Here is a 64,643-nt window from a genome sequence, read left to right as displayed (position 1 = left end):
AATACTTTATAAATGGACTATAGATTGCCAATAACAGAAAGTAGATCACCATACTCGGACCATGGTCTGGATGTAGCTGGATTTACACTTGCCTTCAGCCACTGGCGATTGTACTGACGTTTAGCCATTCAAACCAACGTACATTCTACGATGAGGAAAGCTGAAGAGCTATATTAACATTGAAGTTATGGGATTGTTTTCGGAAGCAGTACCTCCTGAAGCATTGCATTTTCCCATTTGTGAGGCAGGCATGTCGTCATGCTCAAATGCTACCGCGTGTGTCTGGGTGAAGAGTTTTTGTCATCCATTTTTTTTCTCCGAGTAAGATGACTTGTTATGTTAAATGATGTGATAACCTCAATTGTCTTTGTAATAAATCAAAAAGATTTGTATACCATCATTTTAACTACCAATTTGAAAAATGATATTGAAAACAGGCAGATGTTTGACCGAACAGTTAGACCAAACAGTTGGACATCAATAAATATATGTCTTATTTTTCGAAATGACATATTTATAAACCACCAAAAATATTTAAACATCGGATATGCGTGTTCCTCACAAAATGAGTCAGTCCTCATCATTCCCTAATTTCAACGTTATCACTGCGTCGAATACAGTTACGTACTGATTTCAAGTTGAAACTAATACAGTGCTTATCCGGAGATAAGAAAACTAACGGGTGTAAACAAAACCAGACAACAACAACAAACAGGTGGGATGTAACACGTTTATTCTCAAATTAACGCAGTTTGTAAATATATTTACTAGTTCAATAGTAATCACTACTTAGCAACGTTTATGGCAATAAGGACAATGATTGATTGTTATATACATCTCACTGCAACAACGGCCTAGTTTCCTACATTAACTGAGTATCCTGGAAAAGAATCGCTTCTTGTAACTTGATATGCAATTTAAGATCCCTTTTTATAACTTTACAAAAACCGACTCTACCCCCCAGGTTCAGAAAAGCTTACATATTTGTGGTACTTTGTAGTACCTCCCAGGGCCCGCTTGCACAGAGCAATCTTAGTTACAATCAATCTTAGGCCCCTACAATCAACTTTACAATCACCACACAATTGCCCTAATCCACTTGCACAAACACGATCTTAGCTCGATTGTAAGACAGCATGGATTTAAGATCGCGATCTTAGCTAAGATCGAACTCTTCAGCTCTTGAGGTAATAAAACAACTGAGTCACGCTTCAGAGTTACGTCCCTTGTTGTATCGGCAGACGACACATTGTTGCAACTTGTCAAAATGACAACAGAGAAGAGAGTGCGCCGCAGTAATTTTACTGAACAAGAGCTGTCCGTGTTGACGGATGAAGTGACACGCAATTATGATGTTTTGTTCGCACCTTTCTCCCCAACTGTGACGAGCAAGCGAAAGGTTGACATTTGGGAGAACATAGCCGAAACGTAAGTCCAATTATAAGAACAATCACAATATGCACATGTACAGTTTATAATCGTTACGAGAACATTTCTGAATACCATTCTATACACTGGTCGTATTCCTTCTGAAAAGTTGGATATATTATTCCCGAAAGCAGGTATTCACCTTTAATTGAACAGCGTAAAACAATATTCATTACTACTATGTTGCCATTTTTCCATCAGTTTACACCGCCATGTGTACGTTTTTAAAGAGTCACTGCCGTCAGCTCGACAAGGCGAAGCGGGGCGGATGTCAGGAAGAAGTGGAACGAAATGAAGTAGGTTAAACAATGATATATGTAAAACGTAAGAATTGTACAGGAATGTAATGTTTTTGGTCAAAGCATCACTGAATACAGAATAGACATGAATAATACTGAAATGCTAGGTAGCATTTAATGTAACCAGTGCTGAGAAATCATTTTTCATTTTCATTGTTATAAGTATTAATCTGAAAAATGTGATATTCAGATTTCCTTATAAATACAGAGGTAGGAATTTCAGACAAATCTTATTTATGGAAACACGCTCACAGTTTCATGTTAATACCTTTACGCAATACCATCACCAAAATAAATTACATCCCAAAGAGCTACACATTATGTAGCAGCCATCAGCAATATTTTATACATTGCATTTTTCATGAAACACAAGCACCTGAGTTCTGTACATACATAAAATTCAGTCATTTTGAAACCATCAAGATCTACATTTGAACTTGAAAAATGTTAAGTTTTTTCATGTACATGTGCATATACATTGTGCATGAAAGTGACATTTTAGTTTATAAATGCAAGTGTCAAATAAGGAAAAAGGCACAAACAACAAAAATGGAGATGAAGAAAACAGGAGGGGTGTCTGCTCCAACTCCACTCTCAGATTTGGAGTCTAAGGTAATGAGAATCTTTTATACATGTTTATGGTGCGAAAAGAGTGTTTGAGAATTATAGCATCTTCAAATATTTATAATATCACCGAAGTGCTAACATTTCAAACCTATTCATTACCTTCAAATGTTATTTCAGGTCATCTATCTAATACCTGCTTGTCAAATAGATGGCATTCCTGGTGGAGGTGAAAGTGGTTTTATTGACAGTAAGTACAAAACATGTTATCATTCTCTCATTGGAAAGTGCCAAATTGATTTTTACCTAAGAAAATGGTAGATACAGCATCAGAATCACATAATTCATCTATAGTAAATGCTGGTAATTATTACCATGTATGTTTGTGAAGAGCATGTTGAATTTGTCTTCATGTGGGACATACTTTGATAAAGCTGACACTCAGGATCTTGATGCAAGCATGTCATCAGATATTGAAAGTTCAAGATCACTAACAGCTTTGCCAACAGGTTGTTATATTCAATCTCGTATATTTACACTTTCAATAATAGAATGCATGTTATAACTGAATCTATCAAATATCAGTTACTGAATCAGAATAATGTGCAAAAGGTATTCAATTACTGATGATCAAAGGTAATGCTTCTGTATAGAAAAATTATGCAAAGTTGGAAATAACAGAATGTCAGTTTATACAAATGTCTAAAGACTCTATACATAAATGACATTGTCTTATTATCTTCAATTTCTAGAAGACACACAGAGGGCTCCTAGCAAGAGATGTGCCAGTACTACATGTAAGCATATGTCAACTGTGTTCATGGTATATTTATCATAACATTACACTTCTTAATCTATGTATAATAACAATGTATTATTCATTGCGAACTCTTTTTGTCTACATATAGCACAGAATTGCCCATTACTGCAAATGCAGTGAAGTACATTTAAAACATCAGATTCTAATGCAACGTACTATGTAACATTAGTTTGACTGGTCGCCAATGTAACTAATTTTGCGTCTCTGTAACCGCCTGTATGCGGACCCACTTTGTCAAACACAGTACAATTATCCCTATATGCATACCACTGACATTAACATCGAATGATGCAGGTGCTATTTTATTTTTTTATCTCCTCAAAGAAAATAGATTACTATCCTGTTCATTCTACACTGTAATACAAATGGCCAAAAAAGTAATAAAATCACAGAGAAAGAGGCTTTTTTGTAAGTCGGTCATTTGTTTTATCTTTTATATACTTGACTGAACACCAATCCCCCAAAGCGTCTGAGGATAGTTCAACTAGACGCCTCCAGTTTTCAGAACAGGTACTTTACTGGTTTTTAACAACAAACCAAATCACTAAAATGTGAAGATGCATGTGAGTATGAAATATTATCAGTGTTATCGTTGCCTCACTACCTTTCGCTATCGGTATTATTTTACAATTGATATCTTGCTATTAAACAGATAACATACACTTGCATTAACATGGGTTTCCAGAGACAGCATATTCACTGATCGTAAAACACCTGGACCATATTCAGGGTATCAAAGTATGTACTTGGACAAGACTGCTGTTCCTAGACCTGTTCCATCAACCTTTCTGTTCAAAATATTGTAAGGTTGATGACAATTCTTCACCATATTGCTTTCGGTCAAATTTAAAAATCGTGGTCTCTTGTCGGAGATGACCATGTCTGTCTCTCTAATTCCTGACGAATATGAATCGTTCAGAGTGCCACATTTCACAGCATTATTTCGTCAACGTGAAAAAACATCACATTATCATAATAATTCCTTATGAAAAATTAGAGTAAAATGGAATGAAATCCATGGTGATGTTCCGTTTGGATTTTCGATCCCCGAAGATATTTTTTATTAATCTCTCTTATTTGAAATATTACATTAGGATAATGATATACTGGAGACTAAGAATGCCTGTCTGCTGCTAAATATGCACTTAAAATGATATGCGAAAATATTTGTCACAATATATACAGTAGTAACCTATGCACAGAACGTAATAACTGTATATGAGAATGGAATGTCGAAAGAACAAGCAGGTGCTCTGTCAGGAATCATTCACAGCTGTCGTAACTTGAACATCTATCGAGGGTGTACTTGGACCATCCGACATCTGCTCCTGAATCTTCCGGGTTTGTTGCTAGGAGACAGTTGAAGCCAGCTGTTGGGTGGTAACTGAAACCCTGACAGGACGTGTTTGCGTAACACCGGGTGCTGCAATCAGCGGCAGAAGTAACAGCGAGTGACGTCATTGGTGTTGACACTTTGATGTTGAGCTCCTTACTATACACTGTCACTGAAAGTAAACAGTGTCATTAAGAATACTCAGTTGAACATCACTTTAATCACATAAGACATTAGAAAATATGAATGACAACAAGTGACATCATGTAGTTATATAATTTACATTGTATTAAGACATTTATATGGGAACACAGCATACTAAACAAAACACAAATAGTTAAACGTGATTACGTGAACACACTGAGCACAAATTGAACACATAGGACATAACTGAAATTTGTCCAGCATAATGTTCAGTTTCAATACAGTCGTACAGGAAGTTCAAACATCATACATCTATTTTACTGAAATGAAATATGTTACTCAAAATATGGAGTAACTTGAAGGAAAATATATTTTTGTGATAAAAATGCATGTTCAGATCTGGAATGACATTCCAGAGGTAGCCTCGATGGATAGTTTACTAAGTTCCATGGGGACCAAATGCATCACATTATTATGTAATAGTATTGTTTAGCTTGGTGGCTTGAGTGGGGTGGCTTGTGTCAGCACACAAACAACTTCTAAATGAACATGTTTCCTTTTATTCAGATTTTTTTTCAAAAGTCATTCCATCAAAGGAAGAAATTGTTTTATTGGTCCTTTTGTCAAGTTTTCATGGTTGAAGATTATCCACAATGAAGCTGAATGATCACACTACAAACTGATGTGCGATGATTGAAAGTGAGAACAACAGGTTGATAGGTAGTTACATACTCTGGAGAGGACAGATCAATGACCACCACAACAGTGAGTGAGGTAACGTTTGCAGTCACATCGACAAGAGTACAGCCATGTTAAGACTAAAACAAGTTTAAATTCACCATGTACATGTAAATTATAAAAAAGGACAAAGGACAGTAAAATAATTAGAATATCACAGATTTTATTGCAAAATTAGTACGAACAACTAAAATATCTTAACTATTAAAGGAAATACAATATAACAGAACGGGCCATACATCGCCAACAACAGAAGGTAGATCACCTTATTAGAGAGCATTAGGACATGAAGCCTACTTGGATCTACGTGCAATAGAAAAAAAAGATTAGTTCTAAACATTTAGTGCTGCCAGTCAAACATATATTACCACTTGATGTTGCTGGAGTCCCTTTCACTACAACCTCTGAAACAACTAATTCTCCAGTGAGGTTTCTCCAGACCCTCACGAATCTGACTGGTCGTGGGTGGTAACAATTAAACGTGAAGGTTTCTCCTTTGCCGACTACTTCTGGACACTGGCCGCAGATGAAGGTGTTGTCCGGACAACCACTGTAGCCATCGGCGTGCACCTCCACATATGCGCTCCCAAGCTGACTTCCTGTTTGAGTCAAGGCAAGACGTTTCTCAACACATCTAAATATGCCACTAGGAATCTTGTATTTGATGATAACAATATAGTGTCATAGTTCAAAAAGAAGAAATCTATTGGTTCATCATCGACACCCTATATATACCTGCCACATAAGGAAATTGTGCACACCGAAAATATGAATAAAAGCACGCAGTGTCTTTATACATAAATACAGGTGTATTTATGTTGTGTGCAGTCCGTGCAACTGTCATTCAAACGTTCACAAATTCACATGAGAAGTCACACATCATGCCAAGATTAACATCGGCTCAAAGCCAAGAATCCACTGGAACGGTTCGAGCACGAATGAACCAACAACAGGTGGCAGCACATTTCCAATGCCATTCCAACACAATATCCAATATCCAATATCCAATATGCCAAGCGTTATCAAAACAGCACTGACTTTGCTGACTACCCACGCCCTCAAGTAACGACGCAAAGACATGGCAGTTGGATTAGGGTGACTCATCTCAGGCACAGGTTCCAGTCGGCAGTGACCACGTCCTATTGAGTTGGGTGAATTTTGTTTTACGCTTCACTCAGCAATGTTCCAGCTGTCTGTAAATATTCGAGTCTGGACCAGATAATCCAGTGATCAAGAACATGTGCACCGATCAGCTGGGAACCGATGACATGTACCAACCAATTCAGCGAGCCTGACCACCCGATCCCGTTAGTTGGCTCTTACGACAAGCCGAGTCGACTTTTTATGCCAAGAATGGGTTGCTGAAGGCCTATTCTACCCTGGACCTTCATGGGTGGACCACGTCCTAGACCATTCCATGACCGCGCAGTTTCCATCCCAAAGCTGCTTTGGAGTCGACCACGACGCCCTGCTAAAAGACCCAGTTTGACACAACGTCAACTGCATACGGTGGTCATACCCTTTCTTGACTTTGTGATTTCGTCGAGTGACCCTTGTTCGATTTTGAACTTCTGACGTCATCGTTACGGATATTGTCCCTGTTACTTTGACATTTTTTTGTGATCAGCTTATATAATGTCTACATCACTTCGTCTTTGGCGTGTTACATTCCAATTCTGAATGCATTTTCTGTGTGAACAGGTTCATGGTGTGGCTAGTATATTATAAAATGTTACCTATAAGTCAGCAATTGTTTGGATCAGCGTCTGTACTGGCGACGACGACCGTTATAACCGAGTGAGTGGAGTTTTACGCCGCTTTTAGCAATATTTCAGCATTATCAGCTTTTCACTTCCGGGGACACCAGAAGTGGGCTTAACACATTGTTCCCATGTGGAAAATAGAACCCGGTTCTTAAGCGTGATAAGCTTAACGCTAAGCTACCCCACCGCTTAGTCCATTATCAAGCTACCGAAGTATGAACAACTGTATCTATATCTAAGCAAAATTTACACTCCCTGAACCATTGACTGAAGACTAGTCTTCAGGATAATTCTCAAACGGTTTCACAGTATTTAAGATTCTATGTTACATAAAGTGCATGCCGACTCACCAAAACTATAAGAGACGTCACTCGTAACTGAGATGTTGTGAATGGTGAAGTATCCCTGTAGATCTCCCTGCCAGTAGGGATTGACGCTGGGCCATGTCCTAGCTGGTATAGATCCCGGATTGTTGTTTCCATCGTTAGCATAGTCAGCGTTCCAGTAGGTTATGCTGACTACACTGGGCTTTCCCACCATAATGTTCTCCGCCTTGATTGCACCTAAAGCACATTTTGGTAACAAATTGAAATTCATCATCAAACAGAAAGCAACTCGATCAGAGACAATGATAACAATTTGAACGTCCACATCCAAACTAGCATATCGTGTATTGATATGAATCTGGATAAGATGCCATTTTACGCATTTGCGTGCGTGCGTGCGTGCATGCGTGCGAACGGTGGTAATCGTAATGTTGTGTATAACAATTACTGGATCCTTGATATCAATACGTAATTTTGTTTTTCAAAAATATGTATAGTTTTCCGTAAGATAGACACAATGCATCACTACAAGACAACTTATAAGAAGGATGAAGACCTTATAATCCTGAGAAAAGACTATGGGGGCAGGGGGCTTGGATATAAATGTCTGTTTTTCTTTCTTCATCATATTGCCACCTCAGGCACGCACCCACGAATGTAAAAATTTCAGTTTACGAAGATTTGCCCATTATGTCAATAGAAGAACGGGGACAAACAAATTCGGTAGCCAGTGAATTCCAAAACTCATATATCCAATCAAGAAAAATATGATCGATCTAGCATTCATTTTCAGAGAGGGGATCGTCACCCGAAAATATATCTATTGTGTTGAAACTTGGACAGCCTTCTTCCTTATCAGACCTGTTAGACTTAGTGCCCAATGTCCAGAGCTTCAAGACGCAGCAAGAAATGAAACGTTATTTCTAATGAATCATTTAAAGAAACATCATTCATGAGCTCCATAAATGAGATTGCCAGTCGGCTGAGTATAAACAGTATCAACAGACCTCTAACTTTCACTTGTATCGCGTTTGCGAACATTTGTCATGTATTGATGAAACAAAGGACCTATACCAGTCTATACCAAATTTTATTGAAGTATCGAACGCATAGTCAGTAATGAATATGACACCTTTGTTATGACACGTACTATCAATGAATTGATGTGTAAGGAGGAAAAGACACTCCAGTACGCTTCCTGTGACACATTAACGCTGTTTACAATCGATATTTTCTTCATAAAAGGGGAGTGGGTTGTATGTATGTATTTCTGGATGAGTGCTATGCTAAGATAAAAATAACAAAACGTGTCCAATCCCAAATGTTTCTCTGTCTTTGTCTATCTTCCATTTTTCATTGTCACACACTGACCAGGTGATAAAAAACAAATGACGATACTGCCATTAAAATAATTAAAAAATGAACGCAAACAACAGGGATTTTTTTTATTATCCAACGAAGCAGATTCAACAGGCTGAAAAAACGCAAAAGCCTGCGAACATCAGAATGTTGGTATCAGGTAAGAATTTGCAGCTTCTCAGAAAGTATATTGATTAAAAGGCTTTCTGAGTCTTTGACTGAAACGTATTTTCAGCGGTATAGAGAGATAAAACTGGTATAAAAACAAAACAGCATTAATTTAACAAAGTTCATGACTTCCAACTTCGTCATGAACTAAATCCACATAAAGAATAAAAACATATTTCAATCGAGAATGACAACGAAGGCACATTTCTTTAGACTTGTTTCTAATTACCACTGCATCCGTCAAGAGGCATGTTTGACTTAACTGAGTTGAAAAATTGTGACAGCGCTAATTTCGAATAAGAATGCATGATGTGACGTTATTCGGTTACTGCTAGACACATATTAGATGATCCTGTGCACTAAACGCATTTGTGACAAGAGAGGCGGTACAACGAATTGGGCGAGTACACTTGGCTGCTACAGGTAGCTTGACGATTATGCACGTGCAATACATGCTAACCGTGACATGAAATCAACACCGCTACTGATTAACACCTGTCTCGCTACTGTTTTACACCTGCTATAACAATTCATGCGTGAAATGCACGGGGAAAATGAACTTCTCGATATTTATCAGACAACCTGTCTCCCTCTTGTTTCAAGTGGATCGTTCTGTGGGGCGTTCCCAAGTATGCAAATTGGGGTCATTTGACAGGTCGTGGATCATCTTATATGTGTTTACCAGTAGTGTTTTTCATTACTGTGTTAGTCATCATATGTTTCAATTGCATATTCATGGAATATTCCTATTGTTTACATTCAGGCAGTGGGGTAGTCAAGTGGGTAAAGCATTCGATCGTCACGCCTAGGGCACGGGTTCGATTCTCAACATGGGTACAATGTGTAAAACTCATTTCTGGCATCCCTGCCGTGATATTGCTGGAATATTGACAAAAGCGGCGTAAAACCCCACTCACTCACTCTTGCTTGTCTAATTTGCCGCTGATTCTGGCCTAAATGCTAAACATACAGGGACCTACTATAGATGATTAAATATAATACATACCTTGTAGAAAAGTACAGAAAACAGCGAACAACACGTTTCTGGCCGTAATCCTCCTCATGCTTCCGTCTCTAGGTGTCGGAGCGTTTAAGATCGACGCTGATCAGCATCTGTATCAGAATTTCATCTGTATTATTCATGTAATATAATTACGAGATCAATAACAGAGATACATCAATTTCACTAAATGATTATCCGTTATTCCTATTAGTCGCGTCCTTGGCCGACTCTGAAGTATTGACCCAAAGCATGTCAACAGATAAATATTTGCCTTGGTGGACACAAAGGAACCAGGCCAAACACGTGACGAATCCAGGTCAACGCGTGTGTTCATGAAATACTAGGCGGGATAAACCTTTTCATGATTAGGAGAAGCATCTGTGAAAATCATGAGCCACTATCGGAAGATGGGAATTTTCTTCCTTCTGGTCACAAACACGTGCAAAGGCAAGCCAAATTGTTCGCTTGCCAAACAAAAGACCATACGTTCGATGGGGACAATGTGTGAAGAAAATCGGATATGTCCCCTGCCTCCATATTGTTAAGAGTGTGGCATGCACAGGAAGTCGTGTAAATAAAAGTACATGTGCGTGGAATTTGGATCTTTTCTCGATATGCTTTCTGAAAACGTTTTGAAAGATTCCAAAACAGGATTCATATTTCAAATCTTCTCAGAGAGAAAGAAAGAAAGAGTATGATTTCTCGAAGGTCGAAGTTATGAAATACACATTGTAACCCCGGTACACGGGAAGGCCTCCAGCATAACATGAAAACAAACAAAATGTATCTTCCAAAATAGAAAGATATGCTGTGAGAGACCACTGGGACGCAAAACCAGGTAGGATATTCGACAAGTCCATGATTGACACAACGCTGTTTGACTATATGTAAAAAGAAACAGGACTTCTACGCACTTCTTAAGCCCATTCTTAACACACTGGCTACGATTAAAGTTAAGAATTGTTAGGACTACTAACGTTTCGAGAGTAAGGGCCCAGATGCATTATTCTTATCTCCAAATTTACAAAAAACGTTTACAAATGTATGTAAATCCGGTGTCAATATAGGCTTACAGCTTGCTCAGCTTGACCTGAGCTACTCTACATATGCATGACCAGGGAGGTCAAATGGCACAAACAGCAGGTCGAATAAACTTTTTGAAATATGGAATGAAATTAATATTGCGTTCGTGCGAAGCATGCATACATGGGACACATTAAACCCCTTTTCTTAAAGTTAGGACATTGCTGACGATTTCTCGACAGTGAGATGTTAAACGGCAACCTTGCCGCGGTTGTTCGGACATGTTGACAATCAACTGACAAAGCCAAACCCCTTCACAATAATAGACCTAAACAGTCTGGACACTAGTATTCACCTGGTCGGGCAAGGATGAACAAGTTGTAGCGGAAATACTGTTACATGGCCTATTAAATAATATACTGAAAAAAAAACTGATTCAGAAGTTAGCAACATGTATTTTTCGAATGAACGAAAGATATTGTCAAATATTTGAACGCTTTTAACTGTGACAGGGCTTGTCAGGTTGATATTGGGTGAAATGGTGAGTGACATTACTATCGTTTAACCTGGAGAGACAGCGGCAAATTGTAAATTATCCAGTCTGGAATAGACAATCAAGTCATCCACAGTATGACCATTGATCTATACTAGAGAGATCAGTGTCTGGCTCTCCAACCCCCAGGACCATCCCCTAAGCCAGTGACCGTAACCCACCCTCCAGCATGCAACATCCCAAAGGAGTGATTTACAAGATCAACTGTGAATGTGGTGATGCATATATGGGTGAAACCTCCCGCCCCGTTGACACCCGCATAGAAGGACACAAGTCCTCTATAGCCAAGGCAGACAGCAAATCGGCCCTCTTAGGCCATCAACAAAAATTCCTCTCTCATCGAATCAAGTTCGACTAATTCGAAGTCCTGTCAACCAAACATTGGGAAGCCATCTAAATTCGCCACCACAAACCTGTGATCAAACGAGACCAAGGATACTAGTGCTGTTTGTTGTCTTAGTTCCGTACTGGTCTGTTCCACTTATGTACCACTTGTTTACTCTATCACATGCTGTTGTTATGTTAATCCGCTGTTTGTCACAACATACCATGTATACGAAGCTTTTCACTATTGGGTTGTATTCACATTTAGCTTGAAAAAGATGTAAGAATCTACATCGAAACGTTGCTCAACGTAATAAACAAGAAGTTGTAAACCATGAAGCTGTATGTTTCATTAGAGGGATACGATACCACGTGACAACCATGTCGGACAGCCTGACCACCAGATTCCAGAAGTCGCCTGTTATGACAAGCGTGGGTTTCTGAAGATCAAAATTAAATGGAAACTGGATCTTCACGGGTCGCTTTAAATGTGCCCAATTACACACAGTCTGATAGTGTAAATGAAACATCAAAAATTGATTGATCATGATTTGGCAAAAATTAAAACACACAGGAACACACAACGTAACACTATTCGTGACGCCACGCTAAAAACAGCATGTTTATTTTCGTTGTAAACGTATGTTTGTACATCAAATAGTGCATGTGCTATGTCGAAATACTGATTGGCTGCCAACGGCATACCAGATTATCAATATCCTGGGTTTTGCGATCTGATAAGACATTATCAGACTTTATTATCAAGGAGGAAATTCTTTTCTTATGAAAAACGGCCTCAAAACGAATGTACACATATTTCACTAAAATATACATAATAATCATTTGCAATGATTGTTCATGGTTGTATGCAATTAACCTCATGGTTGTATACAATTAACCTCATGATTCTATACAATTAACCACATAGGTGATATCAGTCATCATAGGAGTGAACATAGAATTCTAAATTGCAAAACAGGTACTCATCTGATAATCGAAACCACCTTCCATTTTAAGCAAAATGACTAACTTCCAAACATTCCAAAAGCAGCAAAGATACACTAAAATACAACTAATGAACCGAAACAAGGAGTGAGAAATTATAACTATGTTCATTCCACGAGCTCCTTGGGTATAATAAATGCGACAGCGTGCAAAGCCCGTACTGAGATCTCAAAACTACGTGCCTACGCCCTTTACAATGTATTATCGACCAACAGAACTGACAAACTGTCCAAAAGCATCCAAAGCTGTCAATAACGCTTTAGTATAGTACCAGGAAGCCAATAATCTAAATACCTGCATGTTTAGATTCCATAATGCGTTTGGAGTAAATAAACCCTTGAGGTTCTCAACATTTGTCAAATGAAATGGTATGTCAGCTTCAGTCCTTAATGTGAACCCGAGATGAAGCATTTAAGTTAAGTAAATAATTGATGTCCTTTGTCGCTGTGGCAGAGGTCTTTAAAGTTTGTGAGAGATGTGCATTTAAAGAATACCACTCTTAATGTATAACGCGTATTGCATTTAAGAAGAATTTACATTGTGTTATATGGAAGGGATTAGTTATAGCTTTATAGATTTGAAAAATGGATAGGAATGCGTTAAGGTTTTGTTAATGTACTTTACTGATGTATAAGCGTGATACTGTCGATTGATGCATGTTTAAAATGTAATTTCATATTGATTACCGATCTCTTTATATAACACAATGTGCCTTTTAACATAAGGTAATAGTGGCAGATTGTGTGATAGTGACAGTACGGTCTCGTTACAGACCTAAACAGTGTTTACCATGATAATAATGATCATCTTTGTCTCTTAAAGTGTTCACAAAAAATACCAGTATTGTATTGTCATACGTTTCGCGGATGGTTATCTAACAAAATTTCTACCCGCGAAAACTTCTACAAAAAGTCTACGCAGAATAATGCACGTGCCTATGGATATAATTGAAGCCCAGGGTGGGATTATAGAGAGAGGATTTGGGAGTAGAGGATTCAAATATGTTCAGTAACAACTTATTTCTTACTGAGCTAGACTCTGGACCTCAGACTGGCTGTTCAATACAAGGAAGACCCTGCTGTCCAGACACAGATCAGGTAGTGTGGTGCCTATGTGCCCTTTTCTGTAGAAACTTCACCCTGCCCTTTTTGTGGTCTGGAGTAAACACTATCAGGGAGCTGCCGTCCTTACCCTTCTCCCTGTAGACTGCGTCCAGGATACTTGGGTTGATGCCATGGAGTCAGTCCCAGATGTGCCTAGAGCTACTGCCCTCAACGACTTGGTACATTGTCTGCACGTGGGTCGACGATGACGCCAGATCCCTCATCCAACTTGGAATCATCACCTGACTGTCGGGCCCCGCACCAACAACTTGGATGGATTCCACAGTAGACAAAACCAGACCTTGCCCTATCGCCATCCCAACATTTTCAGATTCACTGAAGTGATTAAGAAGACTGAGACTGCAGACACGGTAAAAATTGTTCAACTTGAATTTGGAGCAGCCCAATCGGCAAGAAAATGTATCTACAGGGAGACAGAGAATCGACTGTTGAAACTGAAGGACAAGCTTCTAACCAGTTAGAAAACACCACTGCGAATTCTAGATGTTCTCGGACACCTCCTAAAACTTGCCTAAATCAGACATAATGTTGTGGCATTTCAAATTGCTGACGTTTAGATATATTACATGTTATGATATTTATATGTCAATCAACAATTCATCATACACCTACTACTTCTTGTACGATACTTGAATTTGATCGTATGCCTAATGAAGCCTTAATAATTGGACTAGTCCATCCAGTGCACTTGAGGTAAGCGAGAGGGGATTAGATGTGGACTGGACCGCGTAAACAGCGATGTATGCAGGGCTGGGACTGGTACTCGGTACTCGAATCCGGTAGAGCAGGCATCGAGCCCTATCTCCAGTACCCGGAAAGGGAGAGAATTCTATAATAACAAGGGCAGGTGATGGTTTGTCTTTTTCATAACTGACCTAACACACATTAGTATTGTCCGCTAATAGAGCTTATTACTAACGACTGTAATTTATCTGCGCATGAGCAGTGAAGTAAAGCACCAGTAGCGTTTTAACGAGGAATATAAGAAATGGTGTTATTCATATTTGGGTTAAACATTCGCAAATAAATAGGTAGGGAGTTTGATGTCTTCTTACCGCCCTTTCAATTTACAATAATAACCTCTGTCAAAGGGTTCAAAACATTGACAGAATGATTTGTACCGCAATAAACTGATCACAAATAACGCTGTATTGGAAAACACTCAAACATCATTCGTGGGTGAAAAGAACTGATCTTAGATATAAACATTCATATTTTTTCTCAGCTTACTTACATTTTCTTTTAAAGTACTCTGCGCTCAAGTTGATGGAAATGAATCTGAAAAGTTCATATCATGCAGGAAGATCATTAAAAAGCGCATGATTATGTGAAAAATAAAGAGAAAGTAAAAGAAAATCTGTATTCACCTGAATTAAAAAGTTATCTCTCCGACTTCTAACACTGCCACAGAAAGCTTTACCAGAGTGTAATAACACACAACTTCAACAATCAGTTATTACCTCATGCACTTGAGGTTTCAAATGGACTTGGAGTAAGCTATATATTTTGAAATGAGATTCATTATTCGGTGCATTAAGTACATTAGCTCATTTGAGTGGCAAGTAGACGTCGGTGTGATAAACCAACGGCAACGGCAACGGCAACGGCAACGTTCTTGGTAAATACAACGACTATAGCTTTATCCCTATTTGATTCATTCTCTCCCCACAGATGTTACTCCTATCATCCCACATAGGAAGGTATGACAAGAGTAACCCCTGTAGAGGGACAATGAACACAAAGGAGCGGAGACCAACATTGTCACTAAACTGTTGATCATTTTGAGATTGGTGAGAACGAGCAAGGGGAATACTTGCGATATTCCGAAAAACTAAATTCTCTCAGAGAGGGCTGAAGGAGGAGCCGAAATCTCTAATAGCTTGTGCTAATCCGATTATCGAGACAAGAGCATGGTAAGAATATTCCGACACACCTGGCTGTTCGGCCAAAGAATGCTCCAGATGATTTGTATGTACGTCCCCTTCAGAAACCAAGAAATGATCAGTGGTTTAGTGTTCAACCGACAGGAAAACATAAAAAAAACCCCCAAAACAACAAAAACAAAAAACAAAACAGACCATTGGTAGGATGTGCAGACGTGCAGCCACGGTAAGTTGTCCAGCTACATATTTCCAATCATTCATGATAGTTGCACGAGCAGTGTTTCATGAAAAACCGCGTTAACAACCTCGTTAGTTCTTGCCCAACTAAAATGATAAGCATTAATATCCGTCTTTCTGTGCACACCTTGAGGCAGTGCAAATGCGAAACATCTTTTGATGTTAGGAAACAAAAAGAGATGGCGATGACTCCTTGTTATGGCTTGTCTGTAATTCCAACAGGCACTGAACAAGAACAGAAGTCTTTGTAGTCTTTGTTTGTGTAATCTTAAAGTGACACCGACAGAAGCCAAAACATTTCTGTTTTTGGACGAAATACGTATATGGTTCGCATTTCTTAAAAGGTAATATTTATAAAGCCACATAGTTCCCTGGCATTTATGAAGTAGCACTGAGTGACACTAATATTTTCAAATGTACTACGCTATACCAATGATTCTTTGCCGGAATCTGCCGTAACTATTCCCTTCGTGCGACGTGGGCCACGAGATTGTATCAACTATAAATTGACGAGGACCTAATTGCTAAAACAACCTTCCACAGGAGCAATGCAGTGAGGAAATATAAACGAAGCAGCACTGAACAGGAAACAGCTGTCAGCGACGTCATCTTAGGGAAGAAACTGAAACCAGAACCAACCGTCGATGCAAGTTCTGAGACGATTGTCAGTGGAACAACTACGATCGGTCATGCTCAAATTTCACTGAAAGTGGCTATCATCTCTTGGCGTTTTCACACTTGTTGGAGCTCCTGGCTGTGTCTGACGTACTGTCTCCTTGTCGCAGTAGCTGCATCAGTATGATGACAGATGCTTGGGTAAATTTGTATGTAATGTCTTGCGGTGTCTAGTTTCTTTTGAACACTAGTATACCACAGTCGAGTACCATTCCGCCGCTTGACAATCATGAATTAGGACAAATATATAAAATTTCTGAATTTTAGGTCGCGTAATCCTAAAATATTCTTTCAAAGTTTACCTTATATCTGTAAATGAAATCCCTGGAAACCTTCACTGTTAAGAGTGTAAAGGGGTGCGCTTGAGAAGTGCGCTTAAGAAGTGCGCTTAAGAAGTGCGCTTAAAATAATAAGTTCTAATTATTCTTGCAAACAAAAGTATTGTCTAAGACAATTACTCAGAAAGAGAATATTTATATGGAAAACTTATGCATTTAAGGTACATAGTTGTAACAATGTAACACAGACTTTACTGAATGTCTCAAACCCGCCGCCATTTTGTTTTTATCACACATACATGTATCCAAATCTCCTTTAGGTCGGAAAACTCCCCCACTACTCCATCCTCGCACACCACCACCACCCAGCAACTCATCAATAAATGTAAAAATGTATTTGCAAGTATTTTTTTTAGGATAACTGTGAAAAAATGACAGTGAGGTTTAACGAGTTATGCCATAAAGAGAAAAAAATATGACGATATATATGAACAGAACGTCATCTGAGAAAGCAACACTTTACCTTTGGTGTTTTGGGCGTACAGGGTGGAAAAAAAGATCCAGATGAAGTTCATGAAACATACCTTTTAGCAGTGCGAAGCAAAGAGTGAACAGCATATTCCAGCCAGATGTCGTCTTCGTAACACCTCTTCTAGACGCTTCTGTGTATTCGCATCGAACTGAGCCTGTTTGCGGCTGATGTATATTCGTGTTTCAAGTATACAGTATGCACGAAACAGACCAAATCTACATCAATGCCGATGAACGATTATCCACATCACATTTACTTGCAGAACATTGGGTATTGATTTAAGTATGTCGGTGGAGTAATTTTCCCCTCCTCTGTTACTAAGAGACAGGGCTGAACCAGACACATTGAACATTGTTGTAATTAATGGCATTGTGTCAGTTAAAGATTATTTGGTAATCATAAGCGTCGATGACATCATGATGGCCTCGGTAACATTTGAACACCAGTTTTGAAGAGAGAATTATAGCCAATTGATTGTAAGGTATCAGCAACATGCAGGTAAACTAGTACCTGTTGTGTCTACAGTAAGGAGAACATGCAAAATGTAGAAAACACCAGAACGAGTGTAGACTATGATAATGTATTTTCAAAAATCGGTTTGAATCCAAATGTAGGGATATATTTTGAAGAGTGTTTGTTGTTTTCAGCTTCACCCGGCAATATTCCAGGTATATGGTGGCGGTCTGCAAATAGTCGAGTCTGGTCCAGACAATCCAGTGATCATCGGTTGCGATACGATGACCCGTTCAGGTCAGAAAGCCTGATCAACTGAGACCATATGTCTCCTATTACAACGTGCACTGGTTGCAGAAGACCAAGTACTGGTGTCCTCCATATCGAATGGAGAATTAAAGTCAGTGTGTATAAATAGAACATCATGTACACTTGCATGTGCAACATATGTACAGTACAGCTTTAAATAAATATACACGTGTAGCAATAACTTTTTACAAATAAAAATGGTTTATCTGCGATGAAGCAAATTTCGGAAAGATCTTGAAAAAAGACCCTCCCCCCCCTCAAAAAAAATAAAATAAAAGAAACAACAACAAAACAAAAGTAGAAATGAAGAAAAAAACCCCCAAAAACCAAAACATAAGCAAACAAAACACCCACACCCACACCCACCCCCACCCCACACACAGACACACAGAGAAAATACATAAAAATAAATGCTAATAAAAAATAAATAAGGAAAAGAAACAAGAACCAAAAAACAACAAAAACAAACAAACAAACAAACAAACACAAACAAACAAAAACAAACAAAGCAAAAACAAAAAACAAAAACATTGGATCAGCATGGTTAATGATTCCTGTATCTAGCAATTTCACTTTAGAACCATCAGGGGGTGGATGTTTTTGACGTTTTCTCAGGCCATGGCATTATTACATTGAAAAGCAGATAGCTCGTCTATATTTCGTCCATAACATATAAATCTGTATGTGTAAGAACTTTTGAATTTCGTGATTGGCGAGTTAATAATGACCTGGGGTGATGCAAAAATGTGCATTTAGCATCAAAATATCATTAATAGTTAATATTTTTTATTAATGCTAAACATTCAATTATTGATTCTGTTAGAAAATAATTCTGAACAAACAAAATCAAATTAACATCGAAACACGTGTATGTTTTTCATTATTTCATTACAAAAGGCTTGTGTCAGTGTTGTAACGCTATTGCATAGGGGAAAACATGTGAAAACTCCTTTGTTGCAAAATATTTACGTCGAATATGGTTCAAACAGTGGCCCATGGGCGAAAATGTTGAGAAGGATGTAAATGAATGAAAGTGCCTTTATGAGTTTTTTGGCTTAATTTCCCAAATTAAAGGTTTTTTTTAAATATGCGAGAAAAATTACTTTTACTCAAAATACATCTTTTCTTGTGTTTTGGAGGTTGTAAATGAATGAGAATATACTTATAAGTATCATGACACAAAATGTTGACTTAATTCAGATCTGCTAATTACAAGAATCTGCACTTCCACTCAAAATACATAGGTTTTTTTTCTATTTTGGAGGTTGTAAATTACAAAAAAATGAAATCATTCCGGTCTTAATTCGGCTAATCTCGCTCGGACAAAAATATTTTCATTTGCCTGTTTTCTTTATTTTGCAAACATGTGGTTATAAAATAGATAAAATTATAATGACAAATAATTTCAGTTTAATTTAGTGTGTTTAGTTTTATGTAGCACGCGGCAATATTCCAGCAATGCGGCGGCGTTTTGTAGATAATCGAGTTTGAACCAGACAATCCAGTGATCAACAGCATGAGAATCGGTATGCACAATTGGGACATGTGTCAACCAAGTCAGCGATCTAACCACCCGATCCCGTTAGTCGCCTCTTGCGACAAGCATAGTCGCCTTTTATGGCAAGCATGAGTTGCTGAAGCTCTGTTCTACTCAAGATCTTCACGGGTCCTGAACTCAGAGCTTTACTTCCAGCAACATGTACACTTAGAATACTTTTGAATTTATGTATTCTATAAATATAACAAAAGTTACGCTATATCTATGAAGTTGAAGCTATTTGTGAAAGCCCACATCAAGATTGACCGAACTCCAGTGACATAAAGACTATGCTGGGACACATTGATAAACAGTGTTGTGAGATCTTTAAACTGTATTGAAATATGTCTTGTCAATCCCACTGACATTCGCCAATAACCACTTACATATAAACCACACAGTCTGTGCTTCTTCAGAACAAATAAGTAAGCAAGTACCCCAAACTCGGCAATTAAGGAAAGAACTCAAAATACTGTCACCTTCCGTCCAGGACAGTCGTGAGTTAATGGTCTTGTAAAACCCCTCACAAAGGAAACACAAAGCACCAAAATTGTGTTTCTTTCTAAGTGACACACGGTATGTTGTCAAAGTTTCCGTTGTTGAATACATTCTGTCGTGGGTAAAACCTAACGCTTGGAAAGTGTACCTACCCAGTAGTTTTAAGTGAAGCTATTGAGTTTAGCATGTTTCGTTTTAATATTGTGAGATCCATTTTAATAATTCTCGTTTGCCCGTCCCAGCTTTTCTTCGACCGAGGTGTTATGGGGTATTCTCCTATTTGTCAGACGAGAAATAATCTACAACAGGGATAAGTCACTCGCTTACTTCCTTTACCATTTGTACTAATTAACATGCGCCTCGTCATGCTCCATCGTACACGATGACTTGGTTCGTTTCCAGCGCAACTTCGGTTGCGTTTTACAGTACTTCAGCCAGTTCAGCCGACTGTATCAGTCGAAATCTTACAATGAATGAATTGAATAAGAGCAAGATGTATATGTGAATGAATGAAACAAATAGTAAAAGAATGAAGTACATATGTGAATGAATGGAAGAATAAAAGATACACCCCGGCCATCCCTTCCAAAACATACTAAATAATGCAAAACTATCGTTAGATCACATGTGTTAACATCAGCTTGTTATAGTCTCCCTGGTCAGACATAACAATTGTCAGACAGGTTAAAACAGCAAACTATCTGCTTGACTGCACAGATGCCTGTTGACGTAGTATGTCCACATCACCTAATTTTCCTGCGTAACCATCGTCCACATCGCTATCCTTAAAGGTCACATGCAACGTAAAACACAATTTTTCAGATTCTGGTACCTTTCGGTATGCACTTACCGAAACAAATCATAAAAAATGCCAATTCAACCTATAAAGTTGAAAAAACGCGATGAAAACAAAGCCTGCGAAATCGGAGTTCAAACGTTTCACTAAATTCCCCCCAGCGCTGGCGGGGGGGGGGGGGGGGGGGGGGGGGACTGGTTTCAACAGCTGTGCTGCGCTGCGTCCATAACGCATGCGCAGTGATTAGGTTCGCGGAGCTTGAAACAGCATGCATGCCCAGCGTCTGAGGTCGTGAGCAATAGTCTAATCTTGGTTGTGTACACAAACAACTAAATAATCTACTCGTTACGTAAAAACTTGTTGTCTCAGTCAGAGAGAAAGCTCAGTGGTTGGTTTATTCACACCTGTATGTCTGTCTGTCTGTCTGCTAAAGACAACATGCAATACACAGCTTCAATCATTGACCACGTGCAATTTGAACTTAACACCGATCAGACTATACGACATAAAGAAAATAAGTTGATTTATGACTCGTGCACCCGAGTCCCGTGTCTGCCACATTATGTAATTAGGCACGTGTGATACACATGACATGTTTTTATGTCTGTGGGTTGCAAACAAACTACATTCATTTTTTTCGGATGACTGGATCTGACGGAAACTGGTGCAAACTCTTGTCAGTTTCAAGTCCTGCTTTGTACTTGGACGAATGAGAGATTCCAGCCACGCAGTAGTTTACCATCTCTACTGACATGATTTTTGATTGGATCAAGCGCAAATTCAGAGAACATGTATTTAAAAAACCCAACATCTGTATATACATTCTTCATGCATAACGACTTCTTTTAGTGTATATGATTTTGTTTGACAACAGTATATGAATTCATACTGAAACGACGCATCAAGTACACAAAAAGAAGTTGTTATCCATAAAGATCTTACCTTCTTGTGACTGGCTTTACTTCTAAAATAACCATCAAACAGATCATCTTTCTGTACACACAATGAACCCTCAGCATATCAGCAAATGAAACAGCCAATCGGAAGCCGTCGTTACACTTGAGTGCATATCCACCCGCTATGACTGGGTTCGGACTCCCGAGGGCTTCGTTTCGGGGGAAGTAAGCCCAAGTACAAAATATTGCACTTTTGCACGCTTATAATTTTGTTTATTTGTTTTTTTCTTAAAGCAGCAAGGTATATCATATGTCATGAATAAGTGATACATGTGTTTTAATTATGTTTGATTTTTTGGTTGCATGTGGCCTTTAATATAAAGATTACAGATTAATAGTATGGATACTTTAATCTATATTTTAAACTAATCACTTCAAGTAATCGTGATTGGATTGGCAAGCATAAACATGCATATCAATGCCGCTCCATACCAATATTATAATTACAAAACATACATGATAACAACACTTCATGTCCCGCTCGTCAAGCGTCAGAATACATTTACAGTTATCAAAGCAGAAAAACACAACTCTAGCAGTAAAACACAACAACTACAATAAGAAACAAACAAAACAAAAACACACACACACAAAACAAACAAACAAACAAACAAACAAAAAAAAAAACAGCAACAAAAAAAAAAAAAAACAGAAAAAACAAAACAAATAAAATCAATAAATCTAAACAAATACATGAAATACTAATAAACACCAAAAAAGATTCATCAGTTGTGAACAAATATTGGTTTAGAATATTTTTTCAAATCCTTTAGTCTTAAATATGTATTGATGCAGGGTCTCCATATAAGTTCTTCTTCATGTCCTGCTCGTCAAGCGTCAGAATAAATTTGCAGTTTGCAGCCAGAAGAAGCCCCGACAAAAACGGCAGATTCTCCTCAGTCACTGGGTTTGTGAGAGTGAGGCTACTCCCTACAAGGCTCACTCCCATTATCAGGGTGTCCTTCCATTTTATTTTCTTTGTACTCGAAAAACATTAGGTGATGTGGGTATGTCATGCCTGGTTGACTTCTGAGGAATAGGTGAATTGGGTATGGGAGAGTCCATATACTATGATCAGAGGGTATTTAGCAACCACGTTGGAGTGAAAGAATGACAAATTCAGTGATAGATTAATGAGTGTCTTTTTTATGCATTATGAAAATGGTAATGTTAAATTAACACAAAGTGTCCAATACCTGTCCAGCATGTCAGACATATATGTATCATAAAATGATAATTTATCAACTGAATAATACATAAAAATACTCTTATGATTATGTATAACATCACATTTTAGTAAAAAAGATCCATTACTTTTATGATGTGTATAGCATCACATTTTAGTTAAAAGTTGCATGCGTTGAGCTTGCTAGAAGTTTTAAAGATTAATGGAAAGGATGGTGATGCAGATGAAGGTTACGCTGGAAAATTAGGTGATGTGGGTATACTACGTCAACAGGCAACTGTGCAGTCAAGCAGATAGTTTGCTGTTGTAACCTGTCTGACAATTGTTATGTTACTGTGTGCGTTGGAGCATGACGAGGCGCATGTTAATTAGTACAAATGGTAAAGGAAACAAGCGAGTGACCTATCCCTGTTGTAAAATATTCCTCGTCTGACAAATGGGAAAAGACCCCATAACACCTCGGTCGAAGAAAAGCTGGGACGGGCAAACGAGAATTACTAAAAATGGATCCCACAATATTAAAACAAAACATGCTAAACTGGGTAGGTACACTTTCCAAGCGTAAGGTTTTACCCAGGATAGAATGTATTCAACAACGGAAACTTTGACAACATACCGCGTGTCACTCAGAAAGAAACACAGTTTTGGTGCTTTGTGTTTCCTTTGTGAGGGGTTTTACAAGGCCATTAACTCACGACTGTTGACGCGTGGTTATTTGTTCTGAAGGAGCACAGACTATGTATTCGATATTTAAGTGGTTATTGGCGAATGTCAGTGGGATTGACAAGACATATTTCAATACAGTTTAAAGATCTCACAACACTGTTTATTAATATGTCCCAGCATAGTCTTTATGTCACTGGAGTTCGGTCAATCTTGATGAGGGCTTTCACAAATAGCTTCAATTTCATAGATACAGCATGAAGTTTGTTATATTTATAGAATACATAAATTCAAAAGAATCTCAAGGCTTAGTATTCTAAGTGTACATGTTGCTGGAAGTAAAGCTCTGAGTTCAGGACCCGTGAAGATCTTGAGTAGAACAAGGTTTCAGCAACTCATGCTTGCCATGAAAGGCGACTATGCTTGTCGCAAGAGGCGACTAACGGGATCGGGTGGTTAGATCGCTGACTTGGTTGACACATGTCCCAATTGTGCATACCGATTCTCATGCTGTTGATCACTGGATTGTCTGGTCCAAACTCGATTATCTACAAACCGCCGCCACATTGCTGGAATATTGCTGCGTGTGGCATAAGACTGAACGCACACATTCACTCACTCTCTCATGCAGAACCTGCAACCAAAATACAATAAAATAAAATAAAACTAAACACACTAAATTAAACTGAAATTATTTGTCATTATAATTTCGTATATTTTTGCAAAATAAAGAAAACAGGCAAATGAAAATATTTTTGTCCACGAGCGAGATTAGCCGAATTAAGACCGGAATGATTTTATGTTTTTTGTGATGATACTTATAAACACACTGTCATTCATTTATAACCTCCAAAACAATAGAAAAAGCTACGTATTTTGAGTGGAAGTGCAGATTCTTGTAAGTAGCAGAATTAAGTCAACATTTTGTGTCATGATACTTATAAGTATATTCTCATTCATTTACAACCTCCAAAACACAAGAAAAGATGTATTTTGAGTAAAAGTAATTATACTCGCATATTTTTAAAAAAAATCCCTGATTTCGCAAAACTAAGTCACAATCAGTTGAATTTTGCGTTATGATACTCTTAAAGGCATTTTCATTCATTTAAATCCTCCAAAACATTGGAAAAGATGTAAAAGATGGAGTAAAAGGAAATATTTCCGCCCATGGGCCAAATGTTTTTCGCCCATAAAATGTATTTATGCCCACGGGCAAGAATGTTTTTTGCCCATGGGCAACAATTTTTAAAATCGCTCTCAATAAGCGGAATTAAGTCAAACTGAGTTTAATTTTTTGTCTTGATACTCATAAATGTACTTTCATTCATTTACATCCTCCAAAACATGTGAATATATATATATTTGGCGTAAATGGAAATATTCTCGTCCATGGGCCAAAATGTTTTTCGCCCATGGGCGGGAGTTTTTAAAATCCCTCTAAATTAACGGAATTAAGTTAAAATGAGTTTAAATTTGTGTTATGATACTTCTGAACATACTTTCATCCACTTACAACCTCCAAAACATGTGACAAGATGTAATTTGAGTAAAAGTAAATATTCTCACCCATGGGCGAGATGTTTTTTTAAAAATCGCTCCAAATTAGCAGAATTAAGTCAAAATAAGCTAAATTACGTGTCACGACACTATTAAATATACTTTCACTTAATTTATAAACTGCAAAACATCGAAGAAAACATGTATTTTCAGTGAAAGTAAATATTCTCGTCCATGGGCCAAACGAACTGTGCTTGTAAGAGGCGACCAACGGGATCGGGTGGTCAGGCTCACTGACTTGGTTGACACATGTCATCGGTTCCCAGTTGCGCAGATCGTTGCTCATGTTGTTGATCACTGGATTGTCTGGTCCAGACTCGATTATGTACTGACCGCCACCATATAGCTGGAATATTGCTGAGTGCGGCGTAAAACTAAACTCACTCACTTACTCACAGTTCATACATAACAAGCGACACGGCTATCGCAGGTTCTTTAATAATTATTAAAAGAAGTAACCAATTGCATAACGCCGGTTTTGAGGATAAACACAAATATTGTAACCCGGACCTTCACGGGTCAGGATACAGACTGAGTAAATTTACATAAAAGTGTGGGACTGCCAAGAAACAACATATGCACATTAAAACATGATCGTGTATGATTAGAAGCAAGATAAGGGGAAATAAGTACCTAAAATATAAACACGCGCTCCTTAAGTCACATCCTGTCGCATGTGGTATGCACAAAGCACGGTACTCAAACTCTCTAAACAGTGATACATCAAAAATGTTAAGTAACTCTAAGTATATCGCACAACGGAGTATTATAAGTTGTATCTCGTCACTTAACAGTCAATATACATCAAGTTCAAAACACATTTTGAGAGACAACAGCACATGTGTAGCCTCATAATGAACCTCGGGGTTTATGACGCTACTGACAAGTCGTCCAAGAAGAGACAGTGGGTTTAACCAACCCTTGCATTTAAAAGACACAGAATCTGGAGATTTCACTCTTTCACAGCAGAAGTTTTCATGAAGAAGAGTATTCAGGGGTTTTGTTTAATTCTATTGACAACAGATGTGCTGAGTATTCTATTACATTAAGCTGAACAAACCTTTAAGGATATCGGATTTCACGCTTATTCTATAGGTGTCATTAGGTTGATCGTTATGCGTAACCACACCAAGAATTTTCCTGAAGAACTGCCGTTATTATCGAGTCGGATTAGCTCGTCCTGTTTCTAATCTATGACGTCATTAAAAATATAATAACTTTCTACATGAATGATTACACGATGCCATTTAGAAAGTGGTCAAATGCGACATATGTCATATTTGAGGTTTCACTTTCTTAGAAAGTACAAATTCTAGTACGTTTTTTGGTTGAGTCCCATCCGGTATTCGGACCCGCACCCTCAGAGTCAGGCACCTAATCGCCAGCACACAAAGTCAGCCGCCTAGCCCGCTCAGCCACCGCGACTTCCACAAAAATGAAAGTCGGACAACTGGTAGTCTAGACTGCGTACTTTGTGTACCCCTCTGATGAGTGTAAATTAGTTCCGAAGTGCAAATGAAGTTCCGAATTCTTTTGGAATTGTACAATCAGTTCATACGGTCAAGCGTAAAGCCACAGGAAAATACCTTATCAATTGTCAAGGTAGTAATTAGCCAAGAGTGTCATCGGTAAACTGTCAAAGTTTTCAACTCCTAAGAAGAAGTGAGGGAGTAAGTTCAAATTTAAAGTCACTTTGGCAATGTTTCAACCATACCGTAAATAAAACAACATATAGAATAGCAGTAATAAAAGATAGATTATACAATCCAGTCAACGAAGTACAGTAAAATAACTAGAATATCACAGATATGCGTGTAGAATTAGTAATTAAATCTAAAACATTTTAGTTATAAGGGACAGCACTATATATAAAGAGGCTATAGATCGCCAACAACTGAAGGCAGATCACACTAGGGACCATGGGGACTTTTGCTATCTTTGCTACCTGCATAGACCCTAGTTGGATTTACACCATCCCCTCAGCCGCTGGCGATTGTAAGAAATTTTAGCCGAAATGAAAACAACAAAAATACTACGTTTAAAAATCCTGGTAAGTTTACATTGACTTTGAACGTTTTAGCACTTACGCACAAGGACAATAATTGTACAATACTTCTGAGGGTATACAGCCACTAACAATTCAAGTTATAATCTAAACTACCAATCTTAAAATACATCTATCTACAGAACATATTAATTCAAATTCATCCAGGAAATCAATTTCGTTAAAGACAACAATAATTAAATGAGAACTAATAGTGGTAAGAAGACCCTTAACAGTTTTGACATTCAAATATTTATATGTGATTGAAAATTCAATACAGTCAAGCATCCTAAGACTCAACAGTAAATTGCTTTACTACAGTATGTGTTTCACGCATTCACTGATATCCTACCAGGGAATGTGTGTAATGGAACACCGTAAAATCAATAATTTCATGAAACCCCTTGAAATTCCATGAAGTACATTAAATGCCTGGTGTTCACAGTGATTTCACCAAATATTATGATCTAGATTAAAAGCTTCTAATAAATTGTAGTACTTTCTAGTACACCATGCTGCAGCCATGTACGCAGTTGCAATGCCACTGCTGTGGTCAGACCCGTGAAGGTCCCGGGGTAGAACAGGCCTTCAGCAGCCCATGCTTGCCATAAAAGGCGACTATGCTTGTCTTAAGAGGCGACTAAAGGTGGTCAGGCTTGCTAAATTGGTTGAGATATGTCATCGGTTCCCTATTGCACAGATCGATGCTCATGTTGTTGATCACTGGTTTGTCTTGTCCAGATTCGATTATTTCCAGACCGCCACCAAATGGCTGGAATATTGCTGAGTTCTGCGTAAAACTAAACTCGCTCACTCATTGTATTCAGTGAATATCACAAAATATCCTCCTTGCCCTAATCTTGGATCCCTCTTATGTCGAGGAGTAAAAGAATGTAAGGACAACCTGCAAGGCTACCAAAGGCTGTTAGATTACTGTGTGTAATGTACATGTATGTACATGTATGCCAAAATCCCTTAGCGGTGTTTCAAAAGTAGTCTCGGTGTCCTATGTTAGAAAAGCCGGGGAGCGGTGGCGGTGGTTGTACCGAGGTAGCAAGTAAAAAAATGGTTATTGCGAGACTGTGAGATGGTAAAGACAGTTCGTTTGAGGTTGACAGATAAAGTGTAGAGAAATATAGCATAAAACAGCTGCTTGTGTATCATGTTTCAGATGAGGCCAACTACTTTTGAGATGCCTATCGTAAGTCACCATGTTCTTCAAAACTTTTTGCATATATGCAGAGACGGTCTCTGCAGTATAGAAGGTATATGGTATATAGAAGGCATCTGTGGCTCTGATAACATGTTATATTTGAGATAACTCTCACGTGCGTATTCTTTTATTAGGTGACTGAGCCCTGATACGGGATTAGCACAAATCAACACTCAAAGTCAATGATTGATAAAAAAAAGTATCTGTAATTTACCGGGAAAGTGTAATAGCCAACGTAACATATCTGTTATTACTGTATTAATAGCGACGCTTGTGATGACTATCACTGAAGCAAACATATTCTGCCTGTTTTTATTGCTGAAGCTCTTTTTTGTCATTTATTATATCATTATCAAATACCAATGTCAAATACCTATCGGGTGGTAAATCATTTGAGATTTTCCAATAATAACAAAAAGATACGGTTACACCTGCAAAAGTGGTCTGCAAAAGTATCTAATTATTTACACAATGTACACAAAAGAAAAATCTGCTACTGAATTACCTGTGACACTGAAAAATCAAAATCAACAGAAGTCAGGTCTACAGCATCATCAGGTGCTGTGGTTGCTGTTAATCTGTCACAGCTGTCGTAACTTGAACATCTGTCGAGGGTGTACTTGGACCATCCGACATCTGCTGCTGAATCTTCCGGGTTTGTTGCTAGGAGACAGTTGAGGGCAACTGTTGGGTGGTAACTGAAACCCTGACAGGTCGTGTTTGCGTAACACCGGGTGCTGCAATCAGCGGCAGAAGTAACAGCGAGTGACGTCATTGGTGTTGACACTTTTGTATTGATCGCCTTATTATACTTGGTCACTGAAAATAATATTTATTGATATCACATTAACCACAAGACATTAGGAAATGTGAATGGCAACCACGTGACACCATAAGTAGGTATATTTTGTTAAGCTCATATGTGTATGGGAGGAATGAACTTACAAAATACCAGTAGTTAAAATTTATGCTTGGCAAACAAGGATAATTTGGTCCGATGCAGAGAACACGTTTACGAAAGCTGGTTAGCTAACCCCTTGCTCGTAAGACTTTCAGTTGGTCGGTGTAGGAAGTCAGTAATATCTGGACAATCTGGGGCCCATTTTCTGTCATGTCGGTGCTCAACTTATTCTTGTTTGCTAGGAGGTGGAAAACCAAATATGTATTTTGAGTTGAAGACATTCATTTTCTCGTCCACGAAAAGGTAAGCAATCACGTAAATATTACAGATTCTACCCATGTTCGAAAATATCCGCCACTGGATTTGAAACAAACGACAACCACCCAGTCTAAGACTAGAAGGTGGCCTAGTGGTTGAAGTGTTCTTCCGTCATGCTGGTTCGATTTCACATATTTGTGAAGGTGCGAAATTGATGCTTTCCTTCACGGTCATGCACCGAAGGGTTTACAACGTGACGAGCAAGCGTATAACTGCCGTTACCCATCGTCGTAGGGTAAGCGAGTGAGTTTAGTTTTACGCCGCACTCAGCCGCATTCCAGCTATATGGCGGCGGTCTGGAAATAATCGAGTCTGGACCAGACAATCCAGTGATCAACAACATGAGCATCGATCTGTGCAATTGGGAACCGATGACATGTTTCAACCAATTCAGCGAGCCTGACCATCCGATCCCATTTGTCGCTTCTTACGACAAGCATAGTCGCCTTTTGTGTCAAGCATGGGCTGCTGGAGGTTTGTTCTACTCCCGACCTTCACGGGTCTCGTCGTAGGGGATGAATGGTGGTTTGTGTTACTTTTGATTGTGTTACTTATGCATTTGATATAAAGGAAGATAAATGCTGATGATGGGTAACTGACATACATGGATAGATAGATAAATGGCACAGAGACGACGAGATGGTATCTAAATAGCTGCAAAAAGACAGAAGACATGTTATAGATATTACCACTTGTTGCTTGAGTCCCTTTCACCACAACCTCTGAAATAGCTATTTCTCCCGTGAGGTTTCTCCAGACCTTAACGAATCTGACTGGTCGTGGGTGGGAACAATTAAACGTGAAGGTTTCTCCGTTGCCAACTACTTCTGGACACTGACCGCAGATGAAGACATCGTTGAGACAGCCACTGTTGCCAGTGGTGGCTACCTCCACGTATGCACCCCCAAGATCCTTTCCTGTTGGATCCCAAATTTACAAAATTCTTACCAAGATGTCAGCAACATGTCATTGTGTACGTATTCATTTAGAGATTACTGTCACAAGTTATTAATATGTTTGCTGTGGATTAGTGTAGCTGGTCACATTAATAATATACATTATTATGTTACCTACTTACTTGCCTACCTATGTATCTACCTTTATCGTCCAAGCTATCTATCTCTATTTCTCTATCTACCCATCTATCAATCCGTACATACATGCATCCATGTCTCATGAAGTACCTCCAGACAACTTGACTTAGTTAATTTATGTCATCGTATGTCAATTACGTTGATCGGTAATAATGTTGTTGGTCACTGGATTGTTTGGCAAGTATATGGAATAAGTCATTTGTATTGAGCTGACACATGTCATTGGTTCCCAAATGTGCAGATCGATACTCATGGAGTATTGCTGAGCGCGGCGTAAAACTAAACTCACTCACTCACTCATTCAGCTCATTTGTATTGACGTCATTTCAAAAGTACGTGAAAAAAAAGAAATATATGAATTTCAAAATTTGTTCTGTTAATCGTCATATTCACAACTATAAAATAATAACATTAAACGATCGTTGCTCCTGTATCTTTAGACTGTGTATATTTATTGATACAATGTACATTTTTCTGATGTTAATACGACAGGTAAGGATCACAGTAAGCAACTGCAAATGGGTTTACTGCAAGATGGTGTTTACAATTACAATGCCAAACGACTCACCCAAGCCATAGAAGTCGTCACTCGTAACTGAGATCTTGTGCACTGTGAAGTATCCCTGTAGATCTCCCTTCCAGTACGGGTTCACAGTAGAATCGGACCAAGCTGGGAAGGATCCGTAGTAATTCTTGCCATCATTCGCAAATTCAGCGTTCCAGTGAACACTGCTGAGCTCACTTGGCTTTCCTTGCATAATGTTCTTCGCCTTATTTATGGAGAAACCTTAAAATACATGTTTCACTATGAATAAGATGGAACAAAAACGCACACGTCGTGGGCAGAGTAAGTGTTGACAAAGGCAACAACCTCGTGCCTAAAGTATTTTGATTTTGATCGACACAAGAAATAGAATTGCAGCTGTGATTCAGATGTGACGAATCGAACCTGGGTCATTGGCGTGACGAGCGAATGTTTTTAACCACTAAGCCACTCCACCGCATTGACCTTAGAATGTTGCATCAATGTGAACTGGTGGTTAGGCTCGCTCACTTCGTTGTCACGTGTCATCGTATCTCAGTTGCGCAGATCAATGCTCATGCTGTTGATCACTAAATTGTCTGACCAGACTTGATTATTTACAGACGGCAGTCGTATAGCCGGAATATAGCTGAATGCGGCGCTAACAGACAGTATCGTAGTCACGTGATACGTACATAAATTGAAATGAAACTACACCAAAGCAAATTTGTCTCTGGCAAAAAGAGAAAAAGCAAAACAAAAACAAGAAAAAATGTTAATAGATATGTAATCCATCGTTTCACCCTTTTTTGTAAATCGATATTTACAAAATTTTACACATTGTTGTTTTGTTCTTTTTTTCTGGAGACATGAAATGGACAGATCTGTAAATGTGAGAAATCTCAATTTGCATGTTTGTACAGCTTGGTGAAGTGACTTGATAATCTGTCAATTCAGTGTCGGTAATGAGGATAACCTCCATAGGCATGGATGCATACTTGAACACGACGTCAAACAGAGATAATCAATCACCGAATAACGTTGTGTGGAATACCCTGCCATTCTTGCGTGGGTGTATTCGCAAAAGTTTGTGGAATGGCAGGACATGGGTGACGTGCACGAATTTGCCTGTCTAGGGGGTCCCACAATTGGTGAGACATCCGATGATCGAACTGGCCACGGCAGAACATCCACACTATTCTGCTGAAGAAGTCCTGAGCAATCCTGTCGGTATGGTGGAACATGACATGTCGATGTTAACGGCAGTGGAACAGGACGTAAAACGTTATCAGTGTAATGCCTGGCTGTTAAATGTGCGTCAAATACAAGTTTTGGTGTGTCAAATCTGCATATGCTACCCATACCATAACACTCTCAACCAAGGAAACTGTCTCTTGAAAACTGAATCTTGAAAACTCTTGAGGTGCCTTTCTCTCACCTCTACTGTATCTTGAAACAGCAGTGTCCTGTTCCCTCACCTATATTGTCTCTTGAATACAGCAATGTGCCTTTCTCTCACCTCTACTGTCTCTTGAATACAGCAGGGTGCTGTTCTCTCACCACTACTGTCTCTTGAATACAGTAGTGTACTTTTCTCTCACCTCTACGTCGGTAAACTCGAAACCGGCCATCTGCTCTGCATAACTAGAAACGGCTTTCATCAGCAAAGAAAATGTGTCGCCATTTCGATTCTCTGAGTGCTGCACAGTACGAGCTAACGTCGGTCACGTCGAGGACGAGGGGTCGACAAACACCAATACCATAATATCGTAGTCGTCTAGGTATTGTAAGTCGAGTGACCACATGATTCAATGCTGTTGCTGCTGTTGACGTCACAGTGACAAAGCGATTACGCAAACGCAATAAACGCGCGTCTAACGGTTTTCATGGTCAGTGGTAACACGTGGTCTGCCGCTCCTTGGCCTTTTAACAGTTCCACCTGTTTGCATCGGCATTTTCTTGAGCCATGTTATTGCTTTTGGACTGTAAAGGAACATCCTGGTTCTAAGCTGAAGCATAACAATCGCCCTCTACTGTTGATCTCGGCGTGTCACTTGATGTAATCATCTTCCTTGTGGCCTTAGAGATACTCATTGTAGGGTTTTTATACCCAGTAGCATCTTGTGATGATGTGCATTACTTTTTTTACCATTAAAACAAAATGTTGTAAAACAATCAACACATTTTCATTTCTCTTGAGATCAGAATGCTGTGTTTGGGTGATGTGTTTATGTAAATTGGATACAAAGTTAGGTTTAAAAAATCCAAAAACATCGGAATAAACATATTGGTATAGTTTCTTTTGCCTGTCAGTACACTGTCATTTTGTGTGTGTTACATGTATAAAACATATACACGTTGTAGATGATATTGATGTAAAAATGCACCTCTAATGCGGACACAGTAAATAAAGCTCAATTCTGTTCAGTTCAGAGGTTGTGCGCCAGCTTCAATACTGAGACTTGGAGTCTAGAGTAATCTTGAAATATAAGATCAGCACACATCAATCTTTAGAATTAACCATACATAAGGCGATCTGATATTACAATGAAACAATCAGATGCGTGAAGACAATCCTTTTCGTCACTCTCGCGTGAGTTCTACACTAGCACTATTGAAAACTGCGGGCGTAATATCTTGCATTACTTTGTAAGGTTTGAATATTGTTCTTAACTGTATCCCCTTTCTATGTTGTTCGCTTCAAATTTACGAATTCCTTTTCAAACTGAATTCTGGATTATCGACCTGCTTCACAAGAACTCATTACCTGTTTCCATTATAAACCTACCCGAATGTTTCAGAATAATTGTTTGATTATGTATTGATCTCGCTAGCTGATTACGTAATTAGTTCTGTTCGTACGGATTTTTTAAGTCGCCGTCGAGTTCATCAGTTTTGTTCTTAACAAAATTGATCTGTTTCCCTTCGTTGTTAAATAACACTTCAGCAGATGTTTGTAAGGTTGTGACTGAATTCGCAATATAATACGTCGGATGCCATGTACTAATTATCGGTAACGTCGGAACGAGTGTTTTCAGCCAATTAGTCCTGAGCTTTGAGTACAAATGGTCCTGAAATCTATGTGGTAATCAGATATATATATAGTCGTGGGAAAAGGGATCGCAACACCAACAGTTTTCATAGTAGCAATATATCCAAGCCTCAATTTCCGTTACTATCTGGACAAACTGACCCTTAAGGATTACTTAAAATCCAAATGGAAAACTATATTGAGTGAAGAGAACATGGTAAAATCCCTCTAATTTAATTGACATATTTTCGGGGTAAAACTGACAGTCACTGCAATCTTAACAGGAGATGTGATTTCGGACCGTCCGGAAGAGTCACTGTATTCTCAATAGGAGTTGTCACGTGGGACCGTCCGGAACAGTCACGGTGCTTAACGTCATTGATTTGCTAATGTACACTGGTTAACTGGCCAAACGGTGTTGTACTCCTTGTATATTAATGATACAGCTTAAGCGGAATTTCGGTACATATTCTCTCGCCTTTGTATGCATGTAGCATCCAAGAGTGGTACAAGTCTCTAAGGTAATAATTATTAGTTTAAATGATAATTTAAACACAACTCACAAACAAACCAAAAAAAAAGAAAAGAAAGAAAGAAAAAAAAATAAAAACATAAATAATCGACTTAACATTCAGTATAGACTGGGGCAAGGCCAGTAGCAGCCGACTTAAAAGTACTGGAATCGGACGTCATGTGCATGGCATGACGTCTAAATGACAATTTGATTTGAAATTTGACAAGGATGAAGGCCTTTCACCTTCAGACATCACCCTTCTCAGACCATGTTTTGACAATGACCAAACATTTTAAGAATAACGTTTTTAGACGTGCTGGCAAGCTTTCTTTCTTATCACACAATGTAACCACTGTTCAGATTTTCGAAACGTGGCAAGAAACGTTCAATTGTCTTGCAACAATGGAACATTCACAGAATCGTTTGCCATTCATGAATCGTATAGACAGTGAGTGAGTGAGTGAGTGAGTGAGTGAGTGAGTTAAACCTTTACATCGCATCGGCAATGTTACAGCCATATAGCGATGAAAACAAAATAACGGTTCAAATTATCAGTCGACAAAGGGCAGCACGACTAACTAGACTATCACAGATACATATATACACAGTAAAGCTAGTCATGAAATCTAACATACTTTAGCTAGAGAAGACGATACAATATATAAACACCTTTAGTTTGATCACCATACTAGTGAGTGAGTGAGTTAATATTTAACGTCACATCGGCAATATTTCAGCAATATCGTGACGAGACCATTTAGCACTGAAATGGAATATATGTGTATTATGAAGACCCGTCGACGAGGGACAGTAACACAACTACTATATCACAACTAACATTAAAACTGGCGTGGAAAGTTAAAGCTAATTTAATGTGGACAATACAATATAAAAACAAGCTAAAGGTCGCCAACAACTGAAGTTAGATCACCATACTAGGGACCATGGGGACTTACAGTACTTTTGCTACTTGCATGAATTCTAACTGGATTTATATCATCCCTCCAGTCGCTCATGATTGAAGTCAAATTTAGCCAAATTTAAAATGACGAAAATGCTACAATTACAAAAGATGGAAAATGTAAATTTTCTTTGAATATTTCGGGACTGAAGTACCCATGAATAGTGTAACTGACCATTGTAAGCATGTCATACTACCACAGCATATAGCCTTTGTTGTATGCTATGTACCCCGTTTCACAAACTTAATGATAAGATAAGAAACATACCTTGTAGAAAAGCATATGAAAAAGCGATAACCAGGTTTTTCGTTGTAAACGCCATCTTGATTCCGCCTCCAGATGAAGTCTGAAGGTATACCTTTGACACTAATTACAATCCGCATCGGCGGGAATCAATTGTAGCTGTATTATTCATATGAAAGGAAAACAATGCAAATCATGGTGATTGATTATTTGTTTTTACAATAAATCCAACCCTCTACCAACTCTTGAGGAGTCTTGGACGTCATTTGGCGCAACTGTTTCAGTAAAACTGATCACTCTATTCACGTGAGTAATCCTGCTAATTGAATCTTCTATTAAGGAAGAAAAATATTGGCAAAAATTATGATCTTCATCCCATACTTATCTGTTCCGACAGTCAGTGCTTGAGTGGAATATAGGCTAAAATTAAGATATTACATTGATGACGTAACCTCAATGAAACGCCAGAAGAACCCAATTTTTCATTGTACTGTTAGAATGATTTGTTGTTTGTAACGTGGATATTTTCTGGCCAAATCGGCTGTCAATTAGAGAAAAGATAGATTTGTGGATGTCAACTTCTTTGTTGTGAATCATACAACGTTTTTGGAGCGTATACTTGCTCCTTCGTCAGGTGATTAGTAGGCAGTATCAAAGGGATGTATATACACACAGGCGCTACAAGAATACACGGCAACGTTAAAGATTGAAAATATAATACAAACCAGTAACGTACCGAAACAACATGGCAATTGACTTGATGGAATATGAGACAAACTCAAGAAGAGGCCAGTGATGCATTAAAATAACATGGTATTGATGGAGCAAAGAATACAATTCACCTGATGAAGGAGCAAGCATATGGTCCGACACATCGTGTTATTCACAATGAAGAAGTTGACATACGCAAATCTGGCTTTTCTTATGCTTTCAACTTGTAAATGCCCTTCAAAGTGTTAATTAGAGTTTGGGTTGTAGCTGGCTGCTTTATCGTTCTTCATAAACATTTATGTAACATAACAACGTCTAACGTTCATGCTATCAAATTACAAACAAACAAACAAACAATATACCTTTTTCTCGAGCTGAAATTCAGAGAACAGTTTTATTGTTAAAAAATGGTAAATCTCCTGGAAGAGATGATGTAAAGTTGAAGTTTTGAAAAACCACATTAACTCGGTGCGTCCTGTCGGTGGAAGAGTTGCATGGTCCCAAGGGAGTTGAGATCGATAATACACTGTGCCATTTGAGACCGACATCCAATGATCAAGGGGGTAACAGAAGCGCCTTTGAACAAATAATCCTGATACTGTGTGTGTGTGTGTGTGTGTGTGTGTGTGTGTGTGTGTGTGTGTGTGTGTGTGTGTGTGTGTGTGTGTGTGTGTGTGTGTGTGTGTGTGTGTGTGTGTGTGTGTGTGTGTGTGTGTGTGTGTGTGTGTGTGTGTGTGTGTGTGTGTGTGTGTGTGTGTAAAACAAAGTCCAAAACCAAGTACCTTGCAAACCCGATGTTTTTGGACTGTATAACACGTAGTCATTATATTCACATCCGTCACGGTTTGAGCAATCATCATTTAATATTTCTCACAATTCTACAAATTCGTGGAGTAGTAGATTATAAAAATATTACAGTAATTGTATTTGAGTGACCTTTAATCTCTTATGACTGCTGATGAATGAGATGCTATTAAACTGTCCTTTGCATGAGGTTTAAGACAAATATGAAATGGTTTTATGTTACTTTCAGATTAATGTGAACAAAATCAACCGTAAAATTTGACTCAACAGGTTATGTAATACACATGTAAAACGAAAACGAATTATGTTTTCATGCACTTTTTTTAACAAATAAAAACCCTCTATGCATATTACTATGTTGCATAGTATCCTTAAGACTGTACAATGTTGTCAAACGGAGTCTCACAAAGAAGTCTTGATACCCGTAGAGAACCGGGTGAGAAATAGTCTTCAGTAACCCATGCCTCTCGTTCGGCGGCTGACCCGTGAAGGTCCGGGGTAGAAGAGGCCTTGAGCAACTCATGCCTCTCGTTCGGCGGCTGACCCGTGACGGTCCGGGGTAGAACAGACCTTCAGCAACTCATGCTTGCCATAAAAGACGACTATGCTTGTCGTAAGAGCCGACTCACGGGAGGGCCAGGCTTGTTGACTTGGTTGAGGCATGTCATATGTTCCCATTGCACAGATCGATGCACGGATGTCTAGTCCAGACTCGATTATTTCCAGACCGCGGCCATGCAACTGGAATACTGCTGAGTGCTCACTCACTCAGGTTAGGACTCTGTATACCTCGACTGACACATGTCATGGTATCCCAACTGGGTAGATCGATGCTCAGACTAGCAGTTTGGAATATAGTTCACCGTGTATACCCTAGACATTGACTGTATTCACCATCAAGGTGAATTGAAGCTGTTGACCATCGTCTTGAAATCATACGGGTAAAACAGACACTGCAATGTGTTCGTAAACTTCATACCAGCCCATCTAATCCTGCATTTAACATTGATTGTACTTCCTTTATACTTTGTATGACAAGAAACCAAAGTCAATTGTTCTAGTTTGAATCCGTACTCAACAACATATATCAAAAGCAAGTATGTCTGCAATTGTTAATTTCAGTCTGTCTGATGTGTCACCGCGGCTGTCAAAATAAGCTGGTGCGAATTTATAATTAACGTATTTGAAACAAGGCCGATGTAAACTGATCATTTGAAGTCAATATCTCCATTAAAACAGATACACATCAGCTTGTCTGAAAGCAAAGACTGAATAAGCACGTATATAATACGATTCTTGCCATACAACCATTAAGATGGTACCAGACATTCACCAATCTATATAAAATGTGATACTTTTTCTTACTTTGCTTGATGAACAGTTGCGAGGGAGCAACCTCGAGATTGGTCCCGCTTAGAGACAATAAGACTTTCCAAGGCGGATATACGGGTAATCGGATATTCGGGTAATCGTTATGAACTTTGGTATGGCAATTCATTGGGTTCACATTCTAGAACCGACAGGGGTCATGTGTGGTATAAGAATGCAAAGATTCATGTACATGTATTTGAGTAATAAACTTGAATACCATGCAAACCTCCCACACAACATCGATAGCAGAGTGCTATTCAAAACCGCGAAAGCAACAAGGTCTCACAGATTGTATCCTTGATTAAATTGCCACAATCTTTGTACTCCGTGATGTGGCAATTATATGCTATGAACCACATAATGATTCTTTATGTCCCGAAATGGAAAGGACGGGAAATGAATAATGTATTGCCGTCACTAATAACCACAATTCGAAAAGTTCTCGAACATACCATGATTAGTTTCAATCAATTCTTTTTGGAGATCAGCAAAATTCAACTTGATATATTCCTTAAATTATACAAGGTGACATGTGGACGTCGTCATGGTAACAGCCATTAACTGATAGATATATTTGTGTGTATAAAAGCATAGCACTTTCCCGTGAGAGTGTATGGAAGTAATAATGAGGAATATAATTTTCTTTACAGTTCATCCTTCTAGGAAGGGTGTGACATTGTGTATAAAGTCATGCCTCATAGCATGCTCACCTTGAGGACCATGAGGACTTACAGTACCAATTTTATATTAGATGTGTAATGTGTGTGAATAGTTGCTGGTATCCACAAGGGTTTTATGGGCCGAAAGACTTTACGACAAAAATTGCCGTTGTGAAGCAAACAAAAAAGCTCACTGTTTGTGTCCAATTAAACCTTACAAACTGATTAGGAAAAACAAGAACATACGGTCAAGGCTAAACGAAGGCGGCCCACGATATTTTTGATGGATGAAATTGTTTCAGATTTGTTCGAATATATTTTCTTCAGCAGAAGAGCAATCGCGAAACGCACTAATAATGCTGTCATTTGAGAGAAAAAAATTTTAAACACTTTTAGGGATGAAAGCGGCGTAATTGGTATAGCTAAGTTATCTAAAACTTCGGGAAAAAGGAAAACTTTGAATATACCAAGGCTTACTTCAAAATACTCATAGAAGTGATCAACATGACTGCTTTTCACGCCTGTGACACAAACATACTACAGCGGAAGCTGTCAAAACTGGCATCTGTCTATTCCGGCAAGTTGTCTACACCAGCATAAAGTCTCAGTCCTACCCCTGACTTGTACATTTATCATCAGCTCTACAATCCTGCGCGCTGTCTAAACCGGAGTATTTCTTCAGTCCTGATGAGTGCCGGTTTAGACAGCTTCCCCTGTGTCCGTAGATGCAGAAATACTGCCCAGGGCAACGTTAAACAAGCCAAGGAAAAATCAACCGTAATGGGAACTGTCTAACGAACACATTCAACTGAACAGAAATAGTTCTTTATTGTTTCCTCTACTGTTGATTATGAACTCCCGTTTATTTATTGAACACAGTCAGTCTAATTAGCTGGCTGCTTGTCTGACTGACTGTCAGGCCTGATTGTTGGTGTATCAATCTTTGTAATTGATGGTATTGCTAATATTGAACTGAACTGCAAACAAGCTTATATAGCCATGGCAGTTGGATTCAGACTCTTTCGATATCTCAGTTTCTTTCACTGTGTCCCGTTAATTATAGGTAATATCACAGTAGCTTTGTACTTCTTTGTCTACTTTACTTTATTTGTTGATAGGAACACCATGTCTAATGAGCATACTCCCGAGATAGACACGGTCTATGGGTATAACAATGAACTGATCAATTTTCGATGCAATAATTATATAATTAGTTGGACCAAAGAATCAGTGTGAGTGATTACAATGTTAGCCGTCCATGAACGTATCGAAATGTCAGCAAAATACATCTGTCAGGTTGTTAATAGATAATAACAGGTCGAGACCTTTCCAAAGTGTGAGGATAGTTTTAACATTCAGGTTCCATCAAGGCAGCGGACACCAGGAATGGCCTTCACACATTGTACCCATGTGCGCGATCCTGTATACGTGGCAAGACGATCCAGCGACTCAACCACAAGGCTACCCCATCGCCCCCATTTCCAAAGAGAATATGTATCAAATGCTCCAATACTAATTGATTGACGATTTGAGATTTTACTTGCGCTTTCCCGTCGGGTATTTCAGTGTTTGATCGGAAGTGCAATATTGAGAAACTGATGTTTCTATGAAGCTTGAATTTATCAGAAGTGGCAGGGGAGTGGGGTGGATGGTGGGGTGGGGGATCGCTAGCGAAAGAGCAAAATGGCAAAGTTGATATTTGATGTGTATTTTGTTTTGTCTTTTTAAGGTTGAGTATTGTAGCTGTTTTTTCATATTGGTATCGTGTGCCAGTGTAGCAGGACATGTTCGGACGTCGCTGTTTCGTTGCATTTGTCTTTTGTGTTTTTGGTTAGTTTGTTTTATTTTATGTAGAAAGGAACTGAAATTAGTGTGATCTCTTTTGTAATTTGGTTATCGACCTGTCAAATATTTGAATTTATGGTAGATGTTCAAGTTTTTTTAGTGCATTTGGAAGCATAAACGTATATTACAAATTTGGGAAGATTTGTCGTTTTCATGGGCGTTTTGGTTTTGTTTTTATGTATAATATATGTATGTTTGACGTACATTTATCAGAGCCTAACAGACGCTTTGAGTGCTTTCCGTCACGGTCGTTGACAAATACAACGACATGGGCATGGGTTCATATGAACACAATATTCACAGTAGATCCTGATTGCTGTCAATATTTCTTTGATCAGTTTCGCTTTTCTTCTTGTTGAGTGTTACTTGGAGCACACTGAATGAGTCTGAATTAAAATTTCATTGTGTTGTTTATCGAGAAGGCCATTAATTCTGCCGTGAATATTGATTTCTTGAGAAGCCTGTCAAGAAGACTTGACTTGCGTGGAGGGTTCTGATGTGTGGGTACCCCAAAACTGTGCGTTTCTTACGCGGGTGAAATGAGAAAAGTATGTGGAGCATGTATATATCATGAAAAGGGTGATCGTGATCGGGTGGTCAGCCTCCTTGACTAGGTTGACACAAGTCATTGTATCCCATGTGTGCTCATGCTGTTGGTGACTGAATTGTCTGGTCCAGATTCGATTATTTGCAGACCGCCGCCACATAGCTGGAATATTGCTGTGGGTAGTCTTTGTTAAAAGGAAACCGACCAAGCTTATCACAATGTCCTGGCAATGTCGCCATCAGTGCGTTTTATAATATTGTTAGTGATATGAAACCATCACCAAAAACAAATTCACATGTAACAAGGGATCAGTATCACCAAAATCAAAACAGTCTTTTTTTGTATAGGGAACCTCAGAGTGCATTTCCAGATAGTGCATTTCTCAGCTCATCTTGAGACATCAATGATAGAGATTTGTCATACAACGTAGATGTAATTTCTCATTAGGTTACTCCGTTGTGACTGCCTTGGGTAGAATAGTTCGTCAGATCAAACTGACGGGTCAGTTTTCACACATAGGCACATATCAGTGTGCGAAATTAGCTCAAATGCCCGTGGCTAGTAACAATCCAGTCGGACCAGTAAATATCCACAGTCACTGGCCCGACTGGTTAGTGAATGTTCATGGTGTCATGTTATAAATATACCACTCTCTCCCACTGTTAATCATGCAAGTTTATGGACTGATGACAATGTTCATGGTGTCATGTTATAAATATACCACTCTCTCCCACTGTTAATCATGCAAGTTTATGGACTGATGACAATGTTCATGGTGTCATGTTATAAATATACCACTCTCTCCCACTGTTAATCATGCAAGTTTATGGACTGATGACAATGTTCATGGTGTCATGTTATAAATATACCACTCTCTCCCACTGTTAATCATGCAAGTTTATGGACTGATGACAATGTTCATGGTGTCATGTTATAAATATACCACTCTCTCCCACTGTTAATCATGCAAGTTTATGGACTGATGACAATGTTCATCATATAAGCAGCTTAATGATGAAACCCGTCTCTTCATTCAGATTTCGGGTTGGTGAATTATGTTGTGGGCTTGTAACATTCAAGCAGAGCTAGACCGATTGAGTAACAAAATTTGGAAACTATTTTGCACTCTTGTAGATTTCTAATGTTTCTCGCCGTGTTTGTGAAGGAATATACCGAAGGGTCCTGTGGTTGTTTGTTCTCATGATGATGTCCAGATAGTCACTACCACTGAGCATGGTGTGTAATCAAGTTTAGCAATACGTGTAAATATTTGAGACTTTTCATGACACCACTCAGTCGCAGTAGGAATCTCGTCAAAGATAACGCTCCCTGTGTCAGATCTTTTTTGTCTTTTCCCCAACTTCCTATCAGGTGGTAAAAAAATGCTCATTTAACAACAGATCTGAACACATTCGAAGTGCCTTCAGTATATTTGGCAACTTCAATACAATACCAAGTCGTATAAAAACGTTTGCACTTTCAATACACTTATTCCAAATGTCCTACAAGCTTTCAATGCCGCTCCTTTTGAAATTCGTTGGGCAGATTTGTTTTTGTCGAACAGAAAAAATGTTACTGGGGCGTAGAGTTGGACTGCAGGGCGGGTGATTTAACTGTTTGAATTCACTTTCATGTATGGCGTCCTGTGCAATTCTCGACTTGTGAACACCTTGTCATGTAAGAGTACATCACCACTTCTTAATATCAAACGGCGTTTCTGGAGAAACGACTTTTGCAAATCGCCTCTTTCTTGACCTACAAGAAGACTCGTATCCTTCTCGTACGCCATTATGGTCAAGCATCATGGCAAACGAATCAAATCGAGCGTAGTGAAACACATTACAAAACATGAAAATGGCGGAACCGCTGAACTTTGAAACTTCGACAAACTATAGCAAGCACAATTTAAACATTAATATTGAGCTAAAGGAAGAACAGCTTTCAGCTCTGAAACATATTTGCAAAGGGAATGACCGTATTGCTGGTTTGGCCAAGGGAGGCAAGATATGCTGAGAGCAGTGTTTGGAAATTCAGAGTTATCTTTCCTTGATAATAGTTCTAGACTATTTTCATTTCCATGCCCATTTGCGCTTAGACAGGACCCAGCCGTAATCATGGCCACTAGACGGGTACGTGACGACACGAGTAGTTACGATTGTAAACGAGAAGAAAGCCCGACTTCTGTATCAGTATAGGAATCCAGGAGCTCTCGACAACTTCCACTTCTCTGATGGCAATCATGAAGTCTTCTATGTAGATATGATGCAGGTACCTTCTACATAACAAGATACTCATGAATAATGGTTTCAACATTCTCACTTGATGTTTGTCAGACCAAATCCTTCTTTCAATAATACCCATGACTTTCTGACTTAGCTGATACATGTTGAGCTTGCACGTGTCAAATCGCAGGTTGTTTAGACCTCACCTTCCTGTCACGCCAGGTTATCAGTCTACCGAGACTAATGAGTGGTGAGTGTATTCATCCATTATTGTATAATGCGTCATATTGCCTTTTGTTTCAGGAAAAACAAATCAGTCTGCAGGATGTTTCACTTGAACCTTTATATTTTCCATAGCAAGTGTCAACACAAATATAATACTTAATGACATACGAGGGGGTTCAATAAGTTTTGCAACTTCGATATGAAAAAAGACCTACATGACCAATTTTTTACTTTTATTTTTCAATATAACGTCCCTTCATCTCAATACACTTATTCCATTTTTCTTTAAGGCTATTGATACCACACTTGTAGAAGTCTTCAGGTCGTCATACTAACCACGCCTCTGTGGCAGGTTTGATATCTTCGTCATCCCGGAAGTGCCTACTACGTAGGGCAGATTTCTTTGAGGTTCCTGAACAGGAAGCAGTCGCTGGGGGGTAGGTCTGGACTGTGGGCTTGGTGACTTAACTGTTCGAATCCACATTCACGTATTGCAGCCTGTGCAACTCGAGGCTTGTGAACTGAGGCACTGTTGTACAGAAGCAGAACACCACGTGACAACATTCCACGACGTTTCTGTCGAATGGATTTTCGCAGTTCTTGCATTAAGTTGGCATAATATTGACCATTCATTTTAGTTTTGTGTGGCAAACAATCAATTGATAATATGCCTTTGGCATCCTAAAAGATAGGGGCCATAACCTTGCCCACAGTTGAGTGCGAAACGTCTGTGGAGGTGGGGAACTGGGGTACTTCCACTGCCTGGCTTCCAGTTTAGTTTCAGGGTTCCAGTGGTGGATCCATGTTTCGTCACCTGTCACAAGACGGGAAAGAAATCTGGCTTCATCTGCATTATAGAGATCCAGGAGCTCCGTACAACTTTCGGTTCTTTGATGGCGTTCTTTGATGACACTTTGGACATTCCAAGATGATCATGAATTATCTTTTCAACACTCCCAGCCGACATCTGGAATTCCAAAGACAGTTCTGACACTTTCACTCGCCGGTCTGCTAAAATTCTTTTTCTATAGCGGCGATAACTTCCGGTTGGGTGACCTCTGAGGGCCTACCTGACCGCGGTTCATTGTCTGTGGACGTCCTGTCCCGCTTAAACTGAAGAGACCAGCGACAAACTGTGGCAAAGCAAGGAGCATTCTCCACCGTCACATTACACATGCGATTATGTGTTTCTTTAGCTTGCATCCTTCCTTTGTAAGGAGCTTTACTACAGCGCGTTGCTCATGTTTGATGGAATCCATGATTATGGAGACCCCTCGGTCACTGGAGCATTTGTATGTAAGTTATTGTTGTGTCTGGGGATTGTTATGACATGTGTCAACATTATGCTTGGAGTAAGGTAACACCTGCTAAGAGCGGACACTGTAAATGTAAACACAAAGCCCAGCTTGCAAAACTTATTGAACGTCCCTCATACCTTCAATAATCAGATTTTGGTTAACTGCTTTGTGAAACGGTAAAATACCTAAAATCAATATTTAGATTCAGTTCAAGTAATTAGTGGATTATCACTCTTATTGATATTAATAATGCAGCTTGGATCAATTCCCATCGTAGATATGTATAAGTGTCAGGTGCAGACATTCAAACAACATCGTGATACTGTATCAACATGGCGCTTAAAATGGAAAACCTCGTGCTTGCTTTTTGTTCTGTCTTCCTGCAAGGTATGTTCCCATTACAATAGTTAAGGTCACTGGCAGAAGTTATGAGGTCTTGTTTCCGAATATGATTTATAAACTTTAAAACCGTCCGAATCTGTTTCCCACCTTTGACTTATACCATAATGTGATGTCTTTATAGAAGATTGTACGATTTCGTTTTGCACGTGTTTTGCTAGTACCAAGGGAGGGAAAGACATGCTTTGCTTATTAACGAACACTTCATATAACAACGATTTGACACGTCAGCAAATATTGATACATCATTAAGGACATTTAGATTCTTAGCAGTGTTGTTATTTTTTCATACTGGGAAATGGGAATCGGGTATGTTGTAAGACGTATCATCTAAATATTAGATCCGTGAAGGTCCCGGGGTAGAATAGGCCTTCAGCAACCCGTGCTTGCCAGCAACCCATGCTTGCCATAAAAGGCGACTATACTTGTCGTAAGAGGCGACTAACGGGATCGGGTGGTCAGGCTCGTTGACTTGGTTGACACATGTCATCGGTTCCAAACTGCGCAGATCGATGCTTATGCTGTTGATCACTGGATTGTCTGGTCCAGACTCGATTATTTACAGACCGCCGCCATACAGCTGGAATATTGCCCAGTGCAGCGCAAAACTAAACTCACTCATTCATCTAAATAGTACCAGAAACAAGGTAATACATCATGGTTTTACATGTTTTTTTTTCATAACTTGGTAAAACAGCAATTAAATATAGGATTTTTGATATATGTCAGGCCATTTACGGATGTCCAGATCGAATGGCAAATGTACTCACTGTGAGGCTTACAATCATCAGAAATTCACTTTCAATACATGCTGCCATACAGTATCATGACATCAGTGGGACATCAAATTAGCCGCGCTAAAAAGTGAAAGCTTGCGTGTTAATCGCCTTTTACACGTTAACCGTGTGTCAAACGCAACCACGTGAAGGTCAGGGTCAGATTTGATTTATAGTAACCCATCCGTGTCGAAAGATGTCACTAACGGGATCATGTGATCTGGCTCGCTGACTTGGATGACACATGTCATCGCATCCCAATTGTGAACAATCGGGATACGATAGAATGTGTGCGTTTATTCATTCTATGGTCAGATTCAGTCTCTATTATTTACAGACTGTCGCCATTAATCTGGCTTAAAACTAAACTCACTAACTCACCGCTGTCATAAACACTCAAATGTACAAGAGAAAGAAAATATCGGCAATGGGGATCTGCAATATGAAGAGAAAAGGGTATATGATTCAGACTTTGAATTAGAAAATCATTCCAGTTTATTTATCAAATGTCTTAACAGAAACAGATGACTACGTCTGTGGTCAGAAATCAAAACATTCAGTTATATGTGCCTCACATTGATCACTTCTCATCTCTGCTGAATGTATCCAATGCGCCTCTTGTACCTATGGAAGGTTACCATTATGTGGACCAGGAGTGTGACACCGATGACATTCTTAATGTACGCATAACTACAGATGAAGCGCTGACACTCATATTGAGAACCTGGGAAATAACAAATCACTCGGGCCTGAAGGTATAGGGGGTGGTTATTGTCCCTTTATAGACAAGGTCATGATATATTATTAAGTAGTCTTAAATATGTTGGAATACCGGGTAAATTTCTTAACACACTTAGTTCTATGTACACAAGTTTGTCTTCATGTGTTAGAGGTCAATATGGTCTGACTCAGTACTTTTCTTGTAATACAAGTACTCGCCAGGGACGTATACTCAGTCCACAGTTGTTCATTATTTTGATCAACAAGCTTGCACATCTCAGGGAAGAAATTGGTGACAAAACAGTCTTTGTATCCAATGATTTTAAGGATATATCTGCCCTTATGTTTGCCGATGATGTCTCATATGTTTCTGATACTCCACTACAACTACAGTAGAAAATATATGTTTTGGCGGTATTTATCCGGTATGAAAGTACATTTGAGTCAAACTAACTTAATGGTGTTCAGAAATGATGGTCCATTGAGAAGCTATGAGAGGTGGAATTGTAATGGTAATAATATTGAAGTTGTGGTTATTTATAGATATCTGGGTATTGCGTTTTCACCCAGATTAAATTGGTCCCAAACTCAAAGTTGTTTAGTAGCACACGGAACTAAAGCAATGATGGCTATAAATATATTTCAGAATAAGTTTGGCTCTTTATCATGGTTGTTTTAAAGTATTTGATGCCATTGTAATACCAATCTTATGTTATGGAGAAGAAATATGGGGTACGTCCTTTCGTAAAACTATTGAAAGTGTTCAGATTAAGATGTTATTTATTAAACATAAACTTGAATACTTGTAATGTATTGGCTCTGGGTGAGTGTGGCAGGATGCCTCTGCAGTTATCGTATATGGCAAGGGCTGTCAAATATTGGTGTAAACTATTGTATATTGATCAGTCTCGTTTACCTGATCAGTGTTACAGGATACTGGTATCATTACATGAAGGAGGCAGAATCACTTGGGCCAGTCATATTAAGAATGTTCAGTTCAAGCATGAATTTTGTTCTGTATGGATATCGCATGAAGTGGGTAATGTTGACATGTTTATGTGTATCTTCAGTCAGAGATTACCTGATAACCTTAAGCAGAAATGGTATATGCAGGTTGATAATTTGTCAGAATCTTTTTTCATATAAACAGTTTAAATCTTTTTCACAAGTGGAAGCATATCTTATGTCATCCTTACCATTACAGTTTAAGGTTGTTTCAGCCAGATTTATATGTACTAACATCAAAATCGCTGTTAACAAGGAGAGATAAAGATAAGGTATAAAGGTATAAAGATAATATGTGTCAGTTTTGTTTAAGACAGGGAAAGAATTACATTGAGAATGAAGAACATATATTTGTGAACAATATCATCAGTTGCGGCACAATATACTGGGCATAGCTACACGTCATTGTTATACTACATTTGTTAACTTAGTATCATCTCAAAAGGCTTCAGTAAGGTGAGAAAGATTTCCCTGCAAGTTATTGATAGTAACACACACACACACACACACACACACACACACACACACACACACACACACACACACACACACACACACAAATTATATATATGCATTTATTCCTAAAAAACAGTGGCTTTGAAAATGCTAGGAAGGACCATTTCTGAAACAAAATCACAGAGTGTGTGTATCACCAAAGCATATCCTTTCTCGGTCATTGATAGGGAAAAGGAACACTACATCTCTTCGCAAAAACTTTCCAAAATCTGATCTTCCACCGCAATGTCGTGATTATTTTCGAAAACAAATAAACAGGTCTGATACGGGAAGGTCTTGACTCATCTCCAGGCAACCCACCAAGGTATGACGTCGCTGTGCCTTCGAACTTCGATAGCACAGTTCGTGATATCATTTTGCAGTCGCCTAACAAAAGTTGTAGTCTAGGCTCAATTCAAACCTATACACAAAGAAAAACGTTAAGCATCCCGAGTTATTTACACGAAAAATCGAAATAGTTAAACAAAGTACAATTATGAGAAGAGTAGGATTCGAACGATACGTTGTAACCAGTGATGTGTGACAGCCGTTCGCACCGCCTGTGACGTGCACGTGCATCATGCTATCCTCGAGGATCACAAAAAGCGGTACCGACCAAGTGAATTTGTGGGTATTTAAGGTGGTGCCAACTGGGTATTTGAGCATAATCATTGAACATGGCACTGAGACGATTGTCGTTGGAGATCAGAAATCAGATTATTGGCATGTATTCGGCAGGAATGTCCTTTAATACGATAGGACGAAATCTGGGCTACTATTACACTGTTGTTAGCCGCCGGAAGCATGCACAGACCGGAAGTGCAGTGGACCGTCCAAGGTCGGGAAGACCTCCTGTCACAACACCACGAGAAGACAGGTAACTGTTGCGACTTGTCCGACGAGAACCCTTCAGTACAAGTCCTCAGCTGAAAAGAATATGGTTACCAAATCGACCAATCAGCACCAGAACAGTTCGAAACCGTCTCAAAGCAGCAGGGTTAAAGGCCAGAAGAGTCGTTAAGCGTCTCTTGTTGAGAGACCACCATAAACGTGATCGTTTGGCATGGTCGGAACTGGAATCTGAGGATCTGGAGGAAAATTCATTGGTCAGATGAAAGTCGATTTTTACTTCACATTACTGATGTATGTACACGTGTTTGGAGACAGAAGAACACTGCCTATACCCCAGGAACATTCAACCGACTGTAGCGTATGGAGGTGGCTCTGTTATGGTGTGGGGATGCCTGTCCCATGACTGTAAGCTGGATTTGGTCACCATCAGCGGCAACTTAACTGGAGCTCAGTACATCCGCGGCGTTCTGCAGCCAGTTGTTGTTCCACATTTCGACAACCTTCCACTTGCTACCCGTCCTCAGTTCATTGACGACAACGCCAAGCCTCACCGATTACGTGGCGTATTGGCTTTCTTGAGGGCCAATGCAGTGACAACTGTACCCTGGCCAGCACTAAGCCCAGATCTGAACCCTTTGGAGCATGTGTGGGACACTATAGGGCGACGAATCCAGGCACGGAACCCCCAAGTACAAAATTTACTCCAGTTGGAAGCAGCTCTGCACGACGAGTGGAGGTTATGGACCCGAGAACAGATCAGAGGCGTGACTAGAGGCATGAGTCTTAGGGTGGAGAGTACGTGGTGGCTCCATCCGGTACTGATCACTCATTCCGTAAGACATACCCTAGTGTCTTCTGGGAACATTTTTAAGTGACAATAACAATGTTGACGTCTTTTTTGTTACCTGTATCCCCATACATTGGAGGGCTTTGTTTCATGGTAAAAACAGTACATGGAATAACATGATGTAATCTTTATCAAAAAACAAGCACAGCTAGCCATTGTTGTGTTTTCGTCTTACCAGATGATTGTTCTTGCAGATGACACTAGCATTTTGGGAGATTTCATGGCCATTGTGGATAATAAGTGCTTTTCTCATTCTACAATGTGAAAGTAACAGGGGGTGCTTAACTTTTTTCGTTGTGTATATATCACAAAGCAGCGGGGTACTGAATTGGCCCCTATGACAATGGCTGTGGTCAACATGTCTCTCTCTACTCCCATGCTTCCACAGAAAGTCAGGGAGGCAAATAAGACTCTGCTGGATACAAACGATATGGAAAAAATCCGTCAAGTATCGAATATGCATTTTGTACCAGAACAACGTGTTCTGAGACAATTGTTGCCGCATCTCAGTACATCAGTGCTTCAGAAAATACATCAATCCGCCTTTAGGCAGAATCATAGCACCGTAACGGCTGTACTTGGTGTTGTCAACAACTTACTACTAAAGGCTAATGAAAGGAAAGTCTCTTTGATGTCTCTACTGGATCTGAGCGCGGCGTTAGAAAAGCTGGGCCACTCAGGTCTATTAAACGGGAGGAAATAACATATGGCATAGGAGATGCAGTTTTAACATGGTTTAAATCTTCCGTCATTGGACTGACACTGAGAGCTGAGATTGACTCCATGCTGTTCAACCCAAGTTCCCTCACGTATGGAGTTAAACAGGGCTCTGTCGTGGGGCGAGCGTTGTTTCTCAGATGTCATCTCTTCTCATGATTGTGAATTTGAGAAATATGCTGATGATACCGAAATGTCAAAGAGGACAGGATTTCGGTGCTGTCAAACATGGCATCAGTCATTCATTGATGACGTTTTGGAATGGATTCTCAGTTATGAAATAAACTGAACACTGCTAAAACAGAACTTACGTCAGTTGGTGCGCCTAACAGTCTAAAACTCATAAAAAGAGGAGTCAGCTGTTGTAGTAGAAAATAATATTCCCTTCCAAACTTGTGTGAAGTACCAAGTTTGCACTGGGGCACCAACCACCAACTTTCCATAACCACTTGTGTCCCGTGCTTGCATTCTCGACATGCATCTATTAGACCATATCTCACAAATGACCCTCAGCCAGTCTTGTATGTTGCTTTATCACTTCAAGGCTGGACTACGGCAATTCAGCTTGTGATGAAGAGACGAAAGTACAATCATGTGACTTCCATGCTGCAGCATCTACTTTGGTTGCCTGTTACGCACCGGTGCCAATACAAGATCGCATAACTTGTCTTTCGCCATTTTGACGATTCACTACCGCCATACCTGTCCAGAGAACTCTCCATTCACAAGCCTGCAAGAACTTTCCGCTCTTCCAGTGAAAGACTGTTAAAAGTGTTACGGTTAAGAATTTGCCGTGACAAACTATTTAACAAATCTCCTTGTAAACCAGCAAAACAGAACAAAGACAAGTTGTTTACGTTCAAATAATATATTTGTAGTGATTTCCTACTTCACTATCGGTTTATGCACCTAGTAGAGTCGGTCGCAGAGGCCACCGGGCAAATATGCCTACTAAACTGAGGGAACTGATTTCACCTGACAGCTAGTCAACATACTCACGGTAATGGCTTCCACGAACTCTGGCTGGTGATCGGCAATCTCCGGCACCTTCCCCGTGGGTCATGACCTCGGGGCGTCCGGCGCACAGCTCCGATCACCACATATTGTTAAACCACGAGAGCGAGATATACAGAGTCACAAGTCAATATATCAATGCTGATTACAAATACATTTCAAGAGTGACAAAATCTAAGTCAGTGGGTCACAAAAATACAATATATCAAACTCACCAAAGTCTTGATGTGAAAGGGAACAGCTATGGCAAAATGTAAACAAAGCGATCGGTGCGACAGCAGATAATGTAGACAGGATTTCAAGCGTTGGCAGAGGTGTAAATCCAGCAGATAGGAATGAATATCAGCGTGAGTGTCGCCCTCCACACGGCAACCAGCCTATTTATATATAAACTAAGCCACTTCCCGAAAGTTCGGGCACAAACGGACGTCGTCAACACTGTAGAATGGTCTCGAAACAGTATCCCGGAAGTGAAACATCTAAAGCTAGGAGCAGGCAAATTCCTGAATGCCAGAATGCCAAAACTGTAGACCAGATCTTAAAACGAAATGTGACCCATAATATTTACTATTCAAAACACTAAACATTGTGACCCAATAATAATTATTACTGAATTAATAACAAAATATACAGGAAATACACACTCGTAACAAAAGTACAACTTAAAGTCAGAAGGGCTTCAAATACAGTGTGTCCTCAGTTTGGAATGCTCTCCCAAATGAACTCCGCAATATCCCTTCTCTAAGTTCATTCAAGACCGGTTAGAAACATTCTGCTTTAAAGAAACTTTTCTTTAATGTGTACCTTCCGTGCAGTTTTTGTGAGGAAAATGCGCAAAGAGTCCTTTCGGGATACTATCCATAATTATCATACTTGCATGCAGTCCCGTATTATCCGTACCTTGTTCTATGAGAGAGATCTGTACATGAGGTAATTGGGAACAGATTGATCATCGATCTTGGCAAGCTGGATACAATGGCTTGAACACAAGCTTTGATATCGTATCGCATGTTGACAATATCGTATCGTATGTTGTGGTTCAGACTCGATTGAGTGAGTGAGTTAATATCTAACGTCATACCTGCAATCCTAGTCATAGAGAGACGAAAACAAGTGATACAATAAAATATATTAAAAAAACAAAAACAAAACAAAAGAAACAAACAAAAAGCGGAGTTAAACATGCCGATGGTGGACACACTGGTGTATCACAGACAAAAACATTTAACTAGCATATGAACCTAAAGCAGTGCAATTAAAGTGGACAGTACAATATAAAAACGCGGGCATACAATCACCAACAATTGAAGGTAGATCCACATACAAGGAACCATGTGGACTTGCATTACTTATGCTACCTGAATAGGCCTTAGCTGCATTTACACCATCCCTTTAGCCCATTTCAATAGTGGGTAAATCTAGCCAAAAGGTAGAATACCAAAAATACTCCGTTTCAAAACTTGGTATGTGAATTGTTTATTTTGAAAGTTCTGGGACTTACGTACCCTCTCAGGGGGGCAATATCGTTTCGATACTTTTAACCCGGTTCAGACTCAACTTCTTTAGGACTAACATCTTACAGATGTAATACTGCTATCACAAATATGTAGTGACGATATAGTCTCATTTGTAAAATCGACCCTTCTTTTAGAAGAGATTTCAAATGGATGTGGATTTGGTTTAGTCGCATTTAGTTTATATGATAACGAAGTCATCGACCATGGACCCCCGATTCCTTTATGACAAACGTGAGTTTTTAAAAGTCTGGCGGAAACAGCAAAAAGTCTGTGCTCATATTGGGTAAAACATATTGTATTTGCATTACTATGTTGTCAGGTGTTTCCGTAAACAAGGCGGAGAATATTATGTTGGGTAAACCCAGTGAACTCAGCTCAGTCTACTGGAATGCTGAGAATGCCAATGACGGTAAAAAACACTACGGGCCCTTACCTGCTAGGACTTATTCAAATGTGAATCCGTACTGGCAGGGAGATCTACAGGGATACTTCACCATTCACAACATCTCAGTTACGAGTGACAACACCTACAGTTATCGTAAGTAGTTGCCTGTTTATTTTCCACTCCAAAGTGTGTGGTTCAGACTTAAGTAGTGCAGATGCAAGTACATGTTTCACTGCAGATTTGTTATCACAACACAGTCATAGAATACATACCACTTAGACCTACATAGAATTTCAAACGTTATGTATAATTGAGAGTCATATCTTGACAGTTCATGCTCTTATGAAATTAGTTCTTTTATGTGTTTGACTGTCCTGAAAGCTGGCAATCGGAGATGTTCCCAAAAACTTTATTGTCAACTTATCTTGTTTATCTTGTTAATCTTTTATCAAATAGAGCCAAGCATGCAGGCTGCGTACGTGGGTGTGTCCACTGATGACAGCACTGACTGCCCTAATGTGGACATCTTCATCTGCGGCCAGTGTCCAGGAACTGTTCTTAAAGGAGAAACCTTCACCTTCACTTGTTCCCACCCACGACCAGTCAGATTCGTGAAGATCTGGAGAATCGGCACTCTTGATTTGGTTATTGGAGAAGTTGAGGTTGAAGGGACGCCCCTGAAAAGAAGTGGTAATATACTTCTTCACCTGAAAGCATGTTTTATCGCAAGCTATCAAACTTTCTTCATTGGCCAAAACAGTTTTTCTTTCTTGATAACAATTACCTTGCGTGTACCTACAAGCGATCTGGACTAAAAAGTTACTTTCTTAATGTGACATTAAAATGCAGAAGATTATGATTGAGAACATAATAATAATAGGGACATGTTTTATTACGAACAGACAACTTCTTTATTGCAACAGATGCGACGTTTATATATCCTAACAGCGTTATTAAACATATGGTACACAACATATGCATCACGCAGGATTATATATACACGATGGGCATTTAAGTTTATACAAATCGAGAGGTTGATGTACAGTACGTTGACATAGTGAAGGAGGTTATGATGACGGAGGTGACTGAAGCCAGAAGGACAAGGGTGGGTTATTCTTGACTGACCCTGAGTAGTTGGTCGTAGCTGAAGGAATGTAATAACCTTGATATCTGCTGTTTGTTGGGGCTTGAGTCATTTTGGATTGATTGCCTTCAGCAGTTTTCCTATTTTGGATTCATTTTCGATCAAGTTGAGTCTTGACTAACATGATATTTTTTCAGGAAGTAAGTACAAAAAAGTGGTCAACTCCATGATTTCAACGCCGATGACGTCCTTCACAGCTTTTTCCGCCACTGACTGCGGTCTCCGATGTCACATGTCCCAACCTTGCCTGGGTTTCAGTTACCACCCAACAGCTGCTCCCAACTGTCTCCTGACAACAACCCCAGGAGATGCAGCAACAGCAGTGGGGTGGACCAAGTACACCATCGAGAAGTGTTCCAGCAAGACCACCTGTGACCTGACAGATCATTTCAATTAGTACCAGATATACCAGCCTTTGGACTGCCTGTCCGACCCCGATTATTTACAGACTGCCATCAAATGACGGGTTAATTGCTAAAATGCGGTGTTAAACAAAAGACAAATCATCTGTACGTAATGTCAAAACAGCCACGTTTAACAGCCATAGAGTTACACCCCATAGAAATAGCAGGCAGTTTAGGAATTATACCTGGAGTAATCAAAAAGGTCATCTTTCAAATTCCAACTTTAGAATTATACTCATAAGCGTATCATTTAAAACGTAGGTACAACAAATGTTTCCATTTTTCAGATTTTTCAGATATTCAAATAAAAACGTTTTGATCATGTGAAATTGCTCAGTTTCGCTGTCAGCTTGGAATTTTCACCCACCGAGTGAAATGCCACGTTTTTAAACAATGTAACATGAAGCGGGTTACAATCCAAGGATGAGGAGTAAAATCCAAATTATCCTACATGTGCCTTGGCAAATGTTATTGTTGTTCAGCGGTTTGGTGACGCATACACATAATTACATGTTCTGCGTGTACCTGAGAAATATTAATAAATGCACATGATTATCGGACGTTTGCTTAATATTTATGATTCGGAATAGTGTACGTCGCTAGTTTTCAGAACCGTACAAGAGCAATCAGTTGTAGTATATAAATTTTTGTAAATGTGAGTATGCTAGGACATATTACATAATCAGATGTTTGAAATGTGCTGAATACATTTTAAGGTAAGTCTTTGCTTTTCGAGAGAAATGTTATACAGTCATTTCCAATGAAAGTGCACAAATACCGTCGTTGAGTTTGCAGGATGCGATTAGTGATACCAAAAGCATTTTAATTCTTTAAATATAGATACATTGATAACAAGAAAAGTATAGGGAACACGAAAAGCACCAAGCCATGTACAAAAATGGCTAGTGGGTGTCAGTGAGTGACGTTCATGTCAACAGAGACGTACTCGACCTTGTGTACAAGCGTTTCATGCTGTTGTGCACATTTAACTTTGGCCCTTTTCAAATTTGATTTGACTTATTTTCATATTTCAAAGAAATAATGCTTCATACTGTTGTCTTACAGAGGACCATCATTAATTTTCATCGCCTTTACAAATAAGATATGACAACAATGCTTCACATGTTCAATGCGGGATGCAATAGGAATGGTTCTTAATATGGGTGCTTAAACGTCTCATGTTATCCTACACATCCTATTACATATATAATATGACACGAAACACATTGAAATATTGTGCTCATGACACATATTTGCCTGGATTATCTTCACTTGCATTTTCATATGTTTCTAAATTGTAAATATATTGACGTCAACTGAGGACGTGGAGGTAGCAGATTCGTCTACTTTTGTATTTCACCAGTGAAGATCCGGGTCAGAATTCGTTTTCATCGCCTCATGCTTGTCGTAATAGGTGACTAAAGGGGTTGGGGCGATTTGGCTGACACGTGTCATCGTCCCATGCTTGTCGTAATAGGTGACTAAAGGGGTAGGGGCGACTTGGTTGACACGTGTCATCGTATCCAATTTGCGTATAATTATGCTCATGCTGTTGATCACCAGATGGTGTGGTCAAGACATGAACATTTACAGACCACCGCCATATAGTTGGATCATTCCTTAGTGCGGAGTTAAACAACAAACAAATTGTTTTATTTTGCAAGATGTGATTGCTGTTTTTTATACGTAATATCTTTCAATTATTTTGTTGTTAAACGTCATACTCAGCACTTTTCCAGCGTTTTGGTCTGAAAAAAAAATTATAACATGCAATGCTTTCCACAACTTTGTCCAGAACGCGTGCTTGAGTGGGTGCGTACATGCACGTGTGTGCTTGTTTGAAGCTTTTTTTACTCGTGATCATAAAAAAATATATCTAACAACTCTCCAGCTTGTCGGGGACTAGTCCGAGTCGAGTTAAAAAAAAAGAGTTTCTTGCAAATGTGATACATTTCAAAGTTCATAGAGGAAAGACCATGCTCTAATTATTATTATCAAACCAATGTGTAAAAAATTGCCATTTTTCAAAAGAGTCGCAAAAGAAATTGACCTTAATCACTGTCTGTTACGAAAGTACGCTTATGACCGATCAATATCACCTTCAGCATTATCTCCTGACCTCAAATTACCTTCAGCATTATTTCCTGACCTCAAATCAACTTAAGCATTATTTCCTGATATCAAATCAACTTCAGCATTGTTTCCTGACTTCAAAGGAAGAAAACATGCTATAAATACGCAAGACAGTTGAAAGAGTAAATGCAATATAAAATACTGACAAAACAATACGTTCTCAAAAGACAAGATTCAATATATATATATATATATATATATATATATATATATATATATATATATATATATATATATATATATATGTGTGTGTGTGTGTGTGTGTGTGTGTGTGTGTGTGTGTGTGTGTGTGTATACAGAGGCGCTACAAGAAAACATATTTAGCAACGTTAAAGACTGAGAATATAATACAAACGGAAGGCCAGGAATGTATCCAAACAACATGGTAATTGACTTGATGGAATACAACACAATCAAGAAGAGGCTCGTGATACACTAAAACAACATGAAGAGGCCAGTGATGCATTAAAATAACATGATATTGATGGGGTAAAGAATACAGTTCACTTGATGACGGAGGAAGCACACGGTCCGAAACATCGTGTTATTCACAATGAAGACGCTGACATCCATCAATCAGGCTTTGCTTTTGCTTTCAACTTCTAAATGACCTTCAAAGTGTTACTTAAAGGTTGAGTTGTTGTTGGTTATCTCGTTGTTCTTCATAAATATTTATGTAAAATAACAACCTCTAACTTTCATGCTATGTATGATGTGATTTACTCTGGAAGACTTGCAAATGAGAGGCAACTCATCAAGAAGTTGTAAATGACGATGGTTTGTTATGTTATGAAAGTGAGTCACGTATTGAAGTCTTGGTACCAGGAAAACCAGGTTAGAAATTGTCTTCATTAACCCATGCCTCTCGTTAGACGACTGACTGTGAAGGTCCTGGCTCGGGGCAAAATAGGTCTCCAGCATCCCATGCCTCTCGTCAGACGACTGACCGTGAAGGTCCTGGCCCGGGGTACAATATGTCTTCAGCACGCCCATGCCTCTCTTTAGGCGACTGACTGTGAAGGTCCAGGCCCGGGGCTACAATAGGTCTTCAGCAACCCATTCTTGCCATAAAAGGCGACTATGCCTGTCGTAAGAGGCGACTAACGGGACTTGGTTGAAACATGCCATCGGTTTCCAATTTTCGCTGATCGATGCTTATGTTGTTGATCACTGGATTGTCTGTTCCAGACGCGATTATTTACACACCGCATGCATACAGCTGGAATATTGCTGAGTGCGGCGCAAAACTAAACAAGCAGACTCAGGTTAGGCGACTGACGGGACTGTGGATAACTCGACTGACACATGTCATCGTATCTCAGTTGGGTAGATCGATGCTCATGGTGTTCACTACTGGAACTAGCCGCTTGGAATGTAGGTCACGGTGCATACCCAAGACTTTGACTCCATTCACCATCAAGGTAAAGCTCATGACCATCGTCTTGAAAACATACGGGTAAAACCCACACTGCAGCTTGTTCGTAAACTTCATGCCAGCCCATCTAATCCGGCATTTAACATTGATTGGACTTCCTTTCTACGTGGTATGATAAGACACCAAAGCATCTTGTTCAGTTTGAAAGCAACTTGTTCAGTTTGAGTCCTTATTCAAAGACATGTATAAAAAGCAAATATGTCTGCAATTGTTGATTTCAAATCGTCTGAGGTGTCACCACAGCTGTCAAAATAAGCTGGCGTCAACTTATAATTGACGCATTTGAAACAAGGCTGAAATAAACTGTTCATTTGACGTCATTATCGCCACCGCTTTTCCATACAGTGATTAAAAGCAGATACATAAAAGTTCGTCAAAAGTAATATATATATATATATATATATGTATGTATGTATGTATGTATGTATGTATGTATGTATGTATGTATGTATGTATGTATATATATATATATATATATATATATATATATATATATATATATATATATGTATATATATATATATATATATATATATATGTATGTATGTATATATATATATATACATATATATATATATATATATATATATGTATGTATGTATGTATATACATATATATATACATATATATATATATATATATATATATATATATATATATATATATATATATATATATATATATATGTATGTATGTATGTATGTATGTATGTATGTATGTATGTATATATATATATATATATATATATATATATATATATATATATATATATATATATATATATATATATATATATATAATACGATTCTGGCCATAAAAACCTGAAGACGGTACCAGGCATTCACTAATGTATATAAAATGTGATATTATTTGTTATCCTGCCTGGTGAATGGTTGCGAGAGAGCAGCCTAGGGTTTGGTCCCGCTTGGACTTTCGAAACCGGATATTCGGGTAATCGTTACGAACTTTGGTAAAATAATTCATTGGATTCACACTGTAGAACTGGCAAAGGTCATGTGTAGTATAAGTATACACAGATTCATGATCATGTATTTGAGTAATAAACTTGAATATGATGCAAACCTCCCACACAACATCGATCGCAGAGTGCTATTCAAAACCGTGAAAACAACAAGGTGTCACAGATTGTAGCCTTGATTAAATTGCCAGAATCTTTGTACTCCGTGATGTGGCAGTTATATGCTATGGACTGCACATAATGATTCTTTATGTCCCGAAATGGAAAGGACGGGATATGAATAATGTATTGCCGTCGCTAATAACCACAATGCCAAAAGTTCTCGAGCATATCAAGATTAGTTTCAATCAATTCTTTTCGGAGATCAGCAAAATTTAACTTGATATTTTCTTAAAGTATACAAGGTGACATGTGGACGTCGTCATGGTAGCAGTTATTAATTGATTGGTGTATTTGTGTGTGGTAACCAGATCCATTCCGCGTAGTGAAACGCATTTCAAAACATGAAAATGGCGGAAACGTCAATAAATTATAGCAAGTACAATTAAAACATACATTTTGAGCTAGAGGATGAACTATGGAAGCGTTTTAGGGGCACGGTGAAAAATTGTTTTGGTGTCACTATCTCCTACGTAGGACTTACTATCTCCTATGTAGGACTTAGTATCTCCTACGTAGGACTTATTACTTACTATTTCCTACGTAGGACTTAGTACTTAACATCTCCTACGTAGGACTTACTATCTCCTACGTAGGACTTAGTATCTCCTTCGTAGGACTTATTCTCATCTATGTAGGACTTACTATCTCCTACGCAGGACTTACTATCTCCTATGTAGGACTTAGTATCTCCTGCGTAGGACTTATTACTTACTATTTCCTACGTAGGACTTAGTACTTAACATCTCCTACGTAGGACTTACTATCCACTACGTAGGACTTAGTATCTCCTACGTAGGATTTACTATATCCTACGTAGGAGTTAGTATCTCGTAGGAGTTAAGAATACTAACTTCTACGTAGGACTTACTATCTCCTACTTGTATAATGCATCATATTGCCTTTTATTATCCATATAGTGAAACATAACCGACTACATAAAAATCATATGTTGCACATGTGTAATAAACCCTAAAACAAATTTCATTGGTCGGTTGTCCGACCATGACCTCCATGACTCCATTGAAATGTGGAACTACTTTTTTCATTCATAACGTTTTACTACAAATTTACTACGAATGATCAGTCTCGCTAAGTACTACGAGAACAAACCTATGAAATGCTATCAAATACAAAACGTTACAATTTTTCACACACCGTGTTTATTGATATGAGATTTCAAGAAAAGGTAAAAATAAACTCGGCTTGATAAAGACAAGTGGAGCACACATCACTGGCGACAAACGGCTAACTAATCACAATGCCCGCAAACATTTGATTGAGAAGTTGCAAGACAATAACGTAGCTTCAACGCAAATCATGCAAGTGTCTGGATATAAAAAATGTACAGAGTGTGAACAATTATTCACGCCTCTCTGATGCACAACACTGGGGAAGTGGGACATCTGTTGTCTTCGACCGGAAATCAGCCTGCCATGTTTTCATGCTCGCGTCGCGCTTCTTCAATCGTTCCGTCATCGAGAGTTTGTCCGAAATAAATTTAAAATCCCAATGCATGTAGTACACAATTGCAAACAAATCCTTGTCTAGTGATGTTGTTCACACTATATTCGGAGGTCCAATATACGGGGGGACATTCCACATCTAAATTGACAAGTCTTTCATGGCTGTGAGTGAGACCCTGCCGTTACAAACCGTCGTCGTGTTGCTCGCTCTCCTCTCAGCGACTCTTCTCACGACGACGAAAAACTTCCCATTAACAATGTTTCCAGTTATACAATTGTGAACACAATTCAAAATGTGTTTGTATTTTTTTGTCTTCGTGCAAGAGTAGCTGGTCAGTATGTCGCGCTTTTTTCTTGGTAGCATTACACAGAGAGTTTACGTCTATAGTGCCGTATCACTGTATTCTTACGCGACCTTGACCTTTACGTCAAGCGACATCAGCTGATTTCGGGTTACGTGGAGTTGTTTAGAAATAAAAAGCTAGACACACATGGATAATAAAGAAATTAACACACTCGCGAGTGTGTCATATTGTTTTTATGAAACTCGTGTCTGAAAAATCCATATATCCCTCGGTCTCGCTCGGGAAATATCTATTTTTTCTGACACTCGTTTCGTAGAAAGAATAAGACACACTCGCTCTGGTATTAATCTCTATTCGTTTCATGAGTAACAAATCAGTAGACAGAATGTTTTACTTGAACCTCTTCATTTTCTATAGCAATTGTCAACACAAATATAATACTTAATGACATACCTTCAATAATCAGATTTGGTTTAACCACTTTGTAAAACGTCAAAAGGTCTAATATCAATAATCAGTATCAGTTCAAATAACTAGTGAATTATCACTCTTATTGATTTTACACTCTTCTTTATTAATAATGCGGCTTGGATCAATTGCCATCGCAGGTATGTATCAGTGTCAGGTGCAAACATTCAAACACCATCGTGATTCCGAATCAACATGGCGCTTACGATGGAAAACCTCGTGCTTGCTTTTTGTTCTGTCTTCCTGCAAGGTATGTTTCTCATTACAATATTTAAGGTCAGTGACAGAAGTTATGAGGTCTTACGCTTGTTTCCGAATATTATTTAATAACGTTAAAATGAAGGCACTTTGTATTGAAAACCGTCCTATTCTGTTTCCCACCTTTGACTCGTGCCATGATGTGATGTCTTCATAGAACGATTTCCTTTAACATCTTTTGCTAGTACCAAGCAAGGGAGGGGAAGACATGCATGCGTATTCACGAACACTTCATATAACAACTATTTGACACGTCAGCAAATATTGATACCCCACCAAGGACATTTAGATTCTTGCAGTGCTGTTTATTTTATGCAATGCTAGGGCGGACTAGAAATGAGAATCGGTGTGTAGTAACACGTATCATCTAAATGTTAGATCCATGAGGCTCCCGGGGAAGAATAGGCCTGCAGCAACCCATGCTTGTCGTAAAAGGCGATTAGCGGGATCGGATGGTCAGGCTTGTTGACTTGGTTGACACCCTCCCCCCCCCCATCTATATATAAGGTAATAGTATGTAAGTATGTATGTATGTATGTATGTATGTATGTATGTATGTGTGTGTGTGTGTGTGCGTGCGTGCGTGCGTGTGTGTACACACAAAAACAACAAAAAGCAACGAAACTCACTCACTCATCTAAATATTACCAGAAATAAGGTAATACAATTACATCATGGTTTTTCATACCTTAACAGAACAGCAATCCAAGATTGGCCTTTTAACATATTTTAAGGTGGTCCAGGTCGAATGACGAATGTACACAATGATATGCATGGTACGCCAGCAATCATAAAAAATCACTTTCAATACAGTACCATGACATCGGTGGGACATTAAATTAACACACCGAAAAAAGTAAAAGCTTGCATGTTAACCGCTTTTTATAGGGTAAACCTGAGTGAAACGCAGCTACGTGAAGACCAGAGTTAGATCTGATTTTCAGTAACCCATCCTTGTCGTAAGAAGCCACTAACAGGATCAAGTGGTCAGGCTCGCTGACCAGGATGGCACATGTCATCACATCCCTACTGTGAGGAAATGTGATTTTATTCACTCTGTGGTCAGATCCAGTCTCCATTATTTGCAGACCGCCGCCATAAAC

General features: G+C 38.9%; 3 protein-coding genes across 3 annotated transcripts; 1 reads left to right on the top strand and 2 right to left on the bottom strand.

Moving 5' to 3' along the window:
• Window positions 1–4,374: 4,374 nt before the first annotated feature.
• On the bottom strand, window positions 4,375–10,006 carry LOC137280801 (uncharacterized). Its single transcript, XM_067812006.1, has 5 exons — window positions 9,945–10,006; window positions 8,410–8,422; window positions 7,440–7,641; window positions 5,695–5,925; window positions 4,375–4,616 (listed from the first exon to the last, which is right to left on the bottom strand). The coding sequence occupies exons 1-5, from the start codon at window positions 10,004–10,006 to the stop codon at window positions 4,375–4,377; spliced, it is 750 nt and encodes a 249-aa protein (XP_067668107.1).
• An 11,067-nt stretch (window positions 10,007–21,073) lies between these two features.
• LOC137280800 (uncharacterized) lies at window positions 21,074–36,459 on the bottom strand. Its single transcript, XM_067812005.1, has 7 exons — window positions 36,405–36,459; window positions 31,676–31,894; window positions 30,706–30,930; window positions 29,829–29,834; window positions 29,300–29,613; window positions 22,115–22,165; window positions 21,074–21,160 (listed from the first exon to the last, which is right to left on the bottom strand). Exons 1-7 carry the CDS (start codon window positions 36,457–36,459, stop codon window positions 21,074–21,076), a joined length of 957 nt encoding a protein of 318 aa, XP_067668106.1.
• A 9,904-nt stretch (window positions 36,460–46,363) lies between these two features.
• Window positions 46,364–56,520, top strand: LOC137282317 (uncharacterized). The gene is made up of 4 exons (XM_067814060.1): window positions 46,364–46,449; window positions 54,724–54,942; window positions 55,246–55,479; window positions 56,071–56,520. The coding sequence occupies exons 1-4, from the start codon at window positions 46,395–46,397 to the stop codon at window positions 56,328–56,330; spliced, it is 768 nt and encodes a 255-aa protein (XP_067670161.1). The 5' UTR covers window positions 46,364–46,394; the 3' UTR covers window positions 56,331–56,520.
• The last annotated feature ends 8,123 nt before the right edge of the window (window positions 56,521–64,643 follow it).

This window comes from Haliotis asinina, chromosome 4 (assembly GCF_037392515.1).
Source record: "Haliotis asinina isolate JCU_RB_2024 chromosome 4, JCU_Hal_asi_v2, whole genome shotgun sequence".
Lineage (NCBI taxonomy): Eukaryota > Metazoa > Mollusca > Gastropoda > Lepetellida > Haliotidae > Haliotis > Haliotis asinina.
The sequence above is the reverse complement of the archived record's forward strand: the minus strand, read 5'-3'. Positions and strand labels throughout refer to the sequence as shown.

What these genes read in the sequence shown, in the direction of transcription:
- LOC137282317 (XM_067814060.1), top strand. Translation starts at nt 46,395, where the DNA reads ATGGCGCTTAAAATGGAAAACCTCGTGCTTGCTTTTTGTTCTGTCTTC. An exon ending in TTGTTCTGTCTTCCTGCAAG is followed by an intron (nt 46,450 to 54,723) that starts GTATGTTCCCAT and finishes CTATGTTGTCAG; the next exon opens with GTGTTTCCGTAAACAAGGCG. An exon ending in GACGCCCCTGAAAAGAAGTG is followed by an intron (nt 55,480 to 56,070) that starts GTAATATACTTC and finishes ATATTTTTTCAG; the next exon opens with GAAGTAAGTACAAAAAAGTG.
- LOC137280800 (XM_067812005.1), bottom strand. Translation starts at nt 36,459, where the DNA reads ATGGCGTTTACAACGAAAAACCTGGTTATCGCTTTTTCATATGCTTTT. An exon ending in TTCATATGCTTTTCTACAAG is followed by an intron (nt 31,895 to 36,404) that starts GTATGTTTCTTA and finishes ATGTATTTTAAG; the next exon opens with GTTTCTCCATAAATAAGGCG. An exon ending in TGACGACTTCTATGGCTTGG is followed by an intron (nt 30,931 to 31,675) that starts GTGAGTCGTTTG and finishes GGGATCCAACAG; the next exon opens with GAAAGGATCTTGGGGGTGCA.
- LOC137280801 (XM_067812006.1), bottom strand. Translation starts at nt 10,006, where the DNA reads ATGAGGAGGATTACGGCCAGAAACGTGTTGTTCGCTGTTTTCTGTACT. An exon ending in TGACGTCTCTTATAGTTTTG is followed by an intron (nt 5,926 to 7,439) that starts GTGAGTCGGCAT and finishes TGACTCAAACAG; the next exon opens with GAAGTCAGCTTGGGAGCGCA. An exon ending in GACTCCAGCAACATCAAGTG is followed by an intron (nt 4,617 to 5,694) that starts GTAATATATGTT and finishes GTTTACTTTCAG; the next exon opens with TGACAGTGTATAGTAAGGAG.